The following is a 72,089-nucleotide window of genomic DNA, read 5'->3' on the forward strand; positions in this document are numbered from 1 at the left end:
TCATATCCAACAAGTAAAGAACAGACATTACATTTACATACACCTTAAATGACAGATACATTTTTATTATTAAATACTGTGTTTTAGCTAAGAAAGAAATACAATTCATCCATCCATCCATTCTCAGAATTGCAATCTTCTGTACGTCACAGACACAGAACTTCAGGTGTCAGGGCAAACTGGTGACCATCATGTTCAGCACGATAATGACATACTTGCCCTGGTGGACATTATCAAGGAAGTTGAACTATTTAAGCACCAGCCAGGCCGGGAATTTGCAGCATTCCCTGGCTTCAGGAAAAACCTCTTGGCAAAGCTTAATTACAAGTCAAGTCAAGTCAAGTTTATTTGTATAGCGCTTTTCACAATACAGATTGTATCAAAGCAGCTTCACAGTATTAAATTAAAATAATACAACAAAGTTTGTTTCAAGAGGAATTTATTGATTGATAAAATTAAATTAAATATCCCCAAAATATCCCCAACTGAGCAAGCCAAAGGCAACAGTGGCAAGGAACCGAAAAACTCCATCAAGTGACCTAATGGTGTCCTAAAACTCCATCAGGTGACCTAATGGAGAAAAAAAAAACCTTGGGAGAACCCAGGCTCAGTCGGGGGCCAGTTCTCCTCTGGCATTTATGAGCTAGAGGCCGGATTGTAGTTTGAACTGTAGGATTATATGAATGCCTGGCTGAAGAGATGCGACTTTAATCTAGTTTTAAACTGGGAGAGCGAGTCTGAGCAACGAACAGTATCAGGAAGACTATTCCAGAGTTTTGGAGCCAAATGTGAAAATGCTCTCCCTCCTTTGGTGGTTCTGGATATCCTAGGTATGACCAAAAGCCTTGAATTTAGTGATCTTAAAGAGCGCGATGGATTATAGGGTGATAGAAGATCCGTTACATAGACTGGAGCTAAGCCGTTTAGGGCTTTATAAGTCAGTAGCAATATCTTATAATTAATACGGAGCTTTATAGGTAACCAATGCAGTGATGATAAAATCGGTGTTATATGATCATATTTTCTTGATCTCGTAAGAACTCTAGCGGCGGCATTTTGGACTAACTGTAGCTTGTTTATTGAGGATGCAGGACAACCAGCTAATAAAGCATTACAGTAATCCAGTCTCGAGGTCATGAATGCATGAACTAACTTTTCTGCATCAGAAACTGATAGCATATTACGTAGCTTAGCAATGTTTCTAAGGTGGAAAAAGGCTGTTTTTGTAACATATGAAATATGATTTTCAAAAGACAGGTTGCAATCGAGTATAACACCCAGGTCTTTTACTGTAGAGGATAAAGTAACAGGACATCCTATGATGTTAAAGTTGTATTGTGCGAGGTTTTGTGGGCGTTTTTTTGAACTGATAAGTATTACCTCTGTCTTGTCTGGATTTAATAAAAGAAAATTACGCGTCATCCAATCTTTTATATCTTTAACACACTCTGTCAATTTGGAAAATTTAGCGTTTTCATCCAGCCGTGATGAAATATATATTTGAGTGTCATCAGCATAACAATGGAAACTAATTCCATGTTTCCTTATAATATTTCCAAGTGGCATCATATATATTGAAAATAACAGAGGGCCTAATACAGATCCCTGCGGCACTCCATAGTTTACTGGAGTTATGATCGATTTTTCTCCATTTAAATAGACAAAATGGTAGCGGTCAGATAGGTATGATTTGAACCAGCTTAGTGCTTGTCCTTGAACACCAGTATAATTTTGTAGTCGATCTAAGAGTAATGTATGATCTATAGTATCGAACGCAGCACTAAGATCAAGTAAAACTAGTATTGAAATACAGCCTTGGTCAGAAGCTAAAAGTAAATCATTTGTGATTTTAACTAGCGCAGTTTCAGTGCTATGATGCGGTCTGAATCCAGACTGAAACTTTTCATAGATATCATTTTGTTGCAAGAAAGAGCCCAGTTGAGCGGACACCACTTTTTCTAATATTTTAGACATAAATGGAAGATTTGAAATGGGTCTATAATTTGCTAGGTTATTATGATCTAATTGTGGTTTCTTAATGAGAGGTTTTATAACTGCCAGTTTAAATGTTCTTGGAACATGACCTAAAGATAAAGACGAGTTAATAATATTGAGGAGAGGCTCTTCCACTACAGGTAACACTTCTTTCAGTAGTTTAGTTGGTATAGGATCTAATAAACATGTTGTTGTTTTAGATGAAGTGATAAGTTTATTTAACTCTTTTTGTTCTATAGTTGTAAAGCACTGTAATTGTTCTTGCGGGGTGATAATTGAAGCTGAATTATAAGGCGCGATTGAAGATCGAACGTTTACAATTGTGGTTCTGATGCTTTCTATTTTCTCAGTAAAGAAGTTCATGAAATCATTACTACTGAACTGTAACGGGATATTTTGTTCGGGTGACGTCTGTTTATTTGTTAGTCTAGCCACGGTGTTAAATAAAAACCTTGGATTGTTTTGGTTGTTTTCTATTAGTTTGCGGAGGTGCTCAGCCCTGGCCGCTTTTAGTGCCTTTTTATAACGTGACATACTGTCTTTCCACGCGATTCTAAAGACCTCTAAATTAGTTTGTTTCCATTTACGCTCTAAAATACGGGTTTCTCTCAACATGCGTAGTATTGTTATACCATGGTGCTTTATTTTTCTCTCTGACCTTTTTTAATTTAATAGGTGCAACCACATCCAATGTTCTAGAGAGAATGGTGCTCATAGTGCTAGTTAGTTCTTCTAGTTCATCTGTTTGTTTGGGTTCAGGCAGCAGCTGAGACAGATTAGATAAGCAATTTGAGAAATTATCTATGGTGGATGGGAGGATTGTTCTGCCTGGTTGATAGCGCGACGCCGCATGACATATTACAGCAGTACGTAATATGCAAGTTACCATGTAGTGATCAGTGACTTCATCACTTTGTGGAATGATATCTATATCGGTTGGATCGGTTCCATGTGATATAATTAAATCGAGTGTATGATTAAGACGATGTGTCGGTCCGGTGACATTTTGCTTGACCCCAAATGAATTTAATAAATCTGTAAACGCAGCTCCTAACACATCATTTGGATTATCTACGTGTATGTTAAAATCTCCAACAATTAATGCTTTATCGACATTGACTAATAGGTCTGAGAGAAAATCTGCAAACTCTTTTAGGAAATCAGCATAAGGCCCTGGCGGTCTATATACGGTAGCCAAGGCTAGAGATAAAAGGGATGTTTTTCTAACATCTAAAGGCCCGTACACACCGGGACGAATTTCGCGCGCGATATTCGCCGACGTTTAACGCCTCGTGACTAAACAAAGGGCGCCAATGTGAGTGTGCACACCGACGCGAAAAACGCCACGCGTAAAAGCATAGGACGCTCCCAAAACAGTAGGGGTGCAACGGATCAAAAAACTCACGGTTCGGATCGTTTCTCGGATCAGAGTCACGGATCGGATCATTTTTCGGATCAGCAAAAAAATGTTTTTTTGTTTATTAACACTTTTAAATTATTAAAATAAAAAATATAAAATCAACTTAAAGTGCACAAGGCATAATATCTTCTTTTTAACATAATTAATGAAAAACAACTTAAAGTTCAACATAAAAGGCATATCTCCTTCCTTTAAACATGGACCAATGCTTGATGTGTTTCCACTGTCATATAGCCTAGGGCTGTCAAACATGCTCAAAAATATTCCCTCTAAAAAAACCACACGAATATTCGAACTATTCGAACATCTGGTTGCGCATTTTGTCAATGACGCGCATTACGTCAATAACAGGACAAATTAATACAAAGAGACATAACTACTTGTATAGGTAGTTTATTTAACTTTAAACATATTTGACAACGTATTACCAACACAAAAATAAGTAAATCAACTAATGGCCAAGACCCGCAGACCTCTTTCTCTCTCTCGCCCTCACCCATGCTGCGTTCACACCAAACGCGAATAGAGCGTCTGGCGCGAGTGATTTCAATGTTAAGTCAATGTAAAGACGCGTTTACGCGCGTCTGGAGATCTTGCGGCGCGAATGAGGCGTCACGCTCTCTGCGGTTCATAACGGTTTAAATGAACAACAAGCAAATGTTGAGTGCTGATCAAGAGTTTTGTGCAAGCAATTTAAGGTCGCGACTCTTATATACCAGGCTTCATTCAGTGATTGAAACAAATATTATTAACATTAATTGAAGTTTTACAGTATATAAACATGGAACTTTTCCTTGACATGAAACGGTAAATAATCAAACCAGTGGAAGCCTGCAGACAGTGCATAAAAATGCTGCATCTAACCATGCAATGATCATGCAATATCTATTCAGTCAGTACAGTAGCCTACACTTTAGTAATGTTTTTGTTTAACGTTAAATAAAATGACCTGTCCCTGATCCCTCAGGCAGCGCGCCCACTCACAAAGCAGACAGCCGCGCCTCTGCTACCGCGGGCGTTTTTCCACATTCGAATATTAATTTTCACCTTCGATATTCTGTTTTTTTAAACTATTCGAATATATATATTCGAATTTAGAATATTCGTTGACAGCCCTACTGTCATATGGCTTTCTTGTGCCACAGTGCCTACACACCGTCACGGTTTTATCTACTAACCTCTTTCCTTCATCATTATATTTGACAGGGAAGCCAAAATGCTCCCATTTACATTTAGGTGACGCTTTTATCCAAAGCGACTTACAATTGCTATATATGTCAGAGGTCGCACGCCTCTGGAGCAACTAGGGGTTAAGTGTCTTGCTCAGGGACACATTGGTGTCTCACAGTGGATTCGAACCCGGGTGTCTCACACCAAAGGCATGTGTCTTATCCATTGCGCCACCACCACCCACGCTCCCACGCTCCCACGCTCCCATACAGGGGAATTAAATGACGCGGGGCGTTCAAGCTCCTCCGTTCCTCCGCTCGCCATGACCACGCTGTGTGTGGACTGAACATGCGCACAACTTTCTTTTTTTTTCATAAATCAATCCGCGGATCACGTGTGTGCCGAACCGAAGATATTGATCCGAACGGATCACGGATCAATGATGATCCGTTGCACCACTACAAAACAGATTCCAATTATTTACAAAGAGCAGTTTCTGCTCATTGCACCATGACATTAACCATTCATTTAGCGCAAATAATCTGCTGAACTTTTCATGCCCTAATCGGTACGTGGGAAGCGGTCCTGACACAATGATCGTTGTTTCAGGCGATGTGCTGCGTACCGTATCGATTAGATTCCTGAAGTCTTTCTTCAGAATCTCCGTCTGGCGCAGCCTGATGTCGTTCACTCCCGCGTGCAGGACCACAGTTCCGACGCGCTCGTCACCGTTCAGGATCTCAGGAACGCGAGCAGCGATTTCAGAAACACGAGCACCAGGAAAGCAGTGACTTTGCACCTTACTTTTACCTAACGTAGCGTGTACGTGCCGAACGATGGAATCGCCGATGATCACAACATCGCGTTCTGTTTCGCGTAGAGGGGAGAAGCGGTTTTGTGTGGATAACTCGAAAACCGGGAGGGTCGGAGAAAGTCTTGGTCTAAACCTGACTCGCGTCTTCCGCTGCGGAACCACCCAGGCTTCGTGGTGGCGTGTTGGAGCCGGAGTGAACGAGACCATGGCTGATTGCGACCGATGCTGAGGGACGCACGGAGTAGACGCGGTCGGAGTCAGCGGGTTAGTAACGTTAAACACTGATTTGTGTGCATCGGCGCGTGATGTTTCAAGAGCCAAACACCGGTCTCTCAGCTCGGCCTGTCTCAATAAAAGGTTGTGGATCTGTTTCTCAACAGCTTCCAGCTCAGACTGCAGTGCGTGCAGCTCAAATGTGTCCTCACCTGCACCAAGCGGTAGACTACTTACATCTGATATATTCGCCATTTTAACAGATGGACAGTGAGTTAGCAACGAAGCTACCAGTGATGCTATCAATATTAATACTAATTTATGACTGAAGTCTTGGATATAATCCGTTTATTTATTTATTTATTTATTTATTTTATTTTTTTAGTGGTAGGGGTGTAGAGTAGACGCACGATAGGCGAAAAAAAAATGTTTGTTTGTAAGTGAGTGTGGAGAAGACGCGTTCAGCCGTGATCCACGGACGTACCTTTAAGAGTATCCAGCGTTGGATCACTAATAGGCTTGAGACGCGTCTGCTCAACAGTCCGCGTTGTAACTATGAGTTTTTTTTAGGTTTTTTTAGTGGTAGGGGTGTAGAGTAGACGCACGATAGGCGAAAAAAAATAAAATAAAAAAAATATGTTTGTTTGTAAGTGAGTGTGGAGAAGACGCGTTCAGCCGTGATCCACTGGAGTAACCTATAAGAGTATCCGGAGTTGGATCACTAATAGGCTTGAGACGCGTCTGCTCAACAGTCCGTGTTGTAACTATGAGGTTTGAGCAGTAACGTTAGTGCTTCTCAGTGAGGAAAAGTAGAAAATGTTCGTTGTAAGCGAGTTTAAAGAGAAAAATCAAGAATTATAAATCAAATCGATAGAGCTCCAAAAACAACAACGCATTCAGACGCGACGCATGATAATAACAGGACAAGACATTACTCACCGTGTTTGTTGAGTGTTTCTTACTCACCTGAGCTTTTATGAACTCAAAGGCGCGAACGCGCGAGAGAAAATAAATAAATAAAAATAGCTGAGCGCACGGGTGGCGCGTTAACAGGCTAGCGAATTACTAGCGTGTTGTGCTAGTAGTAACGGAAGCTAGCGATGTCAGGTTAATCTGAGATGTTGGGTAAGCTGTATTTAGTAGTAGTATAAACAACTAGAAATTGTAGTAAATGATGGTTCAAAACAAGGAAATACGAGGCTAAGACGGAGCTTACAGCACCGAAGCAAACACACTCACAGCAGGCAGCGAGGCAGACAGGAGCAATTACAGAGAGATTTGGAATTGGATGAGGGCCAAAAAATAAAGACTGGCGGGCTAGGATGGACACTGACTGTAAATATTTCTGTCTTTTTATTTGTATTTATCAACAACAGTGGTTGTTCTTGAAATCTTTTTTTTTTTTAAGTTATTCTGCTGTTTTTGTACGTTGTCTATATTAAAAAGATATGTTGATTGGCAGTGAGAAAACACTCATTCTTAAGTAATTTCAACACAGCGGACACAATATTTTCACACAGTCATAATAGGTGTAAAGATTGGTATTGTCACTGCTGAGTATTTACAATTATTAACATTGTTTCAACAGTTAGTCTGAGCTCTTAAAGGGATACTCCACCGTTTTTTCATATTAAACTATGTTATTCCCTTAACTAAGATGAGTTGATACATACCTCTCTCGTCTCAGTGCGTGCACTTAATCGCTCTGGCGCACTGCGACACTTTGAAAGCAGTTAGCTTAGCCCAGTATATTCAATGGTATCTAACAGCAATGAATTTAGAAGTGACCAAAAGGATAAATATAATGTATGGCGGAATAGCACTTTCGGGAGTACTTCGACTCGGCGCAGTAAAAAGTCACGCCTGATCCTCTTCCCACTATTGACAGAAGTGAGAGGAAGAGGATCAGGCGTGACTTTTTACTGCGCCGAGTCGAAGTATTCCCAAAAGTGCTATTCCGCCATACATTATAGATATCCTTTTTAACCCGCTTAGAAAAGCGCCACGTTTTATTTTGTGTCACCATACTTGGTCGTATAACTACTCGTGTAACTGTTTTTAAATATGGAAAACGTTGATGTGTTTGGTCACTTCTAAATTCATTGCTGTTAGATACCATTGAATATACTGGGCTAAGCTAAGTGCTATCAAAGTGTCACCGCACGCCAGAGCGATTAAGTGCACGCACTGAGATGAGAGAGGTATGTATCAACTCGTCTTAGTTAAGGGAATAACATAGTTTAATATGAAAAAACGGTGGAGTATCCCTTTAATCAAAGAAAATCCAGATTCAGAGCTGCTACTTGTTGATAGCATGTGGTCATGCTCCCAATCTTCCTCATCAAAGAAGCCCATGAAATCCATATCTGGCATCAAAGTCATCATGACGCTCAGCAGAACTGAAAGTCTCCAAATACCGCATACATTATCCTTAGAATTTCGTGCCAGTGTTGTTTTTTGAATACAGGGAGATTATGCATTATGTATGATCAAATATTGCACTGCAATGTTCAACAACTGAATCAATGAGCTCAGTTTATTCTGTGCAAGCTGTGGCACTAGTGTACCATCGTGTGTTTCCTATAACCAGACTTTCTAAAATAAGATCTCTAATTAGCTCTTGGTCCTCTGAGGTAACTTTTCTATAGTGATCAGGTGAAAACATTTCTTGTAACTCTTCAAAGTTGGGTAGTGGCACTGCACAACCTGCAGAGTTACACTTACAGACAGACCGACAGTATGTACAACAATGATGTCCAGGTTCTACACTTTTTGTGTCATTTTCAAAGTTAGAGTAAAGGGCATGTCGAAAGCAGCCATTTCTGTTTTGGTCAATAACTCTCCGTACTGCCTCAGAAGTTTGTGGGTGCTGTTTGTTGGCATAGACAACAGCATGTGCCTGTGTGCCATCCCTGCCAGCCCTACCAACCTGCTGGAGCATGGCCTCAACATCATTAGGTACCCCATACATGTTAACATGTGACACTTTGGGAAAGTTCACACCCAACCCAAGAGCAGTTGTGGCCACAACTACTCTGCAACTGCCCTCTCCAAAGAATGATGATAGCACTCTGCTTTTGTTGACAGGGAGTGTCTGGCTGTGGAACATTCCTGTTATTAGATGGTCACCCTTATGCTCTTGTTCTCCAGCTACCCAGGCATCCTCTTCAAGTTCGGCCTTCAGATGGCAGAACACTCGCCCAACTATTTTTAATGTCCGGCAATATATAATTAACGGCGACATGTTCAGGCCCTTCTCCTAGACTTCCCTAACTATCCAGTCCAGACAGTCCAGGGAATCAGTGGCGACTTGTCTCAGGCCAAGTCTGATGTTGGTCGTGTTAGGGCTCACAGTGATGGTAGCCGCAGAGTAGGGTGACCACCATCAAACAAATCAAATGTGGGACGATTATAAGTTTGTGTGGGACAATGTGGGACATGCTGACAAACACTAAAACATAACCTGAAGGTGTTATATAATGTATCAAACTTAATAAAAACATTTGTATTCTGCCTTTCACCTGATAAAAGTTCTTTGTTCTTTAGTCCCTTCCAGAAAACACCATTACATCACAGTGTAACTTAACATGTCTTTATTTTACATGTCATTTAAATTCAACATCACTGAGCCCAAAGGCAGTAGGCATCATGCAGAGAACTATTTCTGAAACAGTTCTGACCAAGTCCAAATAAATCCAACAAAATAAACAATGAACAAATAAAATATAAAACAACATGAAATTAGATAATTGACAGTCATATATATTAAGAATATATCAAACCAAAAACTTTCATATTTTTAGAAAGGATGTGAATTAAAACAACCACAGCAGTCAACAAGTTCTGTTTCAATTAAGTTCATTTTAATTGACCGAATTATCCATTTGTTTTCTGACAGGAAACACATGGAACGAATCACCGCTCCACATTTTGATTGACAGCCGTCACAACCTACTAGTGACCGCGTTTACTCCTTTCTTTTCAACCATTGGATAGGATTTAAAAAACGGCTGTTGTATTTGTACTTCTGACGAAGCGCTGTTAAATCATTGCTCTTGACTGCAAATCAGCTGATGCAATCAATGCCCACTCAGGTGTACCTAAAACACATAAATGAAACCTATTAGTGAGCTGCAATGGGAGTGTCTAAATGTTATTTTTTTCTGTGCACCATGTCGCCTACAACAACAGAAAACCGGCTTGAAAAAGATACGACTGACAAGGCAACAATGCCAGATTCTATTTTAGGAAAATAATCAGTTGGAATGTTATGTTGGAATGTTATAAAGCAGAGTGTAAAGAAGTGGCTACTATGCTGATTTTGACTAAAGGCACAGGTAAAGGGGGGTTAGGGTTGATGAGTGGTTAAAGGAGTAAGGATGGGGGAGGTTATCAAGAGTAGGTCAGCACCCCGAAAACGTACACCAACGACAACTAGTATTGTTTTAATTACGTGGTTTGACGATAGACCTAAGTTCCACCAGCCTTTCAAAGCTCTCTCTGAATGCCGTCTGTCCTTTTGCAGCCGTTCCCCTGGTTGAGAAATATCGGAGCACAATATAAATTTACACAGCAGTGAAACACAACTGTATTTTCAAATCAGGGACATGAGTGCTGACTTGACTCACGCCAGATCGCATCTCAATCTCATTTGCAATTGAATCATTATGTAGGGTGACCATACGTCCTCTTTTTCGAGATCTCCCAAAATGTTTACATTATTACATTATTTGACACTGACACGTACGTGCCAGCTTTGCAGGTCATGCATTCTGCTTCACACGGATCCCGACCGAGACGAAAACACATCAACCGATCACTTATTTAGCGTTCATGTAAACACCACATGCAGATTCACCAATCTGAATGAATTCAGTCCGATTGAAACAAAAGGTGTGTATGTAAACATAATGAATGGCGATGGTAGAAAGCAAAAGCCGAATCCCGGACATTTTGGGCGATCTCGAAATCCCGGCCGGACATGTCCGGGAAAAAGAGGACGTATGGTCACCCTACATAATGACTACATTTTAGTGAATTTACTTTCCATCACTTACTATTTATAGGTGAGATGAACCTCGTCGACCACAAGGCCGATTAGTTTGACCCGGTAGGTTGATCACGCCATTTTCGGCTTAGCCAAGACTCCGGCTGCCGAACAGAATCTGGTATTCGCCTCCTCTGATTAATTCCTCCGCATCAGAACTCAGCTGTGCAGCAGAAATTCCAAGGTTGGTTGCCTCCCAGACCTGGTCCTCCATGAGCGTGACCAACGGTGACACGACCGCAACAACGGGGTTTGAGCTGAGCTCCATTCTTTTGGCCACCGGCAGGGCTAGCTGGTAAATTAGGCTTTTACCAAAGCCGGTCGGTAGTAAGGCAAACACATCCTTCTTTTGTAGGAATTGTTCCAGGGCAAGTTTCTGTTCCGCTTTCAAAGAAAACTTGCCTTTTAAATCTTTTAAAACAGTAGTGGCAGAAGCATCAATGGATTGCTGCGCTTTGGTGGCCGCCATACTGAATGTAAACAAAAAGCTGCTTGCCTTCGCTTCTCTATCGTCATCGTGTTAAACCCGCCAATAGCGTGCCAGGTGAATAAGCCAGTTTGTGATTGGTTCCCGCAAATTTGTAACGGAAGCAGCAGAGATAAATGTACAGGTGTCCAGCCTGAGCTGCAGGACGAAAAAAAATCAGCGGCAGATCAGGCTGGGTTTACCCTGTCTAGGATGCGTGTCATATGCGTGTATATTAGATGCGTCGCGTGCTGGTCTCAAATTGACAGTAGCCTTATAGTAAACATGCTGCCGCTTGTCCTTAAAGGGATAGTTCATCCAAAAATGAAATTTCTTTTATTTAGTACTCTCTAATGTTGTTCCAAACCTGTATTATTATTTTTTCTAATGCTAAACACAAAAGAAGATATTTTGAAGAATGTGGCTAATTTAAGTATGAAAATATATTCTATGGAAGTCACAGGGGACTGCAACTGTTTGAATACACATTCATCAAAATAACTTTTATTTTCAACAGAAGAAATTTCAGTTTTGTGAATTTTATGGGATCTTAATTTTTAGTTAAAAGTGTTCATTTACACAATATGCACTTCATACATTTCAGTGTGAACACTCACAAAACACACAGATTTGAGTTCTGTGTCCAGACCCCATACACACACACACACACAGAAAGATCTGAGTTCAGTGAAGTCATAGAAAACCTGCTGTTACTCACAGTAAAGGAAGCCGATCAGCGAATGGGAGAAGGCTTAGAGAGGAACGGCTCACACACACACACATGCACACACCTCAGGGTGTCTTTTAGGAATGAACGTGCTGCTACAGGAGCTGAATGTCCTCCAGCGGGAGTCGAGAGCAGACGGAGAGACGGCTTCAGGCCCAGAGCAGAAACAATGCAGATTAACCGGTCTAAAGCATCTGAGATATTCTTCAGCTGATCACACACACACACACACACACACACACACACACACACACACACACACACACACACACACACACACACCTGTTCGCCCGGATTCTTCTGTGCTGATGACGAACGACCTCTTACCGGAGTGTGTGTTTGCATATGTGTGTGTATATGTGTGTGAGACATTGAGTGAGGATTCTCCTGCGCTGACGAGAACAGCCTCTTACTGGAGAAAAACATGAGCTGCAAAACGTCTCGGGTTACGACTGTAACCCTTGTTCCCTGAGAAAGGGAACGAGAACTGCGTCGATAAGACACTTTGGGGAACGCCCTTAGCGTAGCGGCTCTGAAGCATGAATGAAACTAAGCCAATCTTGATTGGTGTTGCGCCATGACGTAACGTGTGACGGCATACACGGAAGCTACAAAGGGACGCCGGCTCACAACAGAGTTAGCTTCTGCGATGAAGCAAGTCGCTCCCAGGCAGATCTCGTTCCCTTTCTCAGGGAATAAGGGTTACAGTCGTAACCCGAGACGTTCCCTTTCGAGGGAACTCAAACTGCGTCGATAAGACACTGTGGGGAACATGTACCCACTATGCCACAACGAGCCCTGCCTGTCCCAGTGTGAAGCTGCACACAGGCACACTCAGGACGAGAGCACTAGAGTGCCTGACGTAGAAGGAAGGTGAGGTGGAGGATGAAAAACCTGCAGAACCGTAAGCCGTGCCACATTAAATGGCACTTAGGCACATTGCCCGGCCTGGGATGCAAGATAGCCTTAATGTCGCCTGGAGAAAACTCCAGGCACCCATGAGATTTAGAGAGCACCAGTAGATCTCCTACTCTCCTCAGAGAAGTAAAGGCTAATAAAAAAGCTACCTTGAGGGAAGGTTCTTGGCCTCAGCCGACTCCAGAGGTTTGAAGGTGGCCTCGACCAGCCCTTCGAGAACCACTGCCAGGTCCCATGTGGGAACTTCGGTACGAGCCGCAGGTCCCATCCTCCGAGCCCCACGGAGGAAACGTACGACCAGCTGATGTCTCCCCAGAGGCCCATCACCCAGAGGAGCGCGAAAAGCCGCAATGGCAGCCACGTACACCTTGAGTGTGGACAGGGTAAGACGAGCCGAGAGGCGATCTTGGAGGAGCTCCAGCATTGAAGCCAACCGGGCAGTTAACTGGGTCCACCTCACACTCTCTACACCAAGTGGAAACACATTCCACTTTAGGCCGTACAATCTCCTAGTGGAAGGAGCTCTGGAACTGAGTATGGTTTAAATCACTCCCGCCAACAGGCCAACCTCTAGGTACTGAGCTCAGAGGGATCTGCCAAGTACGGCGCAACTAGAAGCAGGCTGATCCCGTCTCGAAGGACCCTCTCCAGAACTCCCGGGAGCAGAGGGATCGGGGGAAAAGCGTACAGGCGTAGCCTCGGCCACGTCTGTACCATGGCATCCAAACCCAATAGGGCTGGATGGGTTAGAGAAAACCACAGTGGACAGTGGGACGTCCCTCGAAACGCAAATAATACACTTCCACTGGGCCGAACCTCTCGCATATCGACTTCACCACCTCAGTGTGAAGTCTCCATTCCCCGGGCCTCAGCCCCTGCCTCGACAGGATGTCTGCTCACTGATTCTGGTCCCCTGGGACGTGCATTGCTCTGAGAGATAACAGTTTCCCCTGGGACCACAGGAGGATCTTATGCGCCAATCTGGATAGAGGGCGCAATCTCAGAACCACCTGATGAATCAAGTAGGAGAACACAGACACATTGTCTACGTGGTGACCCCTGAGGTCTGGGAGGAAGCTCCTCAGAGCCCTGCCATCCATGACCGCACCCCAGCCTGTGAGGGAGGCGTCTGTCGAAGCGGCTTTCCGGTGACATGACGCTCCCAGCACGGGGCCTTGGGACAGAAACCAAGCTTTTTTTCCACATAGATAGGGAATGAAGGCATCTGCGCGTAACCCTGATCATGCGGCACGGGTTCCCCATCGGGGAAAATCCCTTGGTTTTCAACAACCACTGCATGGCCCTCATGTGCAGCAGGCCGAATGGAATGACGTTGGATGCTGCTGCCATGAGCTCTAACACTCTCTAAAAATGTTTTACAGTGATGGATTGGCCTAGCTTTATACTGGTCACCGTGGCCAGGATGGACTCGGTCCGTGCAGGAGACAATTGTGCCCGCATCGTGACCGAGTCCCACGCCACTCCCAGGAATGTGGTTCTCTGAGCTGGTGCCAACACACTTTTTTCGTGTTGAGTCTAAACCCCAGGCTCTGGACGTGGGCAAGGACGACATCTCAATGCCGAACTGCCAGCTCTTGTGACTGGGCCATAATAAGCCAGTCATCGATATAATTTAGCACCCTGACACCCCTTTTTGAAGCCTCAGCGGAGCTAGAGCTGCATCCATAGCTAGGCCGTACAGAAGAACACAATATTGGAACGCTTCGACCCCGATAGCGAACCTCAGGAACTTCCTGTGAGATGGAAGGATGGATATGTGGTGGTGGTGGCGCAATGGATAAGACACATGCCTTTGGTGTGAGAGACCCGGGTTCGAATCCACTGTGAGACACCAATGTGTCCCTGAGCAAGACACTTAACCCCTAGTTGCTCCAGAGGCGTGCGACCTCTGACATATATAGCAATTGTAAGTCGCTTTGGATTAAAAGCGTCAGCTAAATGAATAAATGTAAATATGTGGAAGTATGTGTCCCTTAGATCTATCGTGACAAACCAATCCTCAGATTTGATCTGACTCACGATGATGGAACCTGAATCTCCTCAGAGACCGATTCAAATGCCTTAGATCTAAAGTTGGCGCAACCCTCCATCCTTCTTGGGAACTATGAAGTAGCGGCTGTAGAACCCGGACTCCCTGTCCGGCAGAGGAACACACTCTATGGCCTCTTTTACCAGCAGGGAGTTTACTTCCTGTTCCAATACCCGACCCTGCTAACCTGGCAAGCCAGACCTACATCAAGATGTTAGGTCTGGCAACTCACCATAGACCCGGCTCAATCCGAGGGGCGGGATAAACGGCTGACTTTCAATTTCCCTCTGCACGCAATAGGACAGCGCTTCAACCAACCAGAGCGTTTTCCCAACAGCGGAGCTAGTTGATAGATTCATATCTGGCCGGCAAAACTACGAACACATCTTCCTTTTTTTAAGAATGACTTAAGTGCTGTTCTATGCTCTTTTCTCAAAGAAAAACCTAACTCCAAGTCCTCCAGAGTCGCGGACAAAGCCAATTCGAAAGATGTTCGCCAGCAGCAGCCGTCATTCTTTGTTTTCAAGTGGCAGGGGGAACCGTCGCAACTCTGTCGTCATTATGTTAAGCCCGCCCCGCCTACTCTATACACGACGTGATTGGCCTGACCCAATTTAGGTTTTTGCAGCTCGAAAGTCAATGGAGAGTTGCTAGACTGCCCTGGCTGCAAAATACATTTTGCTGCCGCTAGGGTGCGTCTAGATTTCTAGGCTACGACCCTGCACTGGGTCGGCTGCATTCCACACCAACCCGTTGAATTTCGGTGGGCGGAATCGAACTGCCCATTGTGTGCAGGACCTAAGGAGAAATATTTGTCAGGTCTTGCCATGCTTTGAAATATTCTACTAAGGGAACCAGCCTCTCGAGACTGATTTCGGGTATCATTCGAGATTCGTTCTCAATCCCCTTAAGCGGCTCTCCGGCAGGGTTTGGTCGCACCGATTCTCGATGTGCGGACGCGAGCGCTGCCTGGCCGCAAGCCCGTGGGGCAGACAGAGCAGCGTGCGTTCGCTGGAAACCGATGTGTCCCGAAGCGCACTTTATGGCGAGATACAGACTTTCCTGAGGGCTCCCCAGAGGGGAGGATCTTTCGGTTTCGTTCTCGACACCCTGAAGCGGAGGACCGGCAGGGAATAATCGAAAACAGTTTCCGATGTGCGGACGCGAGCGCTGCCTGGCCGCAAGCCTTTTGGGCGGGCACTGCAGCGTGCATTCGCTGAAAACCGATGTGTCCCGAAGTGCACTTGACGCTGGATACAAACATCTATTTATTCTCCTTGTGTTCTCAGTCCTTTATAATGTATCTGTCTTGTCCTGCTGTCTGTGGTTTCCCCTAAAGAGTAGTTTTTGTTTTATTTTTTATTACAAATAAAAGCCCATTGTAACACTGCATCTTTGAGTCCTCGCTCCTCCTTTAACCCCCTGACACCTTCAGCAACACCCATTGATTATTTTGGAAAAGACATCCGGTGGTAACATGTAATATTACTTGTTTAATTTATTAATAAATGTGTTCCCTTTCAAACAAAATGTCAATGTTTGATTGTAATCATAATGCAAAACCTTATACTTATCTAACAAAAAATATCTAAACTTTGAAAAAAAGTATTTTTAAAATGTCTAAATATATATGTATCTAAATGCTAAACCTAAAAAAAAGTAAGACATTATGTCTAAAAAACTCACTAAGGAATCCAAAAGCCTCTGTAAATTTATATAGGGAGCTATACAGGTGGTTACACTATTCTCACTTTTAAAAAAAAGAAGGATTTTAAAGGCCTTCAGTCCATTTTAATCTGAAATATTGCATACTGTCACAGTTATGTTCTGTGTTGTCTGCACCTGTTCTTGTTAGTCCCTGATTAGTTAATCTTACTCCACCTGTGTCTAGTTAGTTTCCTGATTTCACCCTGTGGATTTATAATCCCTGTTCTGTTCAGTCTCTTGTCGGTTCTCGACGATGTTAGATGTGTTTTTTTCTGTTCTCCCTGTACTTATCAAGTAAAGTTTGTGCTTCACCCTCATCTTCATCATGTGTGTGTGCGCTTTCAACAACCACCCAGACGTTACTCATATCTTGAAAATTAATGAAAATGATTAAAAGAAATATATACATTTTAATGGAAAAAATAGCTAATAAAAAATCAAACATACATACTGTATCATACAATTCCCTCAAAATTCGAAATAATGATCAAAAAATATTATTAAATAAAAATATATTACAGTGATTTTTAAAAAAAAATTTGCTCTCTCAAATTCAATCCCTGATTAACAATTTTTTTGGCGTCACTAAACATCGCATCTGACTAAAAAAAAGCACATAATTTCTTAAATAATATAGGATCTCTGAAGAACTTAGTTCTGATTGGTTAATCACAATGCTGAGAGGTATAAAAGTTTTGTATAATGACTGATTAACTGCTATTATAATATTTTCAGCATATTGTAAACAGTATGCAAAACAAAGTTCATGAAACAAAAATGTCATGTCTTTTCCTTGGTGTAAATGTCAGATACACAGATCATAACATAACATTCATAACAGAGAAAATGACATCATTACAGATTATGTAAAATAAATATTTTAGATTTACGAGATATTAGATTTACGCATTTCAATCAAAAGTAAAATTCCATCAAATTTAATAGAATAATCCTTACACATTTTAACTGAATAATTGATTAAGGATTGTTCACTTATTTATTTTAAATGTGTAAGGATAATTCAATTTAATTGGATGGAATTTTACTATTAATTGAAAGGCGTAATAAAAAAAATAAATAAAAAAAAGCTTAATTGTTTTCGAGTGCACTTTGATCTCTGCATATCGTGCACGAGCACGTACAGCGTCACATGCCGTTATGATCAGTGTTGTCCAGAAGATGGCAGTGCTGTGAATATAACTGTGCTGGAGCTTCATGAGGAAAACACACAACATTCACACAGAGTTACCAGTATTATAATTAGGCAGTGTGAAAATATATATATATAACCTATTTTTTTATTAAAAAAAATTTAATAAAAAACAATATGCAGAAATATCCTTACCTAAATGCAAATCATATTGGAATTCCCTGTATAATCATCAGAAAGAGTTCTGGAGTTTACCCAGTGCTGTTAATTTACCCCGTGAGACAAGACGTCTTTAGATTTTAAGAAACATGGAGACTATATGTGTCTTTTGCAGAATCCATTAAACATTTATTCTATCAATGTTTATTTACCCAATTACAAATTAAAGATTCAGCTTTCTAGTAAAGATATTTGTATTGTATAAGAATAGGGGTTGATATAAACCTGATATAATCTGAAATAGAATATACAAGATGTACTGTAGAATTTGTGAAACCTTTTTTCTTGTTAATTCCTTTTACATAATTCCCCTGTATATTTTTTCTCTCTCTTTTTTCCTCTTAAAGGTACAATATGTAAGAATTTTGTAATAAAATATCCAGAAATCACTTGCACAGTGTGATATATTTCCTGCAGTTGTGTCCTTACAATATCCCAAAAGTTCCCAAAGATTTTTAATTTCAGAGAAATTCCAATTTTAAATAATTGGCCGTCCCGGAAAACCTGTTCACTTGTCGCCTGTCACTAGGGCTGAAACGATTAGTCGACATTGTCGACAATAAAAAATTGTCGACAAATATCTTTGTTGTCCAGTAGTCGTTTGATCCCACGTGACCTAATGTAAGGACCTGTAATAGCGCGATTTGACCACTACGGCGCTGTAGCGCTAGAGTGTAATGCAGCCGTTACAAATGCTATTGCGGTAGAAGAAAACACAGCGCGAATTATGACGGAGTGCAAACGAATCCGAACTAGCAAAGTGTGAAAGTTTCACAAAACTTCAAACCAAGAATACTGTCGTGTGCAATACATCCAAGGCGGAACTTGCTTTTCACGGGAGCACAACATGCATGTTAAAAACACCCCGGCACAAGACGAGCCGGTGAGGTGAATGTTCTCCAGCTGGAGCTATATAACTAATGTTAGCAGTAAATCTCTTTATTAGACAATGCAATACTACTAATAATAGCAATAATATTAACAATAATAATATAATTACAGTAATGTGGTGATTTAATTTTTCATAGAATAAAGCTTGATCGAGCTTAGGAGTCAGGGTTGTTTTTATTATTGTAACTCTATTAGGTAGGCTAACTGTTAAAGGAACACTCCACCGTTTTTTGAAATAGGGCTTATTCACTTTCTTTCCTACATTTAGATAGGTGGGCAAATGCATTTTTGTCTCAGAGCATGCATTGTTTTAGTTTGACAGGGTCGGCGCTAGCTTAGCTTAGCACAATGAATGGAATCCTTTGTTGCCAGCTAGCATGTCCTGAGTAAAAGTGATATAAAAATTTTTAAAAACCCACCTAATTACTTCTTGTGGCCTGCGTATTCACAACAAGTACAAATAGTGATGCAGATTAACACTAGGCGATTTCCTAGGCAGATATTGACTTATATATTAAGGACTATATTAGGGGGAAGCACAGGCGAAGCACTGCTACTTGGGCGTGATATCTCTGCGCCCAAGTAGCAGTGCTTCACCTGTGCTTCCCCCTAATATAGTCCCAAGTCAATATCTGCATAGGAAATCGTCTAGTGTTAATCTGCATCGCTATTTGTACTTGTTGTGAATACGCAGGCCACAAGAAGTAATTAGGTGGGTTTTTTTATTTTTTTTTATTCCGGACATGCTAGCTGGCAACAAAGGATTCCATTCATTATGCTAAGCTAAGCTAGCGCCGACCCTGTCAAACTAAAACAATGCATGCACTGAGACAAAAATGCATTTGCCCACCTATCTAAATGTAGGAAAGAAGGTGAATAAGCCCTATTTCAAAAAACGGTGGAGTGTTCCTTTAACGTTATTACAGTCTCATCACCTGCCTTTATTTTTTTCCATATTCATGAAGACTTACAAAAGGAGATGTTATGAAGAATATCATGTCAGTTAATTTTTTATACTGTAAATTAAAAGGTGAATGAGAATGTCTCTGTCAGCTCAATTGTCATGTCAATTTTAAAAAAAAAATTATTCTTATAATAATTGTTTGCAGATTAAGTTTGTATGTAATGGAGCTGATCATTTTTTTGTTTATTTTTTTTCTATTGAAAGAGAACAGAATATTTAACCAATGCTTAGAGAGCATTTGTGTGTGATTTGAGTGGGACAGAAATCTGAAAACTTAAAGAGAATGACCTGTTTAGTTGGCTCAAAGTTCATTAAAACAACCATTTCAAAAGCTGAACTGATTTTCTTTTTTTATATTATAGTTAGAATATGTATAACTCAGTGTTTTAACTAATTGAAAAGGCTGAATAATCGTTCCAAACTTAACTGATTAGTCGGCGAAATAATCGACGATTAGTCGATTAATCGTTATAATAATTGTTAGATTAATCGATTATCAAAATAATCGTTTGTTGCAGCCCTACCTGTCACTGACGTAATATCCGCGTTATCCCTGGTTTCCACTCAAGTACTGCCATAGTAACCATGACGACAGACGTGGACAGCTGTGCATAATGAGTGTAGTGCGTAACCATGTGCGTAACCTCTGGCTCACGCTGTTGTTGTTTCGTTCAAACATTATGGACCATGGCAAGCAGACTTTGGGAAAAAAGGAGAACTAAAACGAGGATCAATATCAGCGACTAACTTGGACTTGACAGCGCTTCACGAGTCACGACTTCACACAGACGCAGCTCTTGTATGTACTTTATTAGACAGGTGAGCAAATGTACATAAAACAAATAAATGTTTTATAGCTCAACATGATGAAATGTTAGAATATGATCAGTATGTTATGCTAATGTTGATCTCGCTCACTGCTAGTCTCATACAGACAAACTAACACATAGAATAACATTATAACTTTAACACACTCAAATGCAGTTTAGTGTGATAATGTAGAGCAAGTGAAACAGCGCTGCGTTCCCTCACAAGCTTCATTCGTCTAATACACGTCTAATACACTGACCTGTGTGAGCACTAATACAGCACTTGCGTTTGGTAGAATGAAATCTCCATTCCTTTATATCCGTGGGACTCGCGTGTGGCGCTGATATCATGATAAAAACATCAGTGTATTCACTCATCCATAAACATTATTAGATCCATCGGCTTGACGACAAGTTCAATAATTACGCAGGAAATTTTGCGTCATCAACTTACGCCTTTGTTATTGTAAGAGGTTAGCGACCTCTAGCGGCGAAAAAAATTACATATTGTACCTTTAATTCTACTACGATATGTGCATAAAAAAGAAGAAATATGTTATTTAGGCAACATAAAGGAGAGATAAAGAACGTACACTGGACTTTCTGTTCATCATCATGTGTGAAGTGGTTTCTTTAAATGTTCCAGTAGTTTTCAGCAGTAATGGTTTTGTCTCATTATTAGAAGGTATTATTTTAAAAAGAAAATATCAATGATAGTGATGCAGTATTGTTTATTTATTAGGTAATGATATGTTGGACAATTCAAGCTGATATGAATCAACAAATAAGCTGTAATATAACAATGCTCTTCAGCCGTGACTTATTCACAATACAGCATGGCCTTTCATACCTTATTGCTTACATAATATAATGGAATCAAAAGAAACATTTTAAGAACAGTATTAAAATTATAAACTAAAACTAAATTAATTTAAACAGCACGCACACACACACACACACACACACACACACACACACACACACACACACACACACACACACACACACATACAGACTGGTAAAAACACAAACTGATTAGCAAAAAGCAAAAGTAAACAAAGCAAAAACTTTAAAGGGATACTCCACATGTTTTGGAAATAGGCTCATTTTACAACTCCCCCAGAGTTAAACAGTTGAGTCTTACCGTTTTCGAATCCATTCAGCCGATCTCTGGGTCTGGCGGTACCACTTTTAGCATAGCTTAGCATAGATCATTGAATCATTGAAAATGTAAAGTTGTGATTTTCTAGGCTGATATGGCTAGGAACTATACTCTCATTCCTGCGTAATAATCAAGAAACTTTGCTGCCCTACCATGAGTCCAGCAGGCGTAATTATATGATGCAGCGCCTGAAAATAGGTCTAATAGGTTAGATAAACTGGAAGTTACTGAGCTGGGGACTATTTTCAGGCGCTGCGTATCCCTTTAAGGTTGCAGTGATTCAAAACTAAAATTCTTTAAAAAGATAATGCTGATTTTATGTGTGTGTGTGTGTGTTTGTTTGTTTAAAAAAGCATACATTTAATTATACTTTTAATTTAATGCAGCAGGGAGGGCAATTTTAATTGAACATGTATAGTTATATCAAGACAATACAGTAAACCAGATAGATAGATGAATTAGCAAACAATTTATCAAGTACAAATCAATGATTCAACCAATCCATACCAATCATATGAACCTACATGCATGTTCCATAAAGGTTATCATTTTGAAGAATTTGGAATTGTTGGTCCACATTTTCTTCATCAGAGCAGGAGGTGCAGCGGGCACAGCAGGAGGTGCAGTCACTGATAACTACAATAAGTATTATAATTAAGCTAAATACAAGAAGCACAACACAACCGTATTTCTGTGGAAATAAAAACAGTCAGTCAGTTAATTAATACAATAACTATTTTTACAATCAACTGTCATTCAGAAGATACTTTTATCCAAAGTGTTATTACATGGATAATGACTGTGAAGCCGTATAGTCTTGCTTAAGGGCCAAATACAGGGTGATTTCATATTCATAGCTTCATTGGTACATATTTTTATGCATTTTAAAACACTGAAACTTAGATAACAGCAAATATTTAGCATGAACTACTTTAGAGACAAACAAATCTGCTTAAGTATAAAATATACAATTAGTTTAGTTAAAAATGTTATGGTGCACTGTTACTATGTTAACGCTATTAAGCATAAGAAAAAATTTATGGGACAGTTCATGTCAGATTTTGTTGCTGAAATATGTTATTGAATTGTGTGTTCGGCCAGCAGTTTTAGGGATTTCAGGATTCCCCCATTCAACTAGATAGGACTTGGTCTTGGATCCCTGAAACACGCCCAGAGGCGTCGCAAATATGGCCGCCGAGTGAACAGACTTCCTCAAAGGGACTTAGGTACAGTGTTGGGGAAAGTTACTTTTAAAAGTAATGCATTACAACATTGCGTTACTCCCCAAAAAAGTAACTAATTGCATTACTTAGTTACTTTTTATGAAAAGTAATGCGTTACGTTACTTTTACGTTACTTTTTCTCACCTGGGCTGGGCTTGCTTGTTTGTTTTTTTTAATAACAAGAACAACAAAAAAGTTATATTTTTGGCAAATGTTAAGGCCCTTTCACACCAAAAATGAACTGAATAAGCCTCAGGCTGAAGGAAATGCATATTTAAGCTTGTACAGTAGAGGGCGCCACTCAAACTAACCTTTCAGCTGCGCTGCCTTTCTGGATTAAAGAACAATAATATACAGGAGAAGGAAGTTCAACACTTTTATTTCTAAATCTTATCTAAAGTAATTTTTGCTTAGTATGGTTGAATTAGATAATTGAAGGTCAGCAGCAAAGACATTGATTAATAAAGTGAGATTAAATACACAAAGTATATTTGTGTAATTTAATAGTTAATTATAAAAGTTGAGTAAAATTCTGAGATTGCATTTTACTGTTTTTATTCATTTTGAGGAACACTGAATGTTTTCGTGGCAGTGAGATGAGTAAATGCAAGTTCACATTTAGTCTAGAACTACAATAACCATCATGTTTACACAGCGCACACACCACCACCTCACTTTATTTCTCTCAACATGGGGACAGGAGAGCTGCCAGTCAATAAATGTGAAAAAGTAACTAGCGTTACTTATTTGAAAAAGTAACTTAGATATTTTATTGCAAATTGAAAAAGTAATGCATTACTTTACTAGTTACTTGATAAAGTAATCTGATTACGTAACTCAAGTTACTTGTAATGAGTTACCCCCAACACTGCTTAGGTGTTAGTCAGTCTAATGCTAATGAGATCACATTGAATGGTTGACACTGTATAGCAACCTATATTTTCTTACATATTTTCTTACATAACCTATAACATTTCTGAATATGAATAAAATGAATTAAAAAAATTGCAGTATACAGCATACCTGTGACCTGGCAACAAAGCGCAAAGTCAGATCTCGTAGTTCGGTCTCATTTCTTCCTGGGATCGATTTAAAGGGTTTACACCATTTCAGATGATGCTCATCCTCAGAAACATACACTCCATTCCAGTCTGTGTTCCAACAGGCAAGATAATTACCATCAAGGAGCAGAAGGATGATCCACACAAATGGTGGAATCAGGCAAAGTATGAACTCTTTGCACTTTAAAAAAATACAATAGGAACAGCATTTTTTGCAATTTAAGGAACAGGAACAGTTACTGCCATGTTGGTGTATGGGTTTAAATGGCTGTAAAGCTAGACACATTAAAGAAAAAAAGAAAAAGAAAGGTGCAACGAAGATCAAGTTTGATGCGTCTACATTCAGCTCAGCTTTGCATGGGCATGAAAAATGTTCATCAGAAAGCCGCTCCAATGGAACTAACAAAATACTCAGTGGAATAGAAGTGAAAACAGCAGATTTGGACAGTCCATTTTTAAATGTTTTTACAAATCCTCGTGTTAAAGACATCTTCTGAGGCTCCACAGCTGCTCTTGATTGATGATGTTTGATTGCTTCTCTCGAGATGTTTAAAGATGGACAGGTCCCCTTAAATGAAAATATCTTAATTATTTCATATCCAACAAGTAAAGAACAGACATTACATTTACATACACCTTAAATGACAGATAGCCACATACAATTATTAATAATACTTATTATTAAATACTGTATTTTAGCTAAGAAAGAAATACAATCCATCCATCCATCCATTCTCAGAACTGATATCTTCTGTAGGGTCGCAGATATAATCAATAAATAATATTACAATGATGAACTATAGTTACAAGACTACAGTTTTTTTTTTAAATTTTTTATGATTAATTTACTTAAAAAACGTCTCGGTGACTAATGTAACCCTCGTTCCCTGAAGGAGGGAACAGGAGACGGAACGTCGACGTGACGACGTAATTGGGATCGCCTTGAGAGACCAATCTACTTCGAGTGTATTAAAACGAGCCAATGCATATTGGCATGCAATTGCATCAGCTGCTCTGCTTGCAGCGCGAGCATATAACGAGCAGCATGTGCGTCTCATATTGTTTTATGCTGAGGAGCCGAGACATGTTCGGCCAAACAGCGATGGTCAGCAACCATGGCGACGGGACGTTACGTCTCCCGTTCCCTCCTTCAGGGAACGAGGGTTACATTAATAACCGAGACGTTCCCTTTCAGTCGCTCACGTTCGACGTAACGTCGACGTGATGACGTAATTGGGATCCCTTGGAAAACGCCACGGTTGCTGCCACATCCAGCGCCCTACGCAAGACTCTCAGACCCCCAACTGGCTGGGGTGGAAGACCTGCGTAGAGGGAGTTCAACTGCTGTTCCGTTATACCCCACACAGTGGAACTCTTGGATAACACTGGGAAAGCGTGCCTTCGCAGGAGAAGGACGCTGCGGAGCCACATCCTGCCCGAAGGGAGGTACCATGTGGAAATATACATCTGGACTAGACATGAATATGCACGATATTGTTATCGCGGGCACTTCAAAAATAATAGATCAGAATTTATATTTATAGAAAGCGCATTAGCTTATTTTCCATCAACCGCTTAAACAAACACTGCGTATATGCTGCGCGAAACACGTGCACACTCTGATGTAAACAATCCCCACATGTAGAAGCACTGTGTGCATGCGGCGCAGTGCGCACTCTAGTCTAATGTAATGAATCCTCACATGGAGAAGAAGCATGGCGGAAGGAGGAACGCTGCCGACAATTTATCCCCCTTCTAAAAGCAGGGCTGCCAACTCTACGCATTCAGTGTGAGACTCACGCAATTGACACTTTTCACACGCTCTCGCGCCACACATCCATTTTCTCAAAAATCACGGAGCAAAGAGGACACTGACACCGACAGACTAGACAGAGCAGTTACTTTTGATATGAAAAAAATTCTCAGCTCTCAGGTTCTGTCCATTTTATTACGAAATTCAGTCAATAAATACCGTTTTGGTGCTTGTAAATGTGACGTGACCAATCGCTGTAACGCCTCAGTTCAAGTAAACTTACTTTTTATTTAAAGATACAGTACAACTTACCGAAAGGTAGGCTATTTATGCCTCATACATAATATCGATCAATCAGTGTTTTTCAACCACGGAAAGAGGTCAATAAAACTGCAGGTGAACAATTATGTCACAGAATGTTACATTCACCTCAGGAAAGCCATTTACATTTACATTTACATTTACATTTAGTCATTTAGCAGACGCCTTTCTCCAAAGCGACTTACAGATTAGGACAAAATTCAGCGAGTCATCATAAAGAGGCAAAAGCAACAACAACGCAAGAAGTGCTCAAAGTACGAAGTTCAGGTATTATTCAGAGTAGCATAAGCCTGATAAGTGATGTTACAAAGGGAAAGGAAAATTTTTTTTTTTTTTTTTTTTTTTTTTTTTTTTTTTTTTTCTATAAGGTTAAGTGCTCACGGAAGAGATTGGTTTTCAGCTGTCTTTTGAATGTTGTCAGGGATTCTGCATTCCGGATGAGGGTGGGGAGAGCGTTCCACCAGCATGGAACTGTGAATGAGAATGTTCTGGAAAGTGATTTTGTGGCTTTCTGTGATGGAACCACGAGACGTCGCTCGTTGACCGATCGTAGGTGTCTGGTAGGGATGTAGACTCGTAGTAGTGAGTGAAAGTAGGAGGGAGCTGAGCCTGTGATAGTTCTGTAAGCAAGCGTCAGTGCCTTGAACTTGATGCGAGCAGCGAGAGGTAGCCAGTGCAGAGAGATGAACAGAGGAGTGACGTGGGCCCTCTTGGGCTCGTTGAAGATAAGACGAGCTGCAGCATTCTGAATCATCTGTAGGGTTTTGGTTGCACATGCTGGAAGTCCAGCCAGAAGAGCATTGCAGTAGTCAAGCCTAGAGATGACCAGGGCCTGGACGATGAGTTGTGTTGCATGCTCAGTTAGGAAAGGCCTGATTTTCCTGATGTTGTGCAGTGCAAACCTGCATGATCGAGCTGTCTTTGAAATGTGATCTGTGAAGGTCAGCTGGTCATCAAACGTTACTCCAAGATTTCTGACCGATCTTGATGGGGTGATTAATGATGACTCTAGCTGGATGGTGAAGTCGTGCTGTAGAGACGGATTGGCAGGGAGGACGAGAAGCTCAGTCTTTGCCAGGTTGAGCTGCAGGTGATGTTCCTTCATCCATGTGGAGATGTCCGCCAGACAGCTTGAGACCCGTGCAGCTACTGTGGGATCATCTGGTTGAAAGGAGAGGAAGAGCTGCGTGTCATCAGCATAGCAGTGGTAGGAAAAACCGTGTGCCTGTATGATGTGTCCCAGTGATGTGGTGTAGATGGAGAAGAGGAGGGGACCAAGAACTGAACCCTGGGGAACCCCTGTGGTCAGCTGATGTGCTCTGGATACCTCACCTCTCCATGCGACCTTGAAGGACCTACCTGTGAGATAGGACTCAAACCAGTGGAGTGAAGTTCCTGTGATGCCCAGTGATGAGAGGGTGGACATAAGGATCTGATGATTCACCGTGTCGAAGGCAGCAGACAGATCCAGGAGAATGAGGACTGAAGATTTGGAAGCAGCTTTTGCGATCCGTAGGGCTTCTGTGACTGACAGTAATGCAGTCTCAGTTGAGTGTCCTTTCTTGAAGCCAGATTGGTTGACATCCAGCTGGTTGTTTAGAGACAAGAAGGATGTTAGTTGGTTGAAGACAGCTCTTTCAAGTGTCTTCGCAATGAATGGTAGGAGAGAGATAGGTCTGTAATTGTCTACAAATGATGTGTTTAGCGTTGGTTTTTTGAGCAGTGGAGTAACCCGAGCCTGCTTGAATGCTGTAGGGAAGGTGCCAGTATGGAGGGATGAGTTGATGATGTGTGTGAGTGATGGTAGAAGTGTGGGAGAGATGGCTTGTAGAAGGTGTGAGGGGATGGGGTCAAGCGGGCAGGTGGTAGGGTGACTGGAGAGGAGAAGTGTAGATACTTCTTCCTCGGTTAGCGAAGAAAAGGAGGACAGAGGGATATTGGCTGTGGAAGGGGTCGGTCTGGGTTCCTGTGTGTGTGGAGCTGAGAATTGACTGCTGATAGCTGTTGTTTTCTTGGTGAAGAAGTGCGCAAAATCGTCAGCAGTTAAGGAGGAGGCAGGTGGTGGTGTAGGTGGACAGAGGAGAGAGTTGAATGTCTTGAAGAGTAGTCGTGTGTTGGAGGAGCTGTTGATCTTGTTGTGGAAGTATGAAGATTTTGCAGCATGAACATCGACAGAAAAGGAGGAGAGGAGAAATTGATACATACTCAGGTCAGATGCGTCTTTTGATTTGTGCCATTTCCTCTCCGCTGCCCTGAGTTCGGTCCGGTGTTCCCGAAGAACCTCAGATAACCAGGGGTTAGAGGGAGTAGCGCGTGCTGGCCTGGAGGAGAGGGGGCAGATAATGTCTAGAGAAGAGATTAGAGTGGAGCATAAGGTGTCCGTTGCGGTATTCACATCCAGAGATGAGAATTGTGAGGGTGGGGGAAGAGAGGATGACACGGCAGAGGAAAGATGGGAGGGGGAAAGTGAGCGCAGGTTTCGTCTGAAAGTGACTGGTGGTGGGGGTGGTGGTGCCGGGGTAGAGAGTTGTAGACTGAAAGTAATGAGGAAATGATCTGAAACGTGGAGAGGTGTCACCAGGATGTTTTCTGTGGTGCAGTTGCGTGTGTAAACCAGGTCCAGTTGGTTGCCTGATTTGTGAGTACCTGTGGTGATGAGTCGTTTGAGATCGAAAGAGGCTAGGAGTGAGGTGAAGTCTGTTGCATGTGGCTTTTCGAGATGAATGTTGAAGTCACCGAAGACTAGAAGTGGGGTGCCGTCCTCAGGGAAAGTGGACAGCAGCACATCCAGCTCATCTACAAAGTTACCCAGCTGACCTGGGGGGCGATAAATGACTACAATATGGATTTTAATGGGAGTTGTAAGTGTAATAGCATGATATTCAAATGAGTTGTTGTTGCATAGAGAAGAGAGCGTGGAGTATTTGCAATTGTTAGAAACGAGAAGCCCTGTACCCCCACCTCTCCCAGACTGGCGCGGGGAGTGGGAGAAGGAGAAATTGCTAGAGAGAGCAGCAGGGGTTGCTGAGTCTTCTGGACGGATCCAGGTCTCAGTCAGCCCCAAGATACTAAGAGTAGAATGAGATGCAAAGGCTGGAATGAAGTCAGCTTTATTGACTGCTGACTGACAATTCCATAGACCCACGGAAAGAGAGAGAGGAGTGTGTGAGGATGTGAGGATGGGACGCAGATTGGCAGTATTGCGCTGTCTATTGCGCGTGATGAAAGGACGTTGCCGAGAGATAACAGGAATGTATTGAAAGCACATGTTGATGAAGGTGAACAATAAGATAAGTAGAGGGAAAAAGAAGGGAAGAGGAGATACTTAAGTGCCTTTCTGGTGTCCTTGCTCGGTGGAGTCGCGCAGGTAGAGTCGCTGGTCTTTACCCGAGTCGGTCTTCACACGAGGAGGCTGAACACGAGGAGGCTGAACACGAGAGCTGAATGCTTCCGCTGACGCTTCCGCGGCAGCGTGCAAATTACACAGATATACAGATAATGCTCTCACCGCTTGAGTGAGTACAGCTGTTTCGTTCGGGCAATTAAGTCAATAACGGCAAAATGTGTCAAATCTAAAGTGCTAGGAGCAACGGCTTAAGTTACGTGCAAATTAGGTTGCTATAAACAGTTACATGTGTTTCGTTCGCGGCTATTTCTCTAAAGTGCCAATGCGTCTAACTGAAATACAGGATTATGTCAAATTAAAATTACAAAAGAACAAGAAAATCGAAGATGGCCTTACCTTGACTAAAATACAGCACTGAAAAATCAGGAGAACAAGGTATTCTAGAGAAAACCACTTGCGAGCTGCGTGCCTCTAGTATGCTGCCCGCTGGTCCTATTGAAGTGATCTGAAAGCCCTTCTATTTATATCTATCAATTTTCACAGATGCTGTTTCGTTCGGGCAATTAAGTCAATAACGGCAAAATGTGTCAAATCTAAAGTGCTAGGAGCAACGGCTTAAGTTACGTGCAAATTAGGTTGCTATAAACAGTTACATGTGTTTCGTTCGCGGCTATTTCTCTAAAGTGCCAATGCGTCTAACTGAAATACAGGATTATGTCAAATTAAAATTACAAAAGAACAAGAAAATCGTAGATGGCCTTACCTTGACTAAAATACAGCACTGAAAAATCAGGAGAACAAGGTATTCTAGAGAAAACCACTTGCGAGCTGCGTGCCTCTAGTATGCTGCCCGCTGGTCCTATTGAAGTGATCTGAAAGCCCTTCTATTTATATCTATCAATTTTCACAGATGCTGTTTCGTTCGGGCAATTAAGTCAATAACGGCAAAATGTGTCAAATCTAAAGTGCTAGGAGCAACGGCTTAAGTTACGTGCAAATTAGGTTGCTATAAACAGTTACATGTGTTTCGTTCGCGGCTATTTCTCTAAAGTGCCAATGCGTCTAACTGAAATACAGGATTATGTCAAATTAAAATGACAAAAGAACAAGAAAATCGAAGATGGCCTTACCTTGACTAAAATACAGCACTGAAAAATCAGGAGAACAAGGTATTCTAGAGAAAACCACTTGCGAGCTGCGTGCCTCTAGTATGCTGCCCGCTGGTCCTATTGAAGTGATCTGAAAGCCCTTCTATTTATATCTATCAATTTTCACAGATGCTGTTTCGTTCGGGCAATTAAGTCAATAACGGCAAAATGTGTCAAATCTAAAGTGCTAGGAGCAACGGCTTAAGTTACGTGCAAATTAGGTTGCTATAAACAGTTACATGTGTTTCGTTCGCGGCTATTTCTCTAAAGTGCCAATGCGTCTAACTGAAATACAGGATTATGTCAAATTAAAATTACAAAAGAACAAGAAAATCGAAGATGGCCTTACCTTGACTAAAATACAGCACTGAAAAATCAGGAGAACAAGGTATTCTAGAGAAAACCACTTGCGAGCTGCGTGCCTCTAGTATGCTGCCCGCTGGTCCTATTGAAGTGATCTGAAAGCCCTTCTATTTATATCTATCAATTTTCACAGATGCTGTTTCGTTCGGGCAATTAAGTCAATAACGGCAAAATGTGTCAAATCTAAAGTGCTAGGAGCAACGGCTTAAGTTACGTGCAAATTAGGTTGCTATAAACAGTTACATGTGTTTCGTTCGCGGCTATTTCTCTAAAGTGCCAATGCGTCTAACTGAAATACAGGATTATGTCAAATTAAAATTACAAAAGAACAAGAAAATCGAAGATGGCCTTACCTTGACTAAAATACAGCACTGAAAAATCAGGAGAACAAGGTATTCTAGAGAAAACCACTTGCGAGCTGCGTGCCTCTAGTATGCTGCCCGCTGGTCCTATTGAAGTGATCTGAAAGCCCTTCTATTTATATCTATCAATTTTCACAGATGCTGTTTCGTTCGGGCAATTAAGTCAATAACGGCAAAATGTGTCAAATCTAAAGTGCTAGGAGCAACGGCTTAAGTTACGTGCAAATTAGGTTGCTATAAACAGTTACATGTGTTTCGTTCGCGGCTATTTCTCTAAAGTGCCAATGCGTCTAACTGAAATACAGGATTATGTCAAATTAAAATTACAAAAGAACAAGAAAATCGAAGATGGCCTTACCTTGACTAAAATACAGCACTGAAAAATCAGGAGAACAAGGTATTCTAGAGAAAACCACTTGCGAGCTGCGTGCCTCTAGTATGCTGCCCGCTGGTCCATTTAATGACCAACACGTTAGTTGACTAGAAAAAATAGCTATAGAGAGGAGTATTTTGGTAAATATGTGCACTATATTACATTTGTATTATATTTTTACTTGTGTCATAATTGTTATTATAATGAAAACCAAATTATATTTAATTTGTTAATTTTTAACCTTTAATAATACCAGCTGATAGGACTCTCTGTATGTTTACAGCATTATGTGAGAGATATTTTTTCTTGAGAAAAATTTACATGAAGGCTATCTACTGTTGCCTACATAATATTTATCCAAAGAGTCAATATTGAATCAAGATTGAAATCAAATCCCAAGAATTGAATTGAAATAGTGAAAATTGTGTCAAATTCTGTTTAGTTACCAAATGTTTTGACAATCACAATTACACCTATTGTGATGCAAGTTGTTTTTTTTCTACAAAAACGGAGAAACTCCTGCGGAGGAACTCACAGGGTTCGCCAAGTGGGGAACTCGACTGGAGCAAAAAGCGCACGTATCCGTTCCAAGGAAGGGAGTGGCGCAGCAAGCCGACACTAGAGCGGGAACTTCGGTGTTAACGGCTAGTTGAAGTGAGCACACAGGAAGAAACCGGCTCAACACGTAGGCTATAAAACCTAGCGAATGTGTTAGGTGTTGCCCAGCCCGCAGCTCTACAGATGTCTGTCAGCGAGGCGCTGTGTGCCAGCGCCCAGGAAGAAGCGGCACCCCTAGTGGAGTGGGCTCTCAACCTGGGCGGGCAGGGCATGCCTTGGGCTTCATAAGCCAAGGCGATGGCATCCACTATCCAGTGGGCCATCCTCTGCTTGGAGACAGCCTTACCCTTCTGCTGGCCTCCGTAACAGACGAAGAGCTGATCTGAGGACCTGAGGCTTTGCGTTCTGTCCACGTACAGATGCAGAGCGCGAACGGGACAGAGAAAAGCCAGGGCTGGGTCTGCCTCCTCCGAAGGCAGCGCTTGCAGGTTCACCACCTGGTCCCAGAAGGGAGTGGTAGGAACCTTGGGCACGTATCCGGACCGGGGTCTCAGGATCACGTGAGAGTTACCCGGGCCGAATTCTAGGCACGATTCGTCGACCGAAAATGCATACAGATCCCCTACCCTCTTGATAGAGGCCATTGCAACCAGGAGTACTGTCTTACAGGACAGGATTTTTAACTCAGCTGATTGTAGAGGCTCAAAGGGTGGTCTCTGAAGTGCCGAAAGGACCAGAGACAAATCCCAAGAGGGTATAGAGAGTGGGCGAGGAGGATTCAGTCTCCTCGCTCCCCTCAGGAACCTGACGATCAGGTCGTGCTTTCCAGAAGACTTACCTTCAACTGCATTGTGATGTGCGGCAATTGCAGCAACATACACTTTAAGGGTGGAGGGAGACAGCCTTCGCTCCAGCCCTTCTTGCAGGAAGGAAAGCACGGCTCTGATTGAGCAAGATCGGGGGTTCTCCTCGTGAGAAGAACACCAGTCAACGAACAGGTTCCACTTCAACGCATTGAGGTGCCTCGTAGAGGGGGCTCTAGTGGAAGTGATGGTGTCAACTACCGCTTGGGGTACCTAGAACCTTCGCGTCCTGTCCAGGGACCAGACATGGAGTTTCCAGAGGTCTGGACGCGGGTGCCATAGGGTGCCCCGTCTTTGAGAGAGCAGGTCCTCTCTCAGAGGAATGGGCCAGGGAGGGGCCATCGCGAGGAGCACTAGTTTCGGGAACCAGGTCCGGTTGGGCCAATACGGCGCAACTAGCAAGACCTGCTCCTCGTCCTCCCTGACTTTGCACAAGGTCTGTGCAAGAAGGCTCACTGGGTGAAACGCATATTTGCGTAGGCCCCGGGGGCAGCTGTGTGCCAGAGCATCCGAGCCGAGGGTCCCCTGGTAAAACAACTGGCAGTGAGACGTGTCCGGGGCGGCAATAGATCTACCTGTGCAGTCCCGAAGCGCCTGAATCAGCTGGACCACCTGGGGATGGAGTCGCCATTCTCCCGGTAGCACCTGCTGCCGTGAGAGCTCGTCGGCACCTCAAGGGAGTAAAGACATGGTTTTGGAGCAATGGTGTCAAGACAGAGGGACCCTGTAAACCTAAGCCTTTCCTGATCTGACTCCAGATCTTAAGCGAGAGGGATACAATCGGGCATGTGCCCGCAGATGTTGAAGGCAAAGGGAGTTGGGAGCAGAGGGCTGACCGCAATGGAAGGCGTGAGCTCGCCCGCTTCAAATGTACCCAGACAGGAAGTGAGGCAAAGTCGTCGCTCATCCAGAATAAAAGTTTTTGCAGGTTAGTTGCCCAATAATATCGTCTAAAGTTAGGGAGTGCCAGACCCCCCTCAGACTTAGGGGACTGTAGTATCGCCTTGCGGATCCTAGCGGGTTTGCCGCCCCACACAAATGTAGATATCGCACTGTCCAGCTTGTCGAAAAAAGATTTAGAAATGAGTACCAGGATGTGCTGGAACAGATAAAAGAATTTGGGGAGGACAACCATCTTAACCAAATTGCCCGGCCTATGAGGGAGAGTGGTAGGACCGACCAGCGGTCAAAGTCACTTACAGTTATTGCAACCAGGGGTAAGAAATTTTTGCGGAACAAGTCTGACACGGCTGTTGTAATATGAACCCCCAAGTAGCTAAATCCGTCGTCAGCCCACTTAAATGATGATAACGAGCGTGGGAGCTGCTTAGCCAGAGAGTTTAGCGCTAGGAGCTCACTTTTCTGGTAGTTGAGCTTATAGCCGGAGTACGCACCGAACCGTTCCAGAATGTTTAAAATCACAGGAAGTGAGGCGACAGGGTTAGAGATGTACAGAAGCAGGTCGTCCGCATACAGTGAAGCTTTATGAGTTATGCCAAATCATGTGATGCCCTCGAAACCCTCCTCCGCGCGAAGCCAAATGGCCAGAGGTTTTATCGCTATGGCGAACAGGAGTGGGGACAGAGGGTAGCCCTGTCTGGTGCCTCTCTGAAGTGAGAAAGGGGGTGACAGCATGTCATTAGTTTGAACCGAGGCCATCGGGGATGCGTATAGCAGTCTGACCCCTAGAATAAAATTGTCACCCAGGCCAAACCTGTCCATTGCCTCATACAGGTACCCCCATTCGACCCGGTCGAAGGCCTTTTCGGCGTCGAGGGACACAACGATTTCTGGGGTATCCTTTCTTGACGAGTGAATGATGTCGAGTAGGCGTCTAGTGTTATGGAAAGACTGTCGGCCAGGCATGAACCCTGTCTGATCTAGCGAGATAATCAAGGGCATTAATCGTTGAAGACAGAGTACGAGGATCTTTGAGAGAATTTTGAGGTCCACATTGAGAAGCGAGATTGGTCTGTAGCTGCCGCAGAGCAGGGGATCTTTCCCCTTCTTAGGAATTAAGGAAATGGTGGCTTTCGATAGGGTATTCGGCAGACGACGCTGACGAAAAGCCTCGTTGTACATATCTCTTAGAACTGGTGCGAGGAGAGCGCAAAAGGTTTTATAATACTCCACAGTGAAGCCATCCTGCCCCGGGGATCAGAGTCCTGCAACGGGTCGGGTACCCGCGGGTATCCGCGGGTACCCGCATAAAAGTGGCTGAAACGGGTGGATTGTGACATTCCTAAAATTCACGGGCGGGGACGCGGGCGGATAATGAAGTCCTTGCGGGCGGGTAACGGATGAAAAATATGTGCAATATTTGTATGTCTAAATTACCAGCATTACACATACGCAAATATGTGTTTTAGTCAGGCCATCCTTAAAAATAATCTTGTTTGCCGCAACCCGACCGACCCTGTCAATTTAGGACCGACCCAATTAATTTTTTTTCTCCCCTTTTAGTCCGACCAAGTTGCGACATTAAATGTCTCTGTACTGTAGGCTAATAGGCCTATGTGTTGTAGCCCAGTCATTAAAAAACGATTTAGTTTCATATTTATGTTTAAATAAAATAATATAATTTGTTTTATATATTTCATGTTGATTATATGAAAAGTGAAAAGCATGAATAAGATAAGATGATCCCGAATATCGTGAGACAAATGGAGTGGGCAGACATGATTTTGACCACTTCATTAAGTTTGTTCAGCCTTTCTTTAAAGTGAATTTCGTTTCGTATTAATTGTATCTTAATTTTAATCAATGTTTCATCTACCAAATTCCGGGATTTAATAAATAAGTAAATATAGCAGGCAGGCAATATAATCAGGACACGGCCGGAGGCGCCCGCGCGTGAACTGATGAACTTAAATTAACCGAAACTCAACGTATAAGCTACTTGCCTCACAGACCTGAGAAATAGAAAGCATGAAATGTGTACTTTTAAACAAAACAATTCAAAACGAAAGAAAACAGACTGTTCTCTGCTTATAATCCGTATGAAATGTGCATTTCTCTCTGGCGCGTTCACTACTGCGAAGATCGCGAGTCAGCATCGTCATCTTTGACACAGAAAACACTTGCTTATTAATAAACAATTGAAATATCTCATTGATATATTTGACATAGGCCTATTAATAATCATTACTTTTCCAAGTTCTTTGTGACAGCTTTTAGGTGCGTTATTGGCAGCGCACCCTTATGTTACATGAACGCGTCACCTGTGTGGTTTATCGCGGGCACGGGTCGGGTAACGGGCCAAATATTAACGGGTCTGGGCGGGTGCGGATTTAATTTTGATATTATCACGGGTGACGGGTCGGATCTGATGCTGAACTTTGCGGGTACGGGCGGGGGCGGGTCTCCAAAAATGGACCCGTGCAGGACTCTGCCGGGGATTTACCGCTCTGTAGGGAGTTAATGGCTTCCTGAACCTCAGCAGTGGTTATCAGGCCACCCAATTCGTTAGCTGATACGGCGTCTACTTGGGGGAAAGTCATATCATTAAGCATACCGTCCGCAATGGGAAGGCAGTCAGAGGAATACAGGTCAGCATAAAATTCGGCAAACATTTTATTAATGGTGGTAGGATCAGTGTGGATCTCGCCTGAGTTGGCTCTAATGGCAGGAATAAGCCGTGAGGTTGCCTCGGCTCTGGCCTGATGAGCCAGAAGTTTCCCAGCTTTATCTCCCGACTCAAAAAAACGCTGTCTGGATTTGAGCAGACGAAGCTTGGCTTTATTCGTGGATAAGAGATCGAAGTCTGTCTGGAGTCTAAGACGTTCTCTGTACAGGGTAGGGTCCGGGTCGGCCGCATATTTGTCATCAATGTCCTTCATTTTCTGTAGTAAGTCTACCGATAAGTAGTAAGGACACCTCGACTCTTTTTAAATTAGATACGAAAGAGATAAGCAGTCCTCTAATATATGCTTTCGAAGCCTTCCATAATACACCTCTGTTTGTATCCGGCAAATCATTCAGCTCGAAAAAAAGAGCGATTTGGGAGTGTAGAAACTGCTTATAGAATTCCTCCGCCAGTAGAGAGGAGTTAAACCTCCACTGCCTGAAGGGGTTAGAGTAAGCGCGGAAGTATAGGTCAAGGGAAGTTGGTGCGTGATCCGATATTACGATAATGTGGTAGTCACTGGATTTAATCATAGAAAGCAGTCTATCGTCTAGGAGGAAGAAATCTATGCGCGTGTAGGTATGATGCACGTGAGAAAAAAAAGAGAATGTCTTTTTGGGTCTGTGAGGCCAAGTAGTTTGACAAAGTCATGCAGAGTTTTGGCTGATTTGCTTAAAGAGTACGGTTTGTTCGACGATCTGTCCAGTATGGGATCTTGGACCAGATTAAAATCCCCGCCCACAATAATATGATGATTTTCGATGTTTGGTAGCGATGTGAAAAATGTGGATATGAATGCGCAGTCATCCCAGTTAGGGCCGTAAATGCTGGCCAAAATGACGGGTGTGTTTTGCAATTTGCCAGCGACGACAACAAAACGACCGTTGAGGTCTGACACCACTTTTCCTGGTTTGAACATGACGTTTTTACGAATCACAATGGCGGTGCCCCTGGCCCTACCGTTAAATCTGGAGTGAAAAACATGGTCAACCCAGCCCCTCTTTAGCTGTGTAACCTTCCTGTTGCGCAAATGGGTCTGCTGAATAAAGAACACATCACCTTTAAGCTGTTGCAAGTGGGCCATAATCTTATCGCTCTTAGTGGGGCCACCCACCCCCCTCACATTCCATGAGATGAATCTAATAATGTTATTCGTGCTCGATATACCTTATTGACATTCCTTGAGTAGGCGAAGCGAGGGTCGGGACCGGGGGGTGGGAGAGGGGGAGCTGGGAGATTTGAGAAGTGAGGGGGGGCAGGTAAAAAAAAAGAAAAAAAAAAGGAAAAACAGACAGCACCACCACGCACACACATACACATTACACACACAGAAACCTCTGGCCTGAAAAACCCCTGACAACAAACAATATTCTAAGTGTCCATTGCACAGCGGTATGTCCAGGGCCTGAAATTAACACCTGACCACGCGCCAAATGCGGGTGAATTTTGCAATTGGCGGGTAAAACTGTCAATCTACCTGCCACATTGGCGGGTAGCCAATGAGAATTGAGTGATTCATTAGTTGTTGGGTTTTTTTGCGTCTGTTTTTTTATTTATTTATTTTTTAAGTCCGCGACGTAAAATACGATGTTTTGATGTGCGAGTAACAGTATTAAACTGTTGGTGAGATGGGATGAGATGAGATAAAGCAAAGCTGACGTTGGTTATGGTACAATGACAGTTACACAGATGTGTGTGCGTGTGTATGTTGAGTTGGGAACCAGTGAGAAAATGTCCGGTACCCGGTAACTTTAGCAGTAATATTAATATTAATTTAGTTCTGCTTAACGGTTCAATTGACTTTGATTAATATGCGCGAGTGAGAGAGCGCAAGACAGCGCTCGACGTGTTGTTTGAAGACGTGAGAGTGCGCGCGCGCGGCCGGGGCGCGCAGCAGTCATTCTATTCTACATCACTTACCGATCAAATAAGGCTTTGGCGAGACAAAAATCGAGACGGCTTTGGCGGGACAAAAATCTTCGGCCCGCAAAAAATTTAAATGCAGGAAAACTCCTGACAATGCTCGTAAGCGTTTTCTGTTTCTTACCTTGCTTTACGTTGACTTTACTAGTTCCAGCTTCACCGTCACCGCTTTTTTTTTATTTTTTTTTAATATTTGTTTAGAAAACCTCTATTTTCTTCTTTTCTTTTCTTTCCTCTTCTGAGAACCGGACTTGTGCTGACCGGACATTTTGAGCGTACTGAACTTCAAATTAAATGACAACATCAAATTTTGATCAGTGGCCAAACCATTTTTGTCTTGGGTGTGGGGGGCCCCAGTTCTGGTGGGGGTGGGGACATGTCAAGGAGACCAGACCTCATGAAGATGCAGCAGCAGTGGAGGAAGAGGAGTGCATCTGCTCCTTTTTTGTGGACTCAGATTAGCAGCAGTCATATGAATATGACATATGACTATGTCTGTGACACAGCAAATCAATGAATAAAAAGATGCAGCACTTATATGTGTATTCTTACAAGTTAAAGAACAATGTTTGTGTGATTTCTATTTTTCACCTTTATGAGGCAAAAAAAAAAAAAAAAAACTGGCTGGTAAAAAGTTACTGTGGCAGGTGGATTTTTAAATCCACCTGCCACAGTGGCTGGTGGTCAAAAAAGTTAACTTCAGGCCCTGGGTATGTCTCTTACACTTCTGCATGACTTCCTATTGTCCCCAACTCCAAGAAACAGCCAAATAGTCCAATGTCAGAACAGTACCAGAACAAACAGGCCAACTTTTTGGCTGCATAGCGGATACAAGATGCAGTGTTAGAAGTCCCAGCCTCGTCGCTGAGAAGAGGATGTGTGATAACAAAAAGGGTGCCTGCATTGTCACAATAGCTTTGATCAAGTGGGACACAACTCAAATGTTAATCAAACAGCATCTTTCTCCAGTGTCCATCAACAAGGTTTAACAAAAATGCTAACATCAACCATAAATTCAAACACTAACATTGAGAGTGAAAAAAGTAATAGGCCGCGAAGGGATGTAGCGTGTGCATACACACACGCGCGCACACACACACACACGCCCACACACACACACGCACGCACACACACACACTTAGAAACACAAGTATAACTGAAGTGCAGTGGCTATATGATAACTAAAAGGGTGCCTGCGTTGTCACGATGGCTTTGACCAAGGGGGGCACAGTTCAATGGTGATCAGCCAGCCTGCGCGCATGCACGTGTTTCGTTGTCACGGCTACATAAACAAATATCCGCACACAGGAAGACAGATGTTATGGTAATATTTGACATGTATTTTAATCACAAAAACGAACGTTTGCAACAAGTGAAAGCATCAGGCACATTGGCTACCTACATAATAAGCTGTTTTAAATTTAAAATGTTCAATGCCTTATCGCGCTGATGTGTCCGAACCCGACCCGCACCCGAACATAATTTCTAAATATCTGTCCGAACCCGACCCGGCCTGTCGGGTACCGGCGGGTCCCGTCGGGCTTGGGTCGGGTATCCATCCTCTAGTGTAGAGTTACCACGTTAACTTTAACACCTGCGTACACAGTTTGTAATAACACAATAACCATAACGCGTTGTTTATTATAAACGTGGGATTATGAATTATATTGATGCCATAATGTACCCTGAGTGTAAACCTTAGCCACATTCATCGTGAAGTGTGCAAGCGATTTGCAAAGACTAATATAAAGGTTAATAAAACCTATACACTCACTTCTTCTGGAGGTGCAGCAGGAACACGAATAGTTGGTACCGATCCTTTTTTCAGGAGCAGCTTCTTAGCAAAACCAGCTTTATAACGTTACTGACCCTCCTTTATAAAGCAGTCTGGTGAGAAATGATTCGCGCAAACATGAAAGCATTGACGTTGAATATTCCCTTCGAAAACAAATTCACCTGTGCTGACGAGAACAGCCTCTTACTGGAGAAAAACATGAGATGCAAAACTGCCAGAAATGAAAGGAAATCCTGAAAGGAAACGACTCTTAAGCAAACTTCAAGTTCTCCTCTGTGGTCTTTACGTGTGTGAGAGAGATATAGTTAGAGAGAGAGAGAGAGAGAGAGAGAGAGAGAGTGAGAGAGAGAGAGAGAGAGAGAGATAGAGTTAGAGAGAGAGAGAGAGAGAGAGAGAGAGAGATAGAGTTAGAGAGAGAGAGAGAGAGAGAGACTTTTTTTACTTTTAACATCTCTTTAATTATAACTATAAACACAAAAAAGACATAGCCTACACCTTTAACACATTACTTCATAAATACATAATCCTAATAAAATATATTAAAAATAAAAAATAAAAAAATCAGCTTCTTTTAAAACAATACATTACGTCCTTCCGCTTCATTGGGTTGACATAAAATATTCCCAACACCCCATAAATAGAAAGATTCAGTATAATTCAACAATTCATAATACTTATACTTCATAACAGCCTACTTTTTACCAGAGCTCTGAACATCAGTATCACTATTAAACTGCATTTTTCACTTTCTTGTCAGCCATATACACATTTTTGCCTTACCAAATAAAACATTATAATCAAAACAATTTTGCTTTGTTTGTGGTGCTATATTTTGGTCCAACAATAAACAAAAACATTTGTAAAAATAAAACCAAAATTATGGCTCAAGTCTTTTAACACACCAAGAAATCCTAATAGACCAACACTCTCCCTCTTTATGATACTTGAGGTAAAATCCAATTCCCTTTTGATAATCTATTACAAATTTTATCTTTAACACTGTTACGGCCGTTAGGCCGTGTGTGTGTGTGTGAATGCCAGGTGTACTGCTGCCAAAAATGACAAATTGGGCTCAGGTCAGGAAGCAGACGGACTGGCTTAACCGACTGTCTGCTAGCGGCCTCGCGTCACCAAGGTCAGATAAATCCCATCACATAGAGCCTCTTTCACCTAGATCATATAGAGACTGTGTCTGTTCCCCGAATTTGGAAATCCCAAAAATGTCCAAGCCCATCTAAGGTTAAAAATGTAATTGATGTTCAACAAATAAAAAACAGATATAATACAGATGAGCAAATGCTAAAGCTTGGGTTGCTGAATATTCGATCGCTTACTCCAAAAGCACTCATTGTTAATGATATGATTTCAGATAATAACCTAGATGTGCTGTGTTTGACAGAAACCTGGCTAAAACCAAACAATTACATTACTTTAAATGAGTCCACCCCACAAGATTACTGTTATAAACATGAACCTCCTCTGAAAGGCAAAGGGGGAGGTGTTGCTGTAATTTATAGTAATATTTTCAAAACCACTAAGAAATCTAGTTTTAAATATACTTATTTTGAAGTGTTGGTGCTTAATGTAAAAATATATAGTGTAAACGATAAATCACGTTTGAGATTTGTGCTGGCTACTGTATACAGGCCACCAGGGCACCATAAAGATTTTATCAAAGAATTTGCGGACTTTCTATCAGAATTAATATTGACTGCAGATAAAGTACTATTTGTTGGTGATTTTAATATTCACATAGATAATGAAAAAGATGCATTGGGATTGGCATTTAAAGACATTGTAAACACTATTGGAGTTAGACAACACGTGTCAGGACCTACTCATTTTCGTAATCATACTCTAGATCTAATATTATCACATGGAATAGATGTTGATGCCGTTGAAATTCTGCAGCAGAGCGATGACATCTCAGATCATTATCTAGTCTCGTGTAAACTTCATTTAGCCAAGGCTTCAAAGCCGACTCAGTGTTTCAAATATGTTAGACCTATCACTTCTCTGCCACTAAATATTGCTTTATTAATAATCTTCCTAATCAGTTACATCATCTCAGCATCCCAGATAGCTTAGAAGAACTCGATATTGCAACAGAAACTTTTAACTCTCTCTTTTCCAGCACTTTAGACACAGTTGCTCCGTTGCGCTTTAAGAAGATTAAAGAAATTAGTCCAACGCCGTGGTACAACGAGCACACTCGGGCCCTTAAGAGAGCAGCCAGAAAAAGGGAGCGCAACTGGAAGAAAACAAAACTAGAGGTATTTCGCATTTCATGAAAGGAGAGCTCGATTACTTACAGAGAGGCTTTAAAAGCTGCTAGATCTGCTTATTTTTCAACCCTATTAGAAGAAAATAAACATAATCCTAGGTATTTATTTGAAACAGTGGCTAAACTTACGAAAAATAAAGCTTCAAGCCCAGACATTTCCAAGCAGCACAGTAGTAATGACTTTATGAACTTCTTCACTTATAAGATTGATAATATCAGGGAGAAAATTACAACTGCAACCGTCTACTACAGTATCGCATCAGGCAGTGCATTGTAGTCTCCCTAAGGAAAAATTTGATTCATTCGTTGCTATAGGAGAGGAAGAATTTACTAAACTCGTTAAATCATCTAAACCGACAACATGTATGTTAGACCCTATACCGACTAAGCTACTGAAAGAGATGCTTCCAGAGGTCATAGATCCTCTTCTTACTATCATTAATTCATCTTTGTCTCTAGGATACGTACCAAAAAACTTTAAGCTGGCTATGATTAAACCGCTTGTTAAAAAACCGCAACTTGATCCTACAGAATTAGTCAATTACAGGCTGATCTCGAATCTACGTCTTTCTGTCAAAGATATTAGAAAAAACAGTATCCTCACAACTATGTTCCTTTTTAGAAAGAAATGATATCTGCGAGGATTTTCAGTCAGGATTTAGACTGTACCATAGTACTGAGACAGCTCTCGTTAGAGTCATAAATGATTTGCTCTTATCATCCGATCGTGGTTGTATCTCTCTATTAGTGTTACTCGATCTTAGTGCAGCATTTGACACTATTGACCACAATATTCTTTTAGACTCGAACATTATGTTGGCATTAGTGGAATTGCATTAGCATGGTTTAAATCATACTTATCTGACCGTTATCAGTTTGTAGCAGTAAATGAAGAGATGTCTTATCGTTCACAAGTTCAGTATGGTGTACCACAAGGCTCAGTACTAGGACCGCTGCTGTTTACTCTGTACATGCTACCATTAGGAGATATCATTAGGAAACATGGAATTAGCTTCCACTGTTATGCTGATGATACTCAGCTGTATATTTCTTCAAAACCTAACGAAACTTACCAATTCACGAAACTTACCAATTCACAAAATTAACGGAATGCATAGCTGATATAAAAAATTGGATGACTAGTAATTTCCTACTTCTAAATTCTGAAAAAACAGAGATTCTAATTATTGGACAAAAAACATCCTCACGTAATAACCTAGAATACTGTCTAACACTTGATGGCTGCTCTGTTAAGTCTTCGTCGTCGGTTAGGAACCTGGGTGTGCTCTTTGATACCAATCTTTCATTTGAAAGTCACGTGTCTAGTATCTGTAAAACCGCATTTTTCCATCTTAAAAATATATCTAAATTACGCCATATGCTCTCATTGACAAATGCGGAACAATTAGTTCATGCGGTTGTGGCGAAAATAAGGAACTACACTGACCAAAATGCAATGCGGTGTGGTGAGAGGGACGTACGTAGCGAATTATTTAAGCAACAGGTGTGCGGGGCTTAAGGCGGGGAAGTTTGACAAACACAGGGTGAACGAGTTCGAGCAGCTGCTGGAGTTTCCAAAAAACGCCTGAGTTACCTGATGTCTAACCACTTTGCTGGCTGCGTTGCGGGAGAGTGTTGGGATTTGTGCTGTTGCTATTTCTAAAAGACGCTCGTTCGCCGGCTGCGTTTGAGCTGTGCGTGAGTTAAATAGACATTGTTTTGATTCTCTATTACAACGCCGCTGAAAGGAGAAAACTCGAGGGAAGATTGCTGTGTTCCTAAGTAACTGCTGGCTGCACTGTGAAAGAGTGTCTGGATTATTGCTGTTGCTTTCCCTGAAAGACACGTTATCAGAGGTGCCTGGGCTGAGCACGAGCCGAACGTTACAGCGCTGCGACTGCGAGTGAGTTACCCTTTTCATTGAGGACTGTGAGATCAAGATACTGTGCGGTTGACTCCAGGTAGGACTGGAACAGTACACCACTCTTCCTCTTACAAACTATTCATTCACTCGCCCACCCACGGAAAAGACGCTACAAACTGAACTGTGATCTTCTACGCACATATACACACACACATACACACACACTTAACCACTCACTAACGAGCGCTAACATTTCTGAGGTGGTGTTTACGAACTGTTAGAAAAGTTTACTCACATTGAGTTATTGCTGTTACGTGATATGAGTTAAACCAAAGACCTTCATTGTCTTATTTTATTTTGTGGGCCTCAATACATGAAATGTTAAAACTGATGAAATTGATGTTACATTTATCCCAGTGTTGATGAAATACTTTGTTTCATTATGATTCATGATGATTCTGTGCAAAATGTTTAATTTCTTTTGACATTGTTTTTGTTGAAAAAAAGGAAAAGCTAAAAGACTTAAGACAGGCCTAAGACTAAAAATAAATTTACAAAAATGTTATGTCGAATTGGTTGAGTAATTGTGTACTGTTCTGTAACGGATGATAGGTTACTTCCATTGCACCATCACAGAAAATGGCGCCCGAACAGGGACTTGAATTTAATTGTGTAATATAATGGTGTACTGACCTCAGATTGCTGCTTATTGTGTTATTTCATGCATCTTTAAACCATGAAAACTATACTTCATCTGTGGAACTGAACTAAAAGTACCTGATGAAATGTGTTAAATGTGGGGTATGAAAGTGATTATTTTGACTGATGCAAATCATTTCATTTTAAATGAGTACATTAACTAGATTATGTAAAACTGAAGTAGTAGCCTAACTGACTCTTGTCTTTTGAACTTTGTGTTAAGGTTGTAGTCAGTGTGGGGGTAATTGAGTTTAACTATTTTTCAGTTGTCAGTTGCCACAAGTATTTTTGAGAAATTCTATGAAGTGAGTAATTGAAGTATTTAAAAAAAATTCTCTCACACTTTTTTTTTTTCTTTTTCTTTTTTCTCTTTCCACACTACTGACAATATACAAACACATCTCTTTATATGGTAAGTCATGGCAGATTCCTTACCCCCATCGTCAACCTTTATTGATATGGAGGTTCCAGATGTTACAACTCCTGACTGGATTGCTGGCCCCCCTCAACCTCTGTTGTCTAACTATCCCTCTTCCCCTTATGTTCCACCTAGCCCTATACAATCAAGAACTCATGTGCAGTTTGCTTCATCTGATGAAGCCCGCAGCACGCCTGTGCATAGCTTTGTACGTGGCGAGGAACTGATGCAGATATGCACTCCATCTCCAACAGAGGCAGCAACTAATGTTTCACCAGTATCTTCACCAGTATCTTCACCAGTATCTTCACATGTCCAATATGATTTGCCTGGTACAATTCCCACACCTGCAAGGGGAATTGGACACCTTACTGCTCAAGTCCAGGGAAATTGGGACAAATTATATGATCTCATGGGAAGACAGGAGACCGCTGTAACTGCACTTACCAGTGAATTGAAACTTACTTCTGCCCAACATGAAAGCCAATTGAAAAGACTGTCTGAGAAAGTGGACAATCACACTCAGCAAATTTCCACAATTTTATTAACAACCAAACAACAAGCTGAAACAGAGACTGATCAAATGGTTAAGACCATGAAGTTGCTCATGTTGGATGAATTTAAGAAAATTGAAAAGTCTTTAGTTTCAAATATGTGTTCCATGGTGGAGAAACTTCAACTAGAGATACAGAAAGATATTAAAACTGTCCGGCAAAACTTTCAAAAAAGCCACGATGAGTTAAACCAGGATTTCACTCAATTGGCCGCCCAGCTTGATCACTTAAGTGTTAAAATAACTGAACTGCAAGAGAGTCCAGAATATAAAACAGAGGATGATCGACCGAAGACTTCTGAATCCTCAAGTCAATCCATGAATATGACCCCCCCTGTAAATGCAGGTGCTGTCAAGAGCGACCATCTCAAATTAACCTTTCCTACTTTTGGGAGACCATCAGACGATTCTGACCCCTTGTTGTATTTAGCTAAGTGTCGGGATTTTCTTGCATTACATCCTTTAACTGATTCTGAAATCCTGGCTACTTTCCGAACAGTTTTGCATGGTACAGCACGTGATTGGTGGGAAGTAGCTAGAACTACAGTAACTGCCTGGCCTGAGTTTGAGTCTTCATTCCTTACTGCCTTTCTCTCTGAAGATTATGAGGATGAACTTGCAGAGCGTGTCAGAATCAGAACTCAAGGAGAGAGGGAGTCCATAAGAGACTTTGCTTTTACCTATAGAGCACTTTGCAAAAGGTGGAAGCCTACCTTAACCAAGGCTGAACTGGTTAAAATGACTTTAAAGAACATAAAGCCTTACTTAGCTAGCCAGCTACGTGGTCGTGTAACAACTATAGAGGACTTGGTACGGTTGGGACAACAACTTGAGAAGGATAATTTACAGCAGTTACAGTATAACTACCGTTTGAGCTCAAAACAAGGTCAGTCTGGACTCAAAGGACCCCTACCACCCGTTAACCGGCCAGTCGATAAGCCACAGGTACAGTGTTGGAGGTGTAAAGGGCAACATGCTCCGAGTACTTGCCCACATTTTTCTTTGCCTTCTCCATCTTTTCCACCACCAGAGCAACCTTCTGCTAATCTACAACGATCCTATCCTCCTAGATCCAGAGGTAAACCCACCAACAACTCAATGACCACTGCAAATGCTTTACATCAGAAAGTGACAACACATTCACAGGAAGCTGTTGTTGTACCACAACAGTTAATTGTACCAATTGGTATTGGTAATTGGGTAGGCAAAGCCATTGTGGACACTGGGGCGAGTTTTACCCTAATTCATGAGCACTTGTGGAAAGAATTCAACCCCCCAGAACACAGCCTTAACCCTTGGTCTCTTGGACCTTTATATTTGGCAAACGGAATGACAGAAGTACCCCTGGGATGGTTAAATGTTTCGCTTGAACTGCACGGCCATGTTTGCACCCTTCCTGTTGCTGTGTTAACTTCCAAAGCTCTTGCTTATTCCATTGTCTTGGGATTAGACTTTATTTTCTTTAGTGGGATGCAAATAAAGGTGTCTGATGGGAAGTATTCCTTTTCTTCTGTTCCCGGTGTGGATTACCTCTTCCAACCTGGTCATGCAAGTGTGCCAACACAGATGGGGTACCAGCATTTGCTAAATGAAAATCAAGCTCACTATTCCACATCAAGTATTTCCCTGTTAAGTTCTATTCCACCCTTAACGCCACTCATTCCCTTAAAAGTTGAAGGTGAGGATAATACAACACTCATTAATCAAGCAGTGGATGCAGCTCACTTACCACCTGGTCAAAAACTTCAATTAAGTCACCTCCTAAGAACCAACCCTCAAGTGTGTACTTTACAGTTGGGAAGAACAGCTGTTCTCCAACATCAAATTTATACACATCACCAAATTCCCATCAAGCAACGACCTTATCGGGTGTCCCCTGCTAAACAAGCCATAGTGAATCAACAACTCAAAGAAATGTTAGATGCAGGTATTGTAGAGCCATCACAGTCAGGATGGGCCTCTCCTGTAGTCCTTGTCCCGAAGAAGGACGGACGTCTTCGATTTTGTGTAGACTATCGCAAATTGAACGCCATAACAGAAAGTGATGCCTATCCTCTGCCAAATCTTACTGAAATCTTGGAATCCCTTTCGGGGTCAGCTATCTTCTCCACTCTGGACCTTAACAGTGGATATTGGCAAGTGACTATGGATGCTTCCAGTAAAGCCAAGACTGCCTTTATTACCTCTGCAGGACTATATCACTTTAATGTAATGCCTTTTGGTCTTAAAAATGCCCCATCAACTTTCCAACGTCTTATGGAGACTGTCTTGGGAGAGCTACGTGGCAAGAATTGCTTTGTGTACATTGACGATATTATAATTTACTCTCCATCTGTTACTCAGCATTTTCTTGACCTCCAAGCTGTTTTCCAGAAGTTACAAGGGGCTGGTTTAACCATCAACCTCAGAAAAAGCAAGTTCTGTTTGCATGAAGTGACTTTCCTAGGTCATCTAGTCAACATCCAAGGCATTTCAGCTGACCCTAGTAAAGTGGAAGCTATTCGTACCTATCCTGTGCCAAGAAATCTGAAGGAAGTCCAACGTTTCCTTGGACTAGCCGGGTGGTACCACAGATTTGTTTCCAACTTTTCCAGAATTGCTGAACCACTCAACTCCTTAAAGAAAAAGGGCCGAACTTTTCAGTGGACATTACAGTGCCAACAGGCTTTTGAACAACTGAAAACTTGCTTGATGACTCCACCCATCCTGGGCCATCCCAATTTAGAGCATCCATTCATTGTGTACACGGATGCCAGCGAGATAGGACTGGGTGCAGTACTGACTCAAAAGCGGAGACAAGGCATAGAGGAGGTAATAGCTTATGCCAGTAGAACTCTTAACCCTGCAGAGACAAACTACTCTGCAACAGAGAAGGAATGTTTAGCTGTAGTATGGGCGTTAGACAAGTGGCAGCACTACTTGGATCACAGAATGTTCACTGTCGTTACCGATCATTCTGCTTTGCAGTGGGTAATGAATTCACCCAAAACCACCAGCCGTCTTATTCGATGGGCCCTACAGTTGCAAAAGTACGATTTCATTGTTGAGTATCGAAAGGGAAAATTAAACGCAGCTCCAGATGCTTTATCACAGATAACTCCACACACAAGTTGTAACTTGTATTCCAATCAGAAGGATGTCCACAACCCACTTCCAGTTACTGCAGAATTGATCTGGGAGAAACAACATAATGATCCAGAAATCACAAAAATCTTTCAAAATTTGGCTGAGAACAATGATGACCAGCAAGCCAAATATGAAGTCGTAGAAGATAAGCTGTACCTCAAAACTCAGCTGACAGAGAATCAGTTCCATTACCGTATCTTTGTTCCCAAAGATCTTGTACCTTGTATATTGGAACACTATCATTGTAGCCCTATGAGTGGTCATGTTGGGATCTATAAAACGTACAAAAGAATTCAGGATGTGGCATATTGGCCTGGGATGTGGTCCGACATCAAACAGTTTGTGAAAAGATGTGTAAAATGCCAAACCTTAAAAGCTGACCAACAGAAACCTGCCGGGAAGATGCAGAAAATTGTCAGCAACCGACCTAATCAGATGTTGGGGGTAGACATCATGGGACCCTTACCCCGTAGCACTAACCAAAACGAGTACCTTCTAGTATTTGTTGACTACTTCACTCGCTGGGTAGAACTTTTTCCCATGCGAGTAGCTACTGCTAAGACAGTTGCTACACTATTCAGAAAAGAGATCCTAACCAGATGGGGAGTCCCAGATTTTCTGGTGTCTGACAGAGGCACTCAGTTCGTGTCTGCAGTATTCAAAGAATTATGTGAAAGCTGGAACGTAACGCCAAAGCTGACTACTGCTTATCACCCGCAGACGAACATGACCGAGAGAATCAACCGAACCCTTAAAAGTATGATGGCTGCCTATGTAGATGAAAATCATAAGCGATGGGACCAATACCTACCTGAATTTAGGTTTGCCATCAACTCGGCAGTACAAGAAACTACTGGAATATCTCCTGCGGAACTTCAGTTAGGAAGAAAGTTACAAGGACCGATGAATAAACTTCTAAAAGGTAAAGGTCATGATCTCTCACCAGATGCACCCAACTATGAAGTAGTGTATCACTTGAGTCAACTGCAGGCAAAGGCAAAAGAGAACTGTAAGAAAGCACATCTGAGGCAACTGAGAAACTACAATAAGAATCGTCGGGACGTCTTATTCAAGGAAAAAGACAGAGTGTGGATCCGACAGTTTCCCCAATCCAGTGCAAAGAAAAACTTTACTGCTAAACTTGCACCGAAATGGAAGGGACCCTACCGGGTAATACAACAAATGGGACCAGTAAATTACCAAATAGCACTGGAATCCACAGGTGAGGATGTCCGCATTGTTCATGTCTGCAACTTAAAATCCTGTTTTCCAACTGCCACCGAATTGGAGACTCAAGAGAAACAAACAATCCTCGATCTCTTCAATGAATCTTTAACTGAGGAGGAGGAGTTCTTAGGATTTTAAAATTCGTACATCTTCATAGAGAACTATGAGATGTTTTGTTCAAGGGGAGGAGAGTGTGGCGAAAATAAGGAACTACACTGACCAAAATGCAATGCGGTGTGGTGAGAGGGAAGTACGTAGCAAATTATTTAAGCAACAGGTGTGCGGGGCTTAAGGCGGGGAAGTTTGACAAACACAGGGTGAACGAGTTCGAGCAGCTGCTGGAGTTTCCAAAAAACGCCTGAGTTACCTGATGTCTAACCACTTTGCTGGCTGCATTGCGGGAGAGTGTTGGGATTTGTGCTGTTGCTATTTCTAAAAGACGCTCGTTCGCCGGCTGCGTTTGAGCTGTGCGTGAGTTAAATAGACATTGTTTTGATTCTCTATTACAACGCCGCTGAAAGGAGAAAACTCGAGGGAAGATTGCTGTGTTCCTAAGTAACTGCTGGCTGCACTGTGAAAGAGTGTCTGGATTATTGCTGTTGCTTTCCCTGAAAGACACGTTATCAGAGGTGCCTGGGCTGAGCACGAGCCGAACGTTACAGCGCTGCGACTGCGAGTGAGTTACCCTTTTCATTGAGGACTGTGAGATCAAGATACTGTGCGGTTGACTCCAGGTAGGACTGGAACAGTACACCACTCTTCCTCTTACAAACTATTCATTCACTCGCCCACCCACGGAAAAGACGCTACAAACTGAACTGTGATCTTCTACGCACATATACACACACACATACACACACACTTAACCACTCACTAACGAGCGCTAACATTTCTGAGGTGGTGTTTACGAACTGTTAGAAAAGTTTACTCACATTGAGTTATTGCTGTTACGTGATATGAGTTAAACCAAAGACCTTCATTGTCTTATTTTATTTTGTGGGCCTCAATACATGAAATGTTAAAACTGATGAAATTGATGTTACATTTATCCCAGTGTTGATGAAATACTTTGTTTCATTATGATTCATGATGATTCTGTGCAAAATGTTTAATTTCTTTTGACATTGTTTTTGTTGAAAAAAAGGAAAAGCTAAAAGACTTAAGACAGGCCTAAGACTAAAAATAAATTTACAAAAATGTTATGTCGAATTGGTTGAGTAATTGTGTACTGTTCTGTAACGGATGATAGGTTACTTCCATTGCACCGTCACACGGTCATGATCTCAAGGCTAGATTATTGTAATGCTCTTATGGGTGGTTGCCCTGCACGCTTAATAAACAAACTACAGCTGGTCCAAAACGCAGCAGCTCGAGTTCTTACCAGAACCAGGAAGTATGACCATATTAGCCCTGTTCTGTCAACACTGCATTGGCTCCCTATTAAACATCGTATAAATTTTAAAATATTGCTGATTACTTACAAAGCACTAAATGGTTTAGCTCCGCAGTGCTTGAGCGAGCTCTTAACGCATTATAGTCCTTCACGTCTATTGCGATCTCAAAATTCCGGCCAGTTGATAATACCTAGAATATCAAAATCGACTGCTGGCGGTAGATCCTTCTCCTATTTAGCACCAAAATATTGGAACAGTCTTCCTACCATTGTCCGGGAAGCAGACACACTCTGTCAGTTCAAAGCTAGATTAAAGACACATCTCTTTGACCTAGCATTCACATAATACATTATAAAGTTCTATAATTTAATGTTAGGCTGCATAGATTAGGTCAGCCGGAACCAGGAACACTTCCCATAAATCCTGATGTACTCGTTACATCATAAGAAGAATGGCATCTACGCTAATAGAGTGTCTTTAGTGTCTTTGTTTATCCCGAGGTTTTCCCGCAGCCTGCCGGATCCAGGCCGTATCCAGATCTGACGAAGGACCTTCGCCTGGACCCGATGACAACGCAGTGCTGAAGTGCCAACTAGTCTCTCCCTTTGGAGGATCCCTTTACCACTCTACAGATAAAGCGTTGTCGGGAAAATTCGTTTCGCGTACCTACCCCGAAGTGACAAAATAAAATAAAATTCTGTATCAAAATTTAGAAGGAAAGACCAGCACTTTGTTTAGGCTTGGTTTGTAGGGAATTACAAACCTGCGCACATATATTCAAACGCACATAACTATAGAACCAATTCTTAATGCGCATGTGAATGCCATCAGCATTTCTCACAGGTTTAAAGTCTGTGTAGAGAGAATGGTGTCGTCTTAGCGGCCCCTAATTTTAACAAATGATCGCTGCGACGGAAGCGAATCAATCAAAACTAACTTTAACTGGAAAATAACTTTAATAAAGAACCGCTATAAAGCCAAAACAATCTCTGTTACCTTAAATTATACGATTATCTCTGTAAAGCTGCTTTGAAACAATCTACATTGTTAAAAGCGCTATAAATGAAGATGACTTGTCTGTCCTCTGCAGGTCCTGTGTGCACACCTGTCTCCAGTTGGCAATCAGTTAGTGTGCACTCCTGTTGGTAATCAGCAGAAGAGCGGGAGGTGGTAAAAAGGGAAGAGAACAGGCAGACTGATGTTGAAACGTGTGGAGAGCAGATGTCTATATACATACAGCTTACCAGAGCTGGGTGATACTGCAGTGGCGTTCGTGGAGTTCCTACAGTAGTGTGTATGAAGTCCGACCCTCGTTCTGGGGTTTACTCTCTCGGTGGAGAGAGGGTGGTAAATACTAATGTGTTTGTTTCCCTTTTGTAGTTTTTTTTTTTTTTTCTGTTATCTGTTATCTGTCAGGTATCTGTTGTACCTTTTGGTTAATTAATATTGTAAATAGACGCCATACTTGCTGATAAACCGGTCTCCTTTGTTCCTTCAACCTGAAATGGTTTTATTATTGTCACCAACCTCCTCCTCCACTGGAGGTTCGTAACAACACCTTCCCAGTTTTTTCGTTGATGTACTTCTGAACATACAAAGATGCCTAAACTTAAATTCATCTTTTCCCACTTTACATTTCCAGGGATAACCGGTTTTGCATTGACATGACAGCATTTTTCTTTATCATTGCTCCAAAATGCTTCCGTTTTAGTCCAGTTCAGTTTTGCAGATGACGCGCTCTCATATAAAGAGATACTGTAATTACCAAAATCAGTATCTCTTTGATCTTTCACAATTACAGTTATATCGTCTGCATATGCTGTTTACTTAAACGCATTGCAATTGCCTTCAACCTTTAGACCAGACAGATCTTTTGTGGTTCCCCTGCTAAAGCCTATAACTGACCGGACAGTGGGCATCCTTGTCTTATTCCTTTAAGCAACCTTATTGGTTTACTTAACCCAACACCTATTTTTAGAATACAAGAGGCATTTATTTTTCTTAACCCATTTAATCCCACTGGTCACAATTGTGACCACAATTTTTCTTTGCATATTTTAGTGTGAAATTAAAAAGTAACTCATATTATGAAGTACATATTCATATATAATGAAAATGTAAGATGTCTATATGAGTTTATGGCAGGTCTAACATGATTGGTTTGTTTGGTTATGTGACCACACACATTTATTTCTTGGTACTGTCATCTTAACGGAAGGATGACATAAAAGCTCAGAAAGGACAGGTAAGAATACTAAGTTCCTTTTTTGAATAGCTTATACATTTTTTGCACATATCATCATGAAAGGGTTACCTATACATACACATTGAAATTAAATGAATACATGCTTTATTCTGTTGTGAAACTGCAGATAAATGAAGACGGTTACAATAGTGACCAGTGGTATAACACAGGGAGTCTATGTTCCCCATATGTAATTCTGTGTTATTTTTATGAACTCTCTTTCAGACTGACTTTAAGTCAAGTTTTGGATTTACTTAATAATAATAATAATAATAATTAATAATTTGTTACATTTATAAAGCGCTTGGGTACTTAAAGCGCTTCACATATGGAAGGGGGAATCTCCTCAACCACCACCAATGTGCAGCATCCACTTGGATGATGCGACGGCAGCCATATTGGACCAGAACGCTCACCACACACCAGCTTACTGGTGGACAGAAGACAGTGATGAAGCCAATCAGTACATGGGGATGATTAGGAGGCCATGATGGACAGAGGCCAAGGGGCAAATTTGGCCAAGATGCCGGGGTTACAGCCCTACTGTTTTTCGAAGGACATTCTTTGATTTTTAATGACCCCAGAGTGACTCTCTGAGCACCGTCCTTCTCATCCGAAGGACAGTGCTCTTTGGCAGTACAGTGTCCCCGTCACTACACTGGGGTGTTAGGGCCCACACAGACCAAAGGGTGAGCACCCCCTACTGGCCTCACTAACACCTCTTCCAGCAGAAACTCCTGGTTTTCTCAGGAGGCCTCCCATCCAGGTACTAACCAGGCTCAGCCCTGCTTAGCTTCAGTGGGCAGCCAGTCTTGGGCTACAGGGTGATATGGCTGCTGGAGCTGGATATGCTCTGTCTTCCAGAGACTGGGTTAGGTCATGGGCCCAGTGTAGTGATGGGTTTGGCTGAACAAGCTTGTGTTCCAGGTGGATGCAACTTCATGCATGACATGCCTGGACTCTACACAGTGCTGTGGTCAACAGTTGGCTGTTCCACAGAGATGTCATGAATTGTGACTATGATCTCCTTGGATTTCAGCAAGTAGTTGCCCAAAGTCTCCTGAAAAAATTAGGTACTGCACCAAAAGGATAAGGGAGGCCATCCTCAATGTCAGCTGCTGTGACTGATATACCCAGGTTTGATGGTGTTGCCCACTGGCTGATAAACACAGGTAGGCAGGACACAGTTGTGATTTAAAAAAAAAAAAATATATATATATAATTCCACTGTTATTTCTTTAGGAAGGTGATATATAATGAGTTCCACACCAGCACACAGTTGTGACTGTTGATTGATAATTGTTGTGATGCTTTCTTGTTATTCATGAATTGTTACATGTTCCTTGGCATTGTTACATGTTTCCTACCATAGGCTCATTTTTAATCATTTGTTTATTTTAATTTGTTTATTTTAATTTATTATTTTATTTCTGTACTTTTTTTTTTTTCATTTTGTAATTTTAAGTATTTTGCATCATTTATAATGATTGCATACTAAGCAATTTACTATAATTTATTATTTCATCATAATTTAATTAAAATATTTGTGCTGCTGCATAGGATTGCTATTTTGTCATTTTTTTAAACTGGGCCAGACAATGTTTAACTATTTGTTAATCGAATAAATCACTTCAACAATTTAATTCTGTCTTCAAACTAATTTCTGGAGATTTTTTAATTTATTATATACCCCATAGACTTAGACTCCCTGTGTTCTACCACCGGTCACAATTGTGACCAGAGATAAAACTCTTATTTTCATGGACTTTTCAAATATTTTTTTACATTATTGACATTGATTGTTTAATATACTTGCAAATACCACACAAACTCATAAATTTCATCTCTGGGAAAAATTTGGGATTAAATGGGTTAATTTTGTTTTTTATTTTTTATTTAATTTTTATATTATGTTAATCATATGCTTCATTATATATGCTTTTGTATATATATATATATATATATATATATATACTCTATTTTTGTGGCTTGTGTACCTGTATGTATTGTCTTTCTAAAAGGAAAAAATAAATAAGAATTTGATCACAAAAAAAGAATACAAGAGGCATTCATATATAAGAGTTTGATCCAAGACATACAACCATCCTCAAACCCAAACACTCATTGTTTCATACAGAAAACCATGATCCACTCTATCGAATGCTTTTCCTGATCCAGGAACAGAAAGCCAACATTCACTTCATATAATTTAGAGTAATCTAACATGTCTCTGATCATAAAAATGTCATCATATATGGTTCTTTCTGGAATGCAGTAGGATTGATCTTAAACTATTACATCTCTTATACAGTTTTCAGCCTATTTGCCAACATTTTAGCTATTAGCTTATAATTGACAAAGGCCTCCAGTTTTTGAGATCTCTCAAGTCACCCTTTTTTGGTTATAGTGTTAATACTGCCCGTTGGCAACTTGTGGGAAGGCGTTTTTCTTTAAAACACTCTTGGATCACCTCATTAAAGTCTTTTCCGATGTAGTTCCACACAGCTTAAAAAAATTCCACTGACAGTCCATCAACTCCTGGTGCTCTCCCAGTCTTCGTCTGTTTAACGGCATCAGTTAACTCCTCAAATGATACAGAACTGTCCAGATACTCACGCTGTGTTTTAGTGAGAGAAGGAAACCGCTGCAGTATCTGTGACGCATTAAGTGTCCGTTTCTTCTTTTCTATACAAGTTTGAATAAAAGTCCAGCGCAATCTTACGCATTCTTAAGGATGCTGCTGAAATAATCACTCCTGTCATAACTTATCTTATTAATTTATCCATTGAAAATAACCATTTCCCCAGTAAATTTAAGGTGGCAAGAGTGATACTTTTATTTAAAAAGGGGCCCAAATCTGATCCTGGAAATTTCCGCCCTGTATCTATTTTGTGTTCAATATCAAAAATTGTGGAAAGGATCATTTATGAGCAAGTAGACAGTTATTTAGCAGAACATAACCTTTTATTTGACTTCCAATCAGGCTTTAGAAAATCTCATTCCACTGATACCTGTCTGCTTTATCTTACAGACTTTATAAGGAAAGCGGTAGAAAAGGGGAATTATTGTGGCATGGTGTTAATAGACCTGCAAAAGGCCTTTGATACGGTTCAGTATGATGTCCTTTTGAACAAACTAAAAGCCCTGGGATTTTCTCCTGCATCTCTTCAGTGGGTGAGGTCACACCTGGTGGGCAGAGAACAGGTGGTAGATGTGGAAGGGACCTTGTCCTCACCACTTAAATTAACTTGTGGAGTTCCCCAGGGGAGTATTTTGGGTCCTCTCTTTTTTTTATTATATGTCAATGATATGTCGTCAGCGATAGACTGTAATTTGTTTTTATTTGCAGATGACTCAGCTATTCCAGTCTCTCATAAAGACAAATCAGAGGTGGAAAGGCTGCTTAGTTTAGAACTTATTAACCTCAGTGTTTGGCTAACAGACAACAAGCTGTCTCTCCACCTTGGCAAAACAGAGTCAATTCTTTTTGGGTCCAGAGATAAACTGAAAAAGGCTATGGGGTTTAGGGTAGTCGTAGGTAATGTTAAAATTACAGCCAAGGAAGCAGTTACTTACTTGGGCTGTATACTAGATAACAAACTATCAGGGGAGCTTATGGCCCGAAAAATTATCTCAAAGGTAAGCCAAAGGACTAAGTTCCTGGCAAGAATATCCAGCCTCTTAGATAGTAAAACCTTAAAAATCCTGGCCGTTGCGCTTGTTCAATGTCATCTTGACTATGTTTGTACATCTTGGTACACAGGCATTACTAAAGGCCTCAAAGACAAGCTACAGATCTGTCAAAATAAACTAATCAGAGCGATCCTTAAATTACATCCTAGAGCTCATCTTCTTCCTGACCATTTCTCCAGTCTTGGGTGGCTCAGAGTGGAGGAGACGGTTTCTCAACTTAAACTGTGTTTAGTTTATAAAATAAGAAATAATCTGGCACCAAAGTATTTATGTGATTACTTTTCAAAAATTAGTGATGCGCACAATTACTGCACCAGGGGGAGATCCACAGGTTACAGGCCCTGCCGCTTTAAGAGCTGTGTGGGGAACTACTCTTTCCTATACTCTGCAGCTGTTTTGTGGAATGGTTTACCTTCAAACCTTAAACTGTTGAGCTCTTCCTATTATCATTTTAAATCTTCAATAAAAATTGGTTATTAAATCCATAAATTTTTTTTTTTTTTATATATATATTTTTTTTTTTTACAAATTCTTGAAGTAGTAGGAATATTGTATTGTCTGCTTGTCTATCTGGGATTTTAGCCCTTGTTTTATTTTTTTATTTTATTTTTTTGCCCCTTTTTTCATTGTCCTCAATGTATTTAGTCCATGTACTGTTACTCATCTTCCATCTTAAGGACCACAATGGAAAGAAGCCTTTGGGCTTTTTTGTGTTTTTATCCTTTTGAACACTTCGTGTTGATTGTTGTTGTTCAATAAAGTTTTCAATCAATCAATCAATCAATCAATCAAATCTTTCTCATTTCTCTTGCATCAGAAGTCTTTCGTCCATCAGTTTTTATCAAACAATACATTTCATTTTGTTGTTTTGAAATTTTTTCTGAATTAAAAAAATAAGCAGTGGGAGCAGGGGTGGCCGGTATGACCAAAATTCTGTTTCACGGTATGACTAATTTTATTTTACGGTAACAATATATTTCACAATATAGTTATTTATATATGTATTTATTCCCGAAAAATCAACAAAAAGGGCTTTGTATAATAAATAAACCCAAATAGACACTTTAGAAATGAAAAGTAATTCACCTTGTTTGATTTGGTAAACTATTTATAATTAAATATAGTAAACAAAACATCAACTTTTAGATGAACTGCCCCCAACTGATTGATATTAAATACAACTCATAGGTGCAATTAAACTTTAAATAAAATGTTGCTGAATATTTTTTCAATCTCGTGTTATTGCTTTACTTCATCAATCAGTTCATAATATCTGAATATTTTATATTGAACTATTCTGTTCATAATAAATTAGTTACTTTTAATTTTGTAGGATATTAGTAATAGGCCTACTAGTTATGTTTAAATGTGTTCCCCAGGTCAATTTTTGCCATGTCAGCTTATTATACTTCGTTTTTAAGGGGCTTGTTTTGCTCTTTTTGTGATATCTTGCAACTCGTCACCTGGAGCTTTAATCATGAGAAGTTCAGAAAGTTCATCAAGTTCATAAGTGACTAGAAGGAGAGCAGCAGTATGAAAACCGAACAGCAGCTACTGTTAGTGTTGACTAAGGCCTTGTCCACACGGACACGGGTATTTTTATAACGTGCCGTTCGTCCACACGGAAACGCAGTCATATAAAGTCGCAATTGCGTGTTATAAAGTCCGAATTATGAGATATAAACTCGCAAATGCGAGAAATATACTTTTTTCTCAGAACTGCATGTTTATATCTCGCAATTCTGACTTTATAATACGCAATTGGGAGATATAAAGCAATTATGTGTTATAAAGTCAGAATTGCGTGATATAGCCTAAAGTCGCAATTGCGAGAAAAAAAGAGTCAGAATTCGGACTTTATTTCATGCAATTGCGACTTTATTTCATGCAATTCTGACTTTATATCTCGCAATTCTGACTTTATAACATGCAATTCTGACTTTATTTCACGCAATTCGGACTTTATATCTCGCAATTCGGACTTTATATCTCGCAATTCGGACTTTATATCTCGCAATTCGGACTTTATAACATGCAATTACGACTTTATTTCACGCAATTCGGACTTTATATCTCGCAATTCGGACTTTATATCTCGCAATTCTGAGAAATAAAGTCAGAATTGCGAGATGTAAACTCGCAATTGTTAGATAAAAAGTCGCAATTATCTTTTAAAATGTTTTATTCTGTGGCGGAAACAAGCTTCCATAGCAGACCCAGCAGCTAGACTAGTTATTCAAAGCTAGCATAACAACCTACTTGTCCAGTCAGTGATTACGAAAGATAACCAGGACTTAATTCAAGTCTGTTAGTTGATTAAAGTGAATGTGATTTGAGCATGAATGAGTATATACATGAGAGCTTGGTAAGCTATCTAGGAAGCTAATATTATTTTTCTTAATTTAGAATCCTGCATCATGGTGAGAAAAATAGGAATGAAATAGAAATCTGTGCTTACAGACGCTCACATCCACACATAAACACACCACTGACGTCTTCACTTCCAGGTGAAGAAGCTGTCAATCAAAAACTCAGTAGCCAATGAGAACACAGTGCTACTAGCCCCGCCCCCACGAGAGAAATGTGTCAGAATGGCGAACGAAAACTTCAGAAGCGTAAACGAAAACTCTGGAAGCGCATTTGTAAGTTCAGATCAGCGATAGAAATATGAGAAATAGTTAGCAAAACATGCAGTGTATTAAAAACGAAGTCAAAAAATTTGCCTGCGATTTATTCTTTTTCAGTTTCAAAGATATTTTATTCAGTTTCAATTTATATTTTCATTAGTTTCTTGAAAAGTTACGTTCATTATTATTGGCACAAAAGTAATTCCATAGACTACAACAACTCTTCTTCTTCTCAACATGGACTGCAGGGGGCGGGGTTTATGTACATTTTAGGGTTGGTGATGTCACTACAGCCGTTTGTTGTAGTCCTTAAAAAGCGATTTCTGTAAAAGCAAATATCTCCCTTTGCTTTGAACTTTGAGCATTGTAACTTTGCAGATGTTGTTTATGCTCAAACAGCAACATTACACACTAACTAAAGTTAGAAAAGTCTAATCATAATCAACCACCCCTTCAAACAGCTTGATTTTCACAGGGGGGTACTCGAGCTCTCAAATTCCGTACCACCCCCGGGGACAGCCATTGGCTAACAAGCCATCTCCTGCTGTTAGCATTCCATTGACTCCCATTCTTTTTGGCGTCACTTTGACAGCGAATAACTTTACATCTGAGGCGTTTAAAGACTCCATTTGTCCACTGTTTATTTCTAAAGAAACACGACAATGTATAAAAGGCTCCATTACCTCGTATCTTACGTTACGGCCCTGTAGATGCAGTTTTTGTAAAAGTAGGCTAACGATTGCGTCATAACCACGCGACTCTCTGGAAATTACCGTATAGACAGAAGGAGAAGCTTGCGGGCAATCGGGGGGACGTGGAGGCATAAAGTCCGATAAAGTCAAGGGAGAAGCCCATAGAGAGTCATAAAGTTGCTCCTGCTCCTAGATCATGGACAGCTCCTACTCACACTCTCCGTCTCTGCAAGTTTCGGAAGGGAATGATTCAGATTTCTCTTGGCACAGCTACTAGAAGACAGACGGGTTGCTCACATCACATCCACGTCGTCAAGCTCAGTTTGAGTCTGCGCAGTACGCTCGGCCATCAGGAAGTGAGTGCTTCTAATTTGCTTCACTTTTCTCCGTTGAAACCTATGGGGTCGCTGTGTCCAGTTTATATACTGTCTATGGATTTTCACCACAGGGGGACTTTAAAAGATTGTACCTCATTTTTTGGCGTCACTAAGCATCGCCTGCAACTGAATTCATCTGACAAAAAAAAGCACATCATTTCATAAATAATATAGGATCTCTTGTTCACTTATTTATTTAAAATGTGTAAGTATTATTCAATTTAATTGGATGGAAATATCCTTACCTAAATGCAAATCATATTGGAATTCTCTGTATAATCATCGGAAAGAGGTCTGGAGTTTACCCAGTACTGTCTCAACAATAAAGTTAAAGAAGTCATGTATAAAGTTTAATTTACCCAGTGAGACAAGACGTCTTTAGATTTTAAGAAACATGGAGACTATATGTGTCTTTTGCTGAATCCGTTAAACATTTATTCTATCAATGTGTATTTACCCAATTACTAATTAAAGATTCAGCTTTCTAGTAAAGATATTTTTATTGTATAAGAATAGGGGTTGATATAAACCTGATATAATCTGAAATAGAATATACAAGATGTACTGTAGAATTCTTGAAACCTTTTTTCTTGTTAATTCCTTTTACGTAATTCCCCTGAATAGTTCACTTTTTTTTCTCTCTTTTTTCCTCTTAATTCTACTACGATATGTGCATAGAAAAGAAGAAATGTTATTTAGGCAACATAAAGGAGAGATAAAGAACGTCCACTGGACTTTCTCTTCATCCATCATGTGTGAAGTGGTTTCTTTAAATATCTAAAGAAAATATCAGTGATAGAGATGCATTATTGTTCATTTATTAGGTGATGATGTGTTTGACAATTACAACTGAATCAACTAATAAACTGTAATATAACAACACCCTTCAGCCGTGACTTATTCACAATACAGCATGGCCTTTCATACCTTATTGCTTACATGATATAATGGAATCAAAAGAAACAAATTAAGAACAAGATTAAACTAAAACTAAATTAATTTAAACCGCACGCACACGCGCACACGCACGCACACACGACTGACAGAAACTCAAACTGATTAGCAAAAACTTTAAGCAAAAGTAATCAAAGCAAAAACTTTAAGGTTGCAGTGATTCAAAACTAAAATTCTTTAAAAATATTATGCTGATTTTATGTGTGTGTGTTTATCTAAAAACACATACATTTAATTATACCTTTAATTTAACGCAGCAGGGAGGGCAATTTTAATTGAACATGTATAGTTATATCAAGACAATACAGTAAACCAGATAGATAGACGAATTAGCAAACAATTTATCAAGTACAAATCAGAGATTACCAGTAAAGACATGAACAAGAACACTAAACACAGCGCCCTCAGTGGCCAGGAAATATTCACAAATATTGTGAAGGCACTGTATTTGTGTACACCCAAATCAGCCTATATGTATATATGCATCCCTGCTTTATAGTCTTAAATATTCAAAGGACCACTAACAAAGATTAGTTAAAAAAAAAAAAAAAAAAAAAAAAAAATTCATACTCAAACATATCAACCAATCAATACCAATCATATGAACCTACATGCATGTGCAAGGTTATCATTTTTAAAACTTTGGAGTCGTGTCTTGTTCTCTGTAAGAAGTGTACTCTTTATACTTGTTCCACAGTTTCTTTATCTCTGCAGCAGCATCCACTGAAAAGTGCTGTAATGAACATAACACAGCTAAATACAAGGAGCACAATCCAACCAGCTCTCTGTGGAAATAAAAACAGTCAGTCAGTTAATTAATACAATAACTATTTTTACAGTCATATTTTAGCATGAACTATGTCACAGGTCGGGGTGGGCCGAGCCAAACTGCACCCACCCCTGGAAACCGGGTACCACCTCGAGGAACGTGTCAAGGACCAGACAGACAAGGGAATAAAAGGAATAACAGGTTTCTTTATCAAGTTAAGAGCAGTAATTTGAAAGATCCTAATTAAAATCTTCTTGTCACCAGAGGGAATTCGATGGCCCCCTGGACCGTAGAGGGGAGAACGATCGTGGCGGCCCTGCAACTCGTTGGAGAGGGATCAGAGGGAAACTCACACCGTATAGGTAGGTCACTGGGTAAGTACTCTTTACAGGACTCAAGAGGAAGTCGTGGTTATACGGACCCCATTCGGACTGGAACCAGATAAGTACTCATGGGCGGGAATGGAACAAGTCCCGGATGCTGCCCCAGAGGCAAGTACCCAGGGAGCAGTTGCCTCAGCCTCGGACGAAGCACAGGGACACAGGTGGCGAGCGGACCGGGCCAGAAGAGGAAACAGGCAAGTATATCCCGGTAGGTGTCCTTTATGCCAGACCAAGTAGAACGGGGGCCTTTAGCCGGGACGTGAGGGAACCTTGAACAACAGGAAGACACTTCGATCGAGGCATGTGCCGCAGCTATTCCCTTTCCTTCTCAACAGGGGCAGCGGCTTGCAACGTAGGCATAGAGGGCTTCTCTCTTTCTGAACAGGGCGGAGGCCTTCAATGGACATGTGGGGACCACCAGGCAGACGAACACTTTGAGCGAGACGCTCCCCTTCGGCTGTGTACTGCAACAATACAACAGGGTTCAACGGTATACAAGCACTCGACAGTGATACCTTCTCTTTCTGAACAGGGCGGAGGCCTTCAATGGAGCATATGGAGACCACCAGGCGGGGAGGACACTTTGAGCGAGACACTCCACTTCGGCTGTGCGCTGTAACCAGGTAGCAGGATTTAACTATTCAACAGCATATGAAACATTCAGTTGAAATACCTTCTTTCTTTCTGAACAAGGTGGAGGCCTTCAATGGGGCATGTGGGGACCACCAGGCAGAGAGGATGCTTTAAGCGAGACACTCCGCTTCGGCTGTACACTGTAACAATGTAGCAGGGTTTCACAGTTCAACAGCATATAAAACATTCAACATTAACGGAGCCGGGCTGTCTCAAAATGGTAAGTTGGGCACTCAATATATCAAAACCTTCCTTGGAGACAGCGGGTGAAAGACTGTAAGGAGAGAGTGCACAGCAGACTACTATTACTTCTCCACACGATGAACTTCACTCCATAACACAAACCGTGTGAATCGTCACTTCAGGCACTGCATTCCACTCGCACACCATGCATTCGGGCCAGCACTCACCCACCGGTCTTTCTCCCACCAAATCAACTCTCGTCTCTCGCAAGGGCTCAACTTCTCTCCAGAGACAGCAGAAGACAGGTGCAGCGATCGTCACATTCAGCGAGGAGCGGACAAAAGTTAGAGACAGATCAACAATTCACTCGGTGTACTAATTCACTCGTGCCACACACTTTCCAAACTCTCAACACCACTTCAGTGTTAGTGCATATAAACAACGAATCCAATACTCATCACTTTGCGTCTTTCCCACTGCTGACGATGTTCCTTGGGTTTTCGCTGACAAATACTTCACTCTCTTCTCTCTACTTCTCAACTTCGCCCACTTCACAGCCCAGCCTCAATAAAAGAACAACCCGTCAACAAAAACACAGTATCTCACGGGAGGAGAACCACACCACAGTCTGCTTCCTCTCTATTTTTAAAGCCCCATCTCAATACGTGTCCCTCTCACAACACTCTCTGTAATTACTCCACACCTGCTGTCAATCGGGCAATTGGCCTTGCTGCCATGGCAACAGATTCGCAGTGCAATAGAGACGGGTGTCCACTGGAGGTCTCCACAACAACACTGCATCACAAGGACTTTAGTCTTTTCTCTAATTTTTGTCACACCGTGACAAACTACTTTAGAGACAAACAAATCTGCTTAAGTATAAAATATACAACAATTAGTGTAGTTAAAAATGTTATGGTGCACTGCTAAGTCTGTGTGTGTGTGTGTGTGTGTGTGTGTGTGTGTGTGTGTGTTTAGAGCAATAAAATCATTATAATTTCAAATTAGGTCCATGCATTATTGTAAATAATTGAGATGTTAAAACTTCAGAATAATGTTTTAAATTTAATTTTATAAATGTAATAATTATCCCAAAGTCCAGGCTTGCACACGGCATCCTTTATGAAGCTGGATGGCATATATTGTCCAAATGTCTGCTAGAATATAATTACAGGTCACACGGTTTTACTTTAAATGTCAGACCTAAAATATATTAAAATAGAGCTGCAAGCAGCAATCCGGGGTCAAGCCCGAAGGCATCGCAAGTACAGCAAGCACAACAGCACAGCAGCACAGCAAGTACTGTAAGCAAATACATCAAGCAAAAAGTACAGCAAGTACTGTAAGCACAGCAGCACAGCAAGCATTTAAGCACATATGAGAACAAACATAGTGACAGTCGACTTCAGAAAGTTATTTCTTGGGAACGGTAGCAAATGCCAAAGATCTGTTCAGTCATTTCTGTGTGGCTCGGTCCAAAGATCATATGAGCCAATTTCCGTAAGAATTGAGCAACATTTTAATGAGGAGTAGTGAAAAAAACTGAATACTGTTATTTTCAAAATGGCCACTACTGTAATGGGCGGAGTCTTAATGTAAGATGTTGAATGTGATCAGCATGAAGAGCGGAGTATCAGGTGTACTGAGTTTCATTTTTCTAGATCAAATGGTTTAAAAGTTATAACCATTAGAAAAGTTAATTTTTGATCTGGTGGTGGCGCTATAGAGTTGGTTGTAGAGACTCCAAAATTGGTCCAATTACTGGTCATTACCATCACTACAAGTGTGCCAAATTAAAAAACAAACAAAAAAAACAGCTGTTTCAGATGTACAAGTGAAAATGAACTCAAAATTAAGAATTTATATATATATATTTGCTGCATGTTATATTTATTGAGTTCCTTTCTCAGATAGACACCATATCTGTAACTGAAACAACTTTTCCACCACTTAAGGCCACAGTACCTCTTGCGGTCTGGGCATGTGCCACACAGGATTCGAACTCACGCATGTGGTTTACCAGCTTGCGCCACTCAGAGGACATGAATTACAAAGCTGCAGAGGAGAGGCTTCAGTGAAAGAAGGAACACACAAAAGCATGTTAATCAATTAGTATGGTAAGCTAACTAATATAAGGCTACAAATACAGGCAAGGTCAACTTTGGAGATGAATTTTTCGGGAACGGTAGTGCGGCTCGACCCAAAGATCATCTGATCAAATTTTGGACAAAATTGAGTAACATTTGATCTTCCAGATCTCGTCGGAATCGGCATAAGCCAAGGAATATAATGACATAAAGAAATCAAATTTTGAACTATGATTTCAAAAGTTATAAGCGTTTTTGCAAAAAAAAAAATTATATCTATGGAATACTAGGTGGTGCTATGTTCAAACTTCTCATGTCCCTATTAAAAGATATTGCAATTTATGACAAAATTCAAAATGGTGGACACATGGTTCAACCAATCTGGCATGATTCGGCATGACACAAGGAATCTATAGACACCAATATTATGATTTTCGGACAAATTGTTCAAAAGTTATCGGCCAAAATAGCCATTCTCCAGATCTCATGACCTGTAGGTGGTGCTGGTCCCAAATTTGGCATGTACCCTCAGGTCATGGCTCCGATGAAGCGCACCAATTTTCGTTTCAATTGATCAAAGTTTGGCTGAGCTATAGCTTCTGAACCAATTTTGGGTCGACCTCGTTAAGTTTGCGACATCATAACTTTTGAACAAAAGTGATAAAAAATTTGGACAAAATTGGACAAATTTTGAAGGAGGAGTAGCAAAAAAACTGAATACTGTACTTTTCAAAATGGCCACTACTGTAATGGGTGGAGTCTTAATGTAAGATATTGAATGTAATCAGCATGAAGAGTGGAATCAGGTGTACTAAGTTTCATTTTTCTAGATCAAAGTGTTCAAAAGTTCTAACCTTTAGAATATTGCATTTTTGAACTGGTGCTGGCGCTATAGAGTTGGTCCTAGAGCCTCCAAAATTGGTCCAATTACTTTTAATGACCATCTCTAGAATTGTGCCAAATTTCATAATTTTCCTACTTATGGTTCATGGGGCTGCAATTGACTCCCATTTGGGAAAAATAATAATAAAGTAAACTAACAGATACAACAGGGGCTATCCCCTTCGGGACTTGGCCCCTAATTGTGAACCCATGTAAAGCCTTCAATACTCAAGTGTAAGCAAAGACTACAGACAAAGAGAATATAAATTCTCACTCTTATTACTTATGATTGGGAGAAACTGCAATGTGCAATATGGCGGAATAGTCCCGCCTTCTAAGTAAATGAGCCAATCGCTGATTGGTAAAGTCATTGCATCACTGCAACTCCCATTAGAAGCTCGCGCTTAGGACTGCACATGTGCATTGGCTGGTTGAGCATAAGAAACAACATTTATGGGACAGTTATGTCAGATTTTGTTGCTAAAATATGTTATTGAATTGTGTGTTCGGCAAGCAGTTTTTGAGATTTCAGGATTCCCCCATTCAACTAGATAGGACTTGGTCTTGGATGCCTGAAACACACCCAGAGGCGTCGCAAATATGTCCGCCGAGTGAACAGACTTCCTCAAAGGGACTTTGGTGTTAGTCAGTCTTCATGATCTACTTATGTATGAATACTAATGAGAGCACATTAAATGGTTGACACTGTACAGCAACCTATATTTTCTTACATATTTTCTTACATAACCTATAACATTTCTGAATATGAATAAAATGAATTAAAAAAATGGCAGTATACAGAATACCTGTGAACTGGCAGCAAAGCTCAAAGTCAATTCTCGTAGTTCGGTCTCATTTCTTCCTGGGATCGATTCAGTGGGTTTACACCATTTCAGATGATGCTCATCCTCAGAAACATACACTCCATTCCAGTCTGTGTCCCGACAGGCAAGATAATTACCATCAAGGAGCAGAAGGATGATCCACACAAATGGTGGAATCAGGCAAAGTACGAACTCTTTCAACTTTAAACATTTACAACTGGAAGAGTTTTTGCCATGTTGGGGTTCAGGTTTAAATGGCTGTAAAACTAGACACATTAAAGAAAAAAAGAAAAGGAAAGGTGCAGCGAAGATCAAGTTTGATGTGTTTGCATTCAGCTTAACATTGCATGGGCATGAAAATTCGTCATCAAAAAGCCCCTCCAATGGAACTAACAACAGACTCAGTGGAATACACAGTCCACTTTTAAATGTTTTTACAAATCCTTGTGTTGAAGACATCTTCTGAGGCTCACACAGCTGCTCTGGATTGATGATGTTTGATTGCTTCTCTCGAGATGTTTAAAGATGGACAGGTCCCCTTAAATGAAATTAATGATCTTAATTATTTCATATCCAACAAGTAAAGAACAGACATTACATTTACATTTACATACACCTTAGAATGACAGATAGCCACATACAATTATTAATAATACTTATTATTAAATACTGTATTTTAGCTAAGAAAGAAATACAATCCATCCATCCATCCATTCTCAGAACTGATATCTTCTGTAGGGTCGCAGATATAATCAATAAATAATATTACAATGATGAACTATAGTTACAAGACCACCGTTTTTTAGACACTTTTTTTCTAGATTAATTTACTTAAAAAACTTCATGTTACAATCATTATTTATAAACAGAAATTATTGCATATTCAATAAGAGTCAATAAAGAACTAAATTTGAAAGTTTATTAAATTAACTGAAATTATGCATTCAACTATATTAAAATAATTACTATAACAACACCTTTGTACCGTCTCATACACAGACACCATTTAACCTCCATCTGGATGTCTTATAAACTGTTTTATGAAATAAACTGTTATCACGGACTTAACGCGTGTCCGTTAAGACCATTAAAACCGGATGTAAATTGCGGCTGTGTCGCTGTCTCCCTTTCCAAAGCGCTTGTGCTCCCGTGGCGTCTGTTGTTGCAATGCAACCATGAACTGTGCGCTCCACATCAGATTGACTGAAGGTACAATCCATTCGACCGTAAGTGGACTGCGAAGTTAAAGATGGCGCGACCACCACAACGTTGCCCAAAATCAAACGGCAAACGTAATGAAAGTGGAACAAAAACTGCACTAGGCCTACTCATTATTTTGTGCTTCACGCTCAGTTTGGACCATCAATGTCAGTTCAGCGCAAGCCGATCTTGATCGAGCGACACTGATACTACACAGCGCTAAGAGATCCAGTAAAGAAAGCATTTGAATTCGCCACTGAAGTAATAACATCGCTGCGAGATCTAGTGAGAAACATTCAAATTTCTCCGTTATTAACGGATCAAACAGCGCTGACGGGGAAACCAGGAGAAACATTGTGCCATGAATGAACTAGTTATAGGCTTTAAGTCCACAGATCAGCAACGTTCACCATGGATTTAACGTATTAACACTAACTGTATCCATGGAAGTGGGTGCACTTTGGTTTAGGGGTGTGCGATATCAAGATTTTTTGATCATGGACGCTCCATCTCAACAACGCGACGTACATCACATGTTAAAGGAACACTTCGACTTTTTGGGACTTTAGCTTATTCACTGTATCCCCCAGAGTTAAATAAGTCCATACATACCTTTTTCATCTCTGTGCGTGCTGTAAGTCTTGTTTGACGCACCCACCACTAGCCTAGCTTAGCACAAAGACTGGATGTAAATGGTTCCAGCTAGCATACTAATCCCAATAAGTGACAAAATAACACCAACATTTTCCTATTTACATGTTGTGATTTGTATATTCACAGCGTGTGCAAAAAACAAGGTCATATGAGACACAGTCATTTTTTAACCGTATAAATACTGGGAACTATATTCTCACAAGGCGAAGCACAGCTACTTGGGTGGAGTGATTAGCGCAGCACAATCACCAGCAGTGACTGATATCAGCAGTATCAACAATGACGCGCGGACTATGATTGACAGCTTGCTCACGAGCGAGGGCGGGTCTGTGTTGAAACGCTGCTGTCAATCAACAATCGTGGGAGGGGCAGTGACGTCACACGGTCAGACGGCTTGATTTGAGACAGGGGAAAACATATAAGGAGATTTAAAAAAAAACACTGTATGGATTTTTATCATTATATGATGGTTGTGTACAGGCACCACAGGGTTGCCAACTCTCACGCATCTGGCGAGACACTCACGCTTTCAGCATCAATCTCACGCTCTCACGCACACGCAAGAAATGTCACGCCAAAATCCATTTTTCTCCCCTCTCAATCCGTTAATTTTCTGTTGATGACTAGACCACAGCGTATTAATGACAGGAGAGGAGTTTAAGGCACACAGCTGTAACCTCTGCCTACAACGTTCTCACTGCAGTATTCTCTGATCGTTGATTCGCTGAAAAGAGAGTTCAGAGAGAGTTCAGAGCATAGGTTCGGAGTCGGAGCCACTGATGCGCGTTTGAAAGTTTGGATGACAATCAAGGTAAGCAGATAATAAAATGGTGTGCCTTTCACTACAGACGTAGCCTTGCCTAATCATTCTGTGTGCCGAGAGTACAGACTTCAGCTATAGTTGCGAACGTTGTCTGACGTGTGTTATGTGGGCTAGCTAAATTGCTCAATAAAAATAGGCTCATGGTACAAATTGCGTTTTGGCAAATCGGGCAAGTGGCATTTTAAAATTCCCCAAATGATCAAAGGTTGCCCAGATTGTGTTGAGCCGGCCACACTCAAATGCGGATGCTGAGCGAACCTTTTCAGTTATTGGCCTAAACAAGACTGACACCAGGAACAGACTGTCACTTGATGCACCCTGTGAGTGATGGGAAGTTCGGATCATTTTACTGACTCGCTTGTTCAAGCTCGTTCATTAAAATGAATTAATCTTTTTTCGAGTGGCTTTAAATGTTATACTTTTAACAGCCAAATTCCCCAAACACATCCACCTACGCAGTCTTTATCATATTCTGAATTAAGAAATCATTATAATACAGTCAAAAATAATTTACAGGGAACATAAATAATTACTTTACCTTCCAAGTCTTTCGTTCATTTGTCACGTGACAGACGCAATGACCGTTCATGAACGGATTGAACCCTGCTTCAGATACGAGCTCCTGCTTCAGATACGAGCATCCTGCAGAGGTGGTGAAGCAGGCCAACACTGCCACTGTGGCACAACAGGCCTAATGTGTGAAACTTGTGTTGTGGTTTTCTGGGGAGGTGGAGTAACTATTGTGTGTCCCTTTTGTTTTGAGATTTTTTTTATTGTTTTGATGTTGTTGTTTTACATGTTTGTTATTTAATCACCTCTATCTTTATTTTTTTATAGTGCAATTAATAAATTAATTGTACATTTTGAAAAAACTTTTTTTTTTTCATCAAGATTTATACTAAGTAAATAAGGACTGACATTTTTAAAATTAGGGTTGGGTTACGCGTGCGCACTGATGTTTTACAGAGTCTCAGTCCAGCTAAAGTCCCAAAGCTGGCAACCCTGGCACCGCCAACACACATTTCAGTACAATCAACTTGTAAAATTGCATGTACCATTATA

General features: G+C 41.1%; 1 protein-coding gene and 1 long non-coding RNA gene across 2 annotated transcripts; one reads left to right on the top strand and one right to left on the bottom strand.

The window, feature by feature from the left end:
• Window positions 1–27,624: 27,624 nt before the first annotated feature.
• LOC309477899 (uncharacterized protein) lies at window positions 27,625–29,780 on the bottom strand (the record flags this gene model as incomplete). Its single annotated transcript, XM_082141400.1, has 2 exons — window positions 28,286–29,780; window positions 27,625–27,668 (listed from the first exon to the last, which is right to left on the bottom strand). The coding sequence occupies exons 1-2, from the start codon at window positions 29,346–29,348 to the stop codon at window positions 27,625–27,627; spliced, it is 1,107 nt and encodes a 368-aa protein (XP_081997526.1). The 5' UTR covers window positions 29,349–29,780.
• A 1,978-nt stretch (window positions 29,781–31,758) lies between these two features.
• On the top strand, window positions 31,759–39,238 carry LOC309478046. Its single transcript, XR_014198784.1, has 2 exons — window positions 31,759–32,472; window positions 32,706–39,238. It is a non-coding gene; the product is annotated as an uncharacterized lncRNA (long non-coding RNA).
• The last annotated feature ends 32,851 nt before the right edge of the window (window positions 39,239–72,089 follow it).

This window comes from Leuciscus leuciscus (genome assembly GCF_965113295.1).
Source record: "Leuciscus leuciscus genome assembly, chromosome: 16".
NCBI classification, from domain to species: Eukaryota; Metazoa; Chordata; class Actinopteri; order Cypriniformes; family Leuciscidae; genus Leuciscus; species Leuciscus leuciscus.